Source organism: Euphorbia lathyris, chromosome 8 (assembly GCF_963576675.1).
Source record: "Euphorbia lathyris chromosome 8, ddEupLath1.1, whole genome shotgun sequence".
Taxonomy (NCBI): Eukaryota; Viridiplantae; Streptophyta; class Magnoliopsida; order Malpighiales; family Euphorbiaceae; genus Euphorbia; species Euphorbia lathyris.
The window spans coordinates 67,265,107-67,337,195 of record NC_088917.1 but is presented as its reverse complement, the minus strand read 5'-3'; the positions used below and the strand labels follow the sequence as shown (position 1 = coordinate 67,337,195).

At 35.2% G+C, this 72,089-nt stretch overlaps 4 protein-coding genes across 5 annotated transcripts; 3 read left to right on the top strand and 1 right to left on the bottom strand.

The window, feature by feature from the left end:
* Positions 1-34,743: 34,743 nt before the first annotated feature.
* Positions 34,744-37,247, top strand: LOC136203985 (high affinity nitrate transporter 2.6-like). Its single transcript, XM_065995192.1, has 3 exons — positions 34,744-35,559; positions 36,356-36,471; positions 36,572-37,247. Exons 1-3 carry the CDS (start codon positions 34,744-34,746, stop codon positions 37,245-37,247), a joined length of 1,608 nt encoding a protein of 535 aa, XP_065851264.1.
* A 3,811-nt stretch (positions 37,248-41,058) lies between these two features.
* Positions 41,059-43,146, top strand: LOC136202163 (pentatricopeptide repeat-containing protein At5g66520-like). The gene has a single exon (XM_065992667.1). It carries the CDS (start codon positions 41,120-41,122, stop codon positions 42,764-42,766), a length of 1,647 nt encoding a protein of 548 aa, XP_065848739.1. The 5' UTR covers positions 41,059-41,119; the 3' UTR covers positions 42,767-43,146.
* A 5,009-nt stretch (positions 43,147-48,155) lies between these two features.
* Positions 48,156-60,868, top strand: LOC136203504 (2-methoxy-6-polyprenyl-1,4-benzoquinol methylase, mitochondrial). 2 transcript variants are annotated; one of them, XM_065994669.1, is made up of 10 exons: positions 48,156-48,301; positions 50,089-50,190; positions 50,514-50,609; positions 51,098-51,224; positions 51,317-51,378; positions 56,855-57,013; positions 57,127-57,271; positions 59,094-59,165; positions 60,068-60,176; positions 60,587-60,868. In XM_065994669.1, the coding sequence occupies exons 3-10, from the start codon at positions 50,516-50,518 to the stop codon at positions 60,686-60,688; spliced, it is 870 nt and encodes a 289-aa protein (XP_065850741.1). In that variant the 5' UTR covers positions 48,156-48,301; positions 50,089-50,190; positions 50,514-50,515; the 3' UTR covers positions 60,689-60,868. The 2 variants fall into 2 exon arrangements, with proteins under 2 accessions (XP_065850741.1, XP_065850740.1); XM_065994668.1 differs by having other exon boundaries at positions 50,089-50,194.
* A 3,346-nt stretch (positions 60,869-64,214) lies between these two features.
* On the bottom strand, positions 64,215-71,679 carry LOC136202933 (mitochondrial outer membrane import complex protein METAXIN). The gene is made up of 6 exons (XM_065993928.1): positions 71,388-71,679; positions 69,982-70,316; positions 69,190-69,266; positions 69,054-69,114; positions 64,755-64,905; positions 64,215-64,565 (listed from the first exon to the last, which is right to left on the bottom strand). The coding sequence occupies exons 1-6, from the start codon at positions 71,545-71,547 to the stop codon at positions 64,378-64,380; spliced, it is 972 nt and encodes a 323-aa protein (XP_065850000.1). The 5' UTR covers positions 71,548-71,679; the 3' UTR covers positions 64,215-64,377.
* Between the last annotated feature and the right edge of the window lie 410 nt (positions 71,680-72,089).

Here is a 72,089-nt window from a genome sequence, read left to right as displayed (position 1 = left end):
TGGGTACGATCAACAAGTTTTATAAGCATTTAAACATGGTTGATGTAATTGAAGATACATAATAACTTAATACTCAGCATCATAGATAATAACTCATAACTCAGTTTTTAGATAAATAGAAAAGTTGCAAGTATTGATATTACTAGAAATAGTCAGCATGTACAACAAAAGATAAGCATAAACATATAAATTAGACTACAAACTTAGCATAACTGAGCTAGCCTAATTTCTATTTCTTTTTCTTTTGCTTGGACTGACTATGCTCATGCTGTGTTCTAGCTTGTTCTTTCTCCCCCGTTTTGTCAGCATCGGGAGGAGGAATCCTAAAGGCGTCGGTTAAGACAGTTGTGGTCAGTTCCGTGGACAGCGCCTTAAGTCTATCGGCGCTTTCATTGACACCATCAAAAATTGCAACTCCATCATCTGATACCTCGGCGGGTATATTAAGTTCAGCAGCGCTGATCATGCTTACTATGAAGGCTTGAGATTTTCCTATCCAGGTAAGGGCATCGGTCAGACCAGCAACGACTTGATGGAATGTCTTGAGTAAGTGATGTGTCGTAGTATTGACGCTGAATATTGATGTGATGTATGTGGTTGAAGGTTTGTCTGGTGATAGACAGCATTTCATTTTGCTTCATAGCGTCAGTATCCATCTCTTGCTTGTTCAAGTTCAGCAATCGAACGGCCTCACCAATTTGCTCCACTGAGCACTGAGAATAGGAGACCATTTGCTCGTTGGTTTTGATTTGCTCGGTGTGAAGCTGAGCAAAAAGCATTTTGACTTCATCAGAGGTTGCATAACGCGTGTTCGCAGCTGACAAAGTCTGAACTTGTTCTTGAAGAGCGTTGAGATGTTGAACTATTGTAAGCTGGATCTCAGCCAGCTTTGCGATGGAATCCTGCTTAGCTTGCTGTGCTTGAAAGGTAACGATGACACTCAGCAAGTCCTTGAATCCCTTGACTTCGTTGAGAAGCTGAGTTACATGGGAGAGCTGAGTTGTCTCAGCAGTAGAAGACCCAGCAGCAGGTTGAGTGGTTTGATGAAGGTCTTTGATTAGTGTTTGCACCGAGTCGATGATTCTTTTTCCAGACTCGGTGGCATGCAAGTAGCTAAGAGAACCTTCATTAACTTGTCTTGGTTCCTCAGTGTGACCGGTTGGGAGAGGAGTCATAGGCATAATATGGTCAGTGACTGAAAGTGTGTTTCCAATCTGCACTTGAGGTTCTGGTAGAACTGATTGATCGGCAGATGTGTTGATTGGAGAAGAAGTAATTCTAATGTTGTCTGTGCTGACTGGTGCGGGAATGTTGTGAGTCAACACAATGCTTGGATGGACATCATTTACAGAAATTGACTCAACTTGACTTGTTGAGTTGGCGGAAGCATTCAAGTCGGCGTGTTCCTTTAGTGAAGAAACAGAGGCTTGCTTTTCAAGGGAAGCCGATGGAGTAGAAGTTGGTTGTTTTCTGAAAAATTTCAGCTTGAGTTTAGAAGGGTCTTAGGTCGGCTTCTGAATAACAAAATCAGGAACAGTTGGTATTTGGGCAGGAGGTTCAATGACCGACTTCTGACTTGCCTTGATTAATCTTCTTCTTCGAGGAGGTGTGTCAGTTTGGATAGATTCTCCTGAGTGAGAGGGAGAAGTTTCCTCTTGATCAGCATTAAGCTGGTCAGCTTGTTCTTGTACATTGCCTGCAGCCAACTCAGTATTTGTTGGCTTAGCTCCAACCTCACTGGCTGTCTCCTCTATGTCCTCAGCGTCATCCTGACCGCTGGCTTCTTCTTCTTCTTCATCTTCTTAACTATCGCCATCTAACTCTTCCTCAACTTGTGCAATGAACCGATCGTCCAGATGCACATCATCTTCTTGATGCTCAGCTACAGTTCCTAGACACTGTGTGTAGTGTGAATCACCAGGCACAACGACGTCAGTAGGGATAGAATCAATAGGAGTCAGTATAGAAGACTTCTGCTTCTTTTGAGGCTGTTCATCCGTATGTGTTCTTTCCTCAGTTTCAGGCTCATCTTGCCTGCTCCTTTTCTCAGCTGACTTAGGTCTCTCCTGACCTGGTTCAGCAACTGACTTAGGCTTCTTGGCCTGAGGCTCAGCCTTCTTTGAAGGAGTCCCAATAGCTTTCCTCTTGCGGGCAGCTGGAGCCTTTGTCCTTTTGCTTTGCTTTGGAGCTGTTTCCTCAGCTTGTTGTTCAGCAGCAACTTTTCCTTTCTTTAGTGGCTGATTGAACTTCAAGGCCCTCAGTGAAGCTGTGGTTATCTCAGATCCTCTAGCCTTAGTTTCCTGAGAAAGATCAATTTGATGATCTAAGAGGATTCTGGTGATGAATGATCCCAGCCTGAGAGTTCCAGTGCTCCTTAGGAACCCAGCAATCAAGAATACTGGCATATTGATCGGCTTGTACGTCAGCATATGCCATATGAAGCATTGCTCAAAATTCGTTGCTGAGGTGGTGCAGTTGATCTTGGGATAAATAAAGTAGGTCAGCAAATAGTGAGCCATCTTCCGGTGCTGACCCATTGAGGTACTCGAGATTTCTCCAGAATGACCAGGGGGCTTTCAAAAGTTGACTTCGTAGTTAGTGTTATCCTGATCTCCAGTTCTTCTCAGTTTTGCTCCCTCATTTTTCAACTTCAGCAAATTTGCCAATTAGGTGGGATTGATGAAAATCGGTTTCTCCCTTACTACTGTTGCCAGATAGTCCTGGTTATCATCAGCGACTCAGAGATTGTTGTAGAACTCCCTTACTAGGTCAGGATAGGTGTGATCCCTAATGGAGAACAGCTCGGTCCATCCATTTTGCGATATCCATTCGCAGAAGGGTTGCTCGGATGTCACGAAGGTCTCAGAAACCCATCGTGAGAAGTCTACTTTCCATTCGCTAATATCTTCAAATACCTTGGTATAGGTTCTTGCCTTGGTCGGCTTTCCTTTGGATGAGGCTGCTTGGTCAGCTTTGCCTTTGCTCGGCGTAGTGACCTTGGTAGTTTTAGGCACAGTAGTTTGCCTGGAGGGTTCATCGGAGCTGGTCTTAGGGTGACCGGCACCGGAGATGTTGACGGAAACTCTAGTCATTATTTCAGAAAAGGATTGGGAAGCTTTGGGAGTTTTTAGAGAGAGAATGCTTTGCCAAAGAATTCGGTAAGTGTAAAGAAAATAAAAATGGGGATTTACCCATTATTTATAGCGGTGAAGAGTGGATCTTATCGAATCCATATGTCAGTTTTGCCTTGGGATTGTCAACCGACAAAGATCCTGGCTTTTATGACACATTCGGCGCATACGTCATCCTAGGTAGCTATTCGCGTGCTTTTGCATTTAATGCAACGGATCTAACACTCAGCGTTTAGAATACTAAGTGTTTTAGATTCTGAGTGGTCAGTAGTATATGAAAGGATGATTTCTCAGTTTGAGATTACTACTCGGTGTTCATATTAACTCAGTATTGATATGTATTTTGCGTTAAGTACTCAGTATAACAATCACTCAGCATGCATTTGCATAAATCATTCAGCACAGAAATTCACTCAGCATAAATTTACATTTTAGAACAGGAATTTACTGAAGAGGATTAAACATACCAATGGCTTCTCTCAGTATGCTGAACTGTTCACGAGCCAGTGGCTTTGTGAAGATATCCGCAAGCTGCTCATCCGTTGGGACGTAGGTCAGCTTTATCTCACCCTTGAGTACATGGTCTCTAATGAAGTGATGTCTTATGCTGACATGCTTCATTCTGCTGTGTTGAATTGGGTTCTTTGATAGATCAATTGCACTTTTGTTGTCGCATTTGACCTCAATTGTCTTTGTTTGAACACCATAGTCTTCAAGTTGTTGCTTAATCCATAGGACTTGAGCAACACAGTGACCAGCAGCAATGTACTCAGCTTCAGTGGTAGACAAGGCTACTGACGCCTGCTTCTTGCTGAACCAGGATACAAGACAGCTTCCTAAGAAATGACATCCTCCAGAGGTGCTTTTCCGTTCTAGCTTGTCTCGACCATAGTCAGCGTCAGTGTATCCAACGAGTGTAAAGCCATGAGTGTTGGGATACCATAAACCTACGTTCACTGAGCTTTGCAAATATCTAAGGATTCTTTTTATAGCTATGTAATGAGATTCCTTAGGGTTAGATTGATATCTAGCATAGTAGCATACTGAGAACTGAATGTCCGGTCTACTGGCTGTTAAGTAAAGTAGAGAGCCTATCATACCTCGATACAATTTGCTGTCTACTGACTTACCATTCTCGTCAGCACAGAGAACAGTGTCAGTGCCCATAGGAGTGGATATTGGCTTGCAATTTTCAAGATCATATTTCTTCAATATCTCCTTGGCATATTTAGCTTGACTGATGAAGATGCCATTCTTTCCTTGTTTGATTTCAAGTCCAAGGAAGAAGTTGAGTTCTCCCATCATAGACATTTCAAACTCAGTCTGCATTTGCTTGCTAAATTCCTTGCACATTGACTCATTAGTAGCACCGAAAATAATATCATCAACATATATTTGAGCCAGCAGGGTATCTTTACCCTTTCTCTTAATGAATAAGGTTGTATCAGCTTTGCCCCTGATATAGTTTCTAGTCAGCAGGAAACTGGTCAGCCTCTCATACCAAGCATGTGGTGCTTGCTTGAGGCCGTACAGAGCCTTTTTGAGTTTATAAACGTGGTTTGGGAATTTAGGATCCTCAAACCCTGGAGGTTGATTAACATAAACTTCCTCGTTTATAACTCCATTAAGAAATGCACTTTTAACATCCATTTGAAACAGTTTAAAGTTCATGTAAGATGCATATGCACATAAAATCCTAATAGCCTATAGCCTTGCCACTGGGGCAAAGGTCTCACCGTAGTCAATACCTTCTTGCTGACTGTAGCCTTGAGCTACCAGCCTTGCTTTGTTCCTGACTACGTTTCCTTGCTCATCAAGCTTGTTGCGGAAGACCCATCTTGTTCCAATGGTCTTCTGACTCCTTGGATGTGGCACTAGCTCCCATACATCATTTCTTCTGAATTGGTCAAGTTCCTCTTGCATTGCACTCATCCAGAATTCATCTTCCTCAGCATCAGCGAAGTTCTTAGGTTCCTGAACTGATACGAAGGCTACATTGCTGAGGTACCTCCTGAGTTGGTTTCTTGTCATCAGGGTATTCTCAGTGGCATCAAGGATTGCACTCTCTGAGTGCCCTCTTGGAATCCTTATCTCTTTGGGTAGATTGATGTCTTGTGCTGTCTGTGTTTCAACAATTTCTGCAGGTGAAGATTGGTCAGTGAAAACAATATTTGGTTCACTTTTACCTTTCGTCAGCCCTTGAGGGAATGACTCAGCGGCTGTATCTTGATCAGCGGGTACTGAGTGTGGATCATCCTCGGTCAGCGGCAGATATCTTCCTGCAGGGTTAGTTTCGTCGAACTCAACATGTACTGACTCTTCTAAAACTTGAGTTCGTTTATTGAAAACTCTGTATGCTTTGCTGTTTGTTGAGTAGCCTAAAAAGATAGCTTCATCAGCCTTTGAGTCAAACTTAGCTAGGCTATCTTTAGTGTTTAAAATAAAACATTTACAGCCAAAGGCACGAAAGTATCCAATGTTGGGCTTTCGTCCTTTCCAAAGTTCGTAGGGGGTTTTCTTTAGTATAGGTCTAACAAGAGCCCTATTAAGAATATAGCACGCTGTGTTAACAGCCTTTCCCAAAAAATACTTTGGAAGCCTATGCTCACTCAGCATTGTTCTGGCTATTTCAACCAATGTTCTGTTCTTCCTTTCAACAACCCCATTTTGTTGAGGCGTCCTAGGAGCAGAAAAATTATGGTCAATGCCGCTGGCTTCACAGAATTCAACAAACTGTTGGTTTTTGAATTCTCCACCATTATCACTTCGGATGTGAGCCAATTTTAGGTATTTGTCATTTTCAAGTTTTCTAACCAAGTTTGAAAATGTCTCAAAGGTCTCATCCTTGCTACTCAGCAAGATGACCCAAGTGTACCGAGAGAAGTCATCTACAATGACCAAGGAAAATCTTCTTCCACCCAGACTCAGCGGCTGGACTAGACCGAAGAGATCCAAGTGTAGTAATTCTAACGGACGCTTAGTTGAGACAATGCTTTTGCTATGAAAAGATTGTTTGGTTTGTTTTCCAACTTGGCAAGCGTGGCATAATTGATCTTTTTCAAATCTGAGTTCAGGCAGTCCCTCAACCAATTGCTTTCTTGCTAATTTGGCCAGGAGGTCCATGCTTACATGACCAAGTCTCCTGTGCCATAGCCAGGAATTTTCTTCCTTTGAAACTAAGCATACAGTTTTTGAAAACTTTTTCTCTAAGTCTAGCATAAAGACATTATCAATCCGAGGGGCAGTTAAAATTAACTCATTTGTTTTTCCCTCGTATATTTTACATCCAGTAGCATCAAATATAACTTTTCTCCCATTGTCACATAGCTGAGCTATGCTGAGTAAGTTATATTTGAGTCCGCTGACTAGGGAGACTGACTCAATAGTAGGATTACCTCCGATGGTTCATGACCCTACTATCTTACCCTTTTTGTTGTCTCCAAATCTTACACTTCCTCCTCGTTTACGCTCAATCGTGATGAACTGAGTTTCATCACCAGTCATGTGCCTCGAGCATGCGCTGTCAATATACCACATCTTTGACTTCTCAGCACACCTCAGGCTTACCTGCATTGTAACTAGTTACTTTTAGGTACCCAATTCTTTTTGGGCCCTTGCTTGTTAGGTTCAACAGGTAAAGCATCATATTTTATTTTATGGCGGCATACTTGGACAGTATGGCCATTCTTTCCACAGAAGTCACAGCTAACCTTCCGTTTAGGATTTTTCACTGACTGGTCAACACCCCAGTGCTGAGCGTGCCAGCACACCTTAGTGGTGTGTCCTTTCTTCCCACAGAAGTCACACTGGACATTCCGTTGGGGATTCCATCTCTGCTGACCAGTACTTCGGTACTGAGCATTCAGAGGAATATTCTTTTTGTTTTGAACCTTTAGTTGGTTCTGGATATTTGTGACGTCCTTTCTCAGTTTCTTTGAATCTGATTGGACTTCAGAGACAGACTCGTGTATGATCTTCATGTTATCATGCAAAGTTGAGTTGTCCTGAAGAAGGTATCTGAGGTCACTTAGCTTGACCTCTTCAACCTCGTCACAGCGCCTGTTGAGTGCTCTAATTTTCTTATTACACTTTTTGACAAGTGTATAGAGATCACTCAGGGCATTAACCATTTCGTTTCTGAGCTAGGAAAGTGATATTACCTCATTTGATTGCTCCTCATCGTTAGATGCAACGGAGGGGTCAGCATGCTCAGAGACACACGGCTCAGCAAGTTCGTCAGCCATGAAGCATATCTTTGCTGACTCGGTGGCCTCAGCTTCTGTTGATGAGGACTCATCACTGTCGCTCCATGTAGCCACCATTGCCTTTTTTTCGTTCTTCTTATCTTTCCTCAACGTGGGGCAGCTTGACTTGATATGGCCAGTTTGATGACATTCAAAGCATGTAATGGGCTTTGAGTTGTCTTTCTTGTATTTGCTGTCGTTGGACTCAGCTTTATACTTATCAAATTTTCTGTAAGGCTTCTTAGAATATTTGTCATTCTTCCTGAACAGCCTCTTCATCTTCCTAAGGATCATGGCCATCTCTTCATCATCTGTTGAGCTCCCATTAGTGGAGTCAGCTTTCATGACAAGAGACTTCTGCTTCTTGTCTTCAGACTTTTCCTTCACCTCGAAGTTTTTCATCGATATCTCATGGGTCAGCAGTGAGCCGATGAGTTCGTCATATTTGTAGGTGGTTAAGTCCTGAGCTTCCTCAACAGCGGTCTTCTTTGCTTGTCAGTCTTTAGGAAGACTCCTGAGTATCTTTTTGACTTGTTCTTCCTCAGTGAAGATCTTCCCAAGTCTCTTGAGCTCATTGATGATGTTGGTAAACCTTGCATTCATGTCAGATATGCCCTCATCATTGTTCATCTCGAACAGCTCATACAGTCTCATCTACTGGTTCACCTTGGATTCCTTTACTTTATTGGTTCCTTCGTAGGTGACCTCCAGCTTCTTCCAGATCTCTTGTGCCGACTCACAACCTGAGATTTTATTATATTCTGCAGCATCGAGCGCACAGTGAAGCATATTTATAGCCGAAGCATGATTTTGTAGCTTCTTGAGATCATCCTCTGTCCATTTGGCCTCAGCTTTAACAACTGTTTGGCCAGCCACAACTTCGACAGGTACAAATGGGCCTTGGACTATGGATAGCCAGGCACTCATATTTGTAGCCTGAATGAAATTCTGTTTTCGCCCATAGTGGGGATCAGCTCAAGGTGGTTAAACCTTTTACAGTGAGCTTTTAAGCTCTGATACCACTTGTTGGTCCCTTACAACGTTACACGTATAGTTCCAAGGGGGGGTTAGGAACTATTTAAAAATTTTAAGTTAGGGCAGACTTCTTTTTCATGAGAAAAAGGTTTTAACAGCGGCGCTGAGTGAATAGCAAGATACTGGCTTAGTCAACTAGTGACTAGGTCAGTTTCTTTACTTGAGTCAGGAGATAGCACTAAGAGTCTATTCCTGAGCTCAGATATTCAATGCGCACAACTCAGCTTGACCTCTTTACTTGGTTAGTTTTTTTTGTTTAAGCAAGCAATAAATATACAAAGGACTTTAAGGTTAGAAATATGTTACTCAGCAGATTTATCCAGGTTCGACCTCCAAGCCTACGTCCTGTCCCCGGAACACGTTCCGAGATTTCGAATTCTCTATTGAGCTCTTTAACGGTAGAGCATCAAACCTTTTACAATCTTAGCAACTGAGTATAACAAGAGTACCTTCCTTTATACCTCTACTCAATCCTAATCTCTCGCTGAGTACTATAACCGAGTACTCATCCTCTCCTTTCTAATCTCTAGAAATGATAAGTGTTTGTCCTAAACAACGATTGCTAAGACACCTTAGATGATTGAATAATCACTCTAGACTTTTACACAAAGATATGAAATGTAGTGTAAGATTGCTTTGCTTTTTCTTGCAGAACTTTGCATAGAGATTTGGTCAGCGTAATGGCTTGATCAAGTTCTGTATTGAATGAAGCAACTGATGGCACTATTTATAGAGACGTCTGAGGCATCGGTCATTTCGAATTTCGAAATAACCGTTGGAGGGAAATGGCTTCCTGTCATTGTCATCCTGACTTGCTCAGAGCTCTCGGCCAATCAGATTAGAGTATCTTCTGTCCTCGGTCAGCTTTTGGTCAGCTCGGCAGAATGTCTCTCCATTTATGGTAAGGTCAACTAGACAGCATACTGTGTCGTCTGAACTTTACCCAAAGTGGAAACACTTTGTCTGGAAGTTGTTCTTAGCCAGCTGCTGTCTTGTACTGTTTGTCGAATCAACTCAGCAGCTTCGTCCCGAAGTTGTTCCCCGAAGGTCTTCTAGATCCTTCTTCCGCTGAGTTGCGTTTCGTCCATAACGACAACGTTTTGACATACACGGGCCGAGTTGCCTTAAACTGTTTGACTTGGGCTTTGACTTCCGTATTGGGCTTTGGGCCTTTTAAACTTTGTATCTTATAAACAATTTAACTCAACATTGAACAAACACATTAGTAGTATAAATCAAAGCATTGAAACTTAGTGTGTTTAGAATATTTTTTTAATTATACTTAAACAATTTTGTCAAATCAAAATTATGTGGAAAGGTGTTTCAACAGTTCGGGCCCTCTTTCTGACCTAATTCGTATCTTTTTGCAAATAGGAAGTCGTGGGGCCAATCGTGGCTTTGTGGGGCCGGGAATCAGTTTTTTGACTGATTCCCGCAGGTCAGCTCGCCGAGCAGGGCGAGCTGCTCGGCGAGCTGTCCCTTGCAGGCCTGCTCGCCGCGAGCTGGCAGCCTGCTCGCCGTGAGCTGGCAGCCTGCTCGCCGTGAGCTGGCAGCCTGCTCGCCGCGAGCTGGCAGCCAGCTCGCCCGAGCAGCGCCTGGGCTGCTCGCCGATGCTCAATTCGCCGAGCGACTGTCGGGGGTCCCCGAGACGCGATTTTTGTCTGAAATTGATCATGTTTTAACCTGCACATGCACATAAACTCCAAACAACATTAGTCCAAAGGCTAAATTGACCCGTCAATCGCTCATTTTAAGTGAAAACTTCGTTTGGTGCGACTTTTGGCGGATCAATTAGCTATAAAAGATAATGGAAATCTAACGTACATGTTATTTTTGGCCATATTTGCCTACAATTACCAGAAAACGAGCCTAAACAACGAAGAGTTAATAAAACATTTCCAATTTCTAACTAACTCACACAGAATCATATAAATGCGAGAATTGCTTGCTTATTCATGAAATAACGTTAAAAACCGTCCTAAAACCGTACCCAAAGATAGGGGTTTTTGACCCCTATCAAACCTCCTCACACTTAAAACTTTACTTGTCCCCAAGTAAACTAAAAAACTAAACCCGCAATCACAAGCAAGCTAGAAAACCTCCTGGTTTGACTAGGTGCTTGACACAATTTCGAGCATCTGTAATTAGATGCATTCGGAAATACAAAGTAGAGACACGATATCCAAAAGCCGCACTTCAATTATCACAGGTCATATGTTTAAGAAAAAGGACACATGTTCAATTAAACGAGCTTAAGGGGATAGCTAAGTAAAACACCTCACCATAGGTAGTTCACTCAATTCACACAATTTTGGTGGCTAAAGTGTTTACTCTCGGCTTATGTTCTTGCTTAGGATTACGTTGATTTTGCACGTTCATTCGAGTTCCTCTACTATGCTATATGACTCCGATGATATCAAAAACAGCCTCGAATTGGGGTTATAATGTGGTTAGAGGGTTAAAGGTACAACAAGGGTTAGAAGTTCTAGCGATAGAAAAACAAAGTTTAAAATGGCTTTAGCAAATTGTGAAGTGATTGAGCTTTTTATTCACATATTTTTCTGAGACGTTCTAATTTTAAGACTTGGGAGATATGGTTCTCCTTCTTTTGTTCGTCTCTTTTCTTTTTCTTTTCTGTTTTTTTCTTTTTCTCTTTTTTTTTTCTTTTTTTTTGGATAGTAACGCTCATTCACTTCTTAGCCTTTTGGCTTGCTACTATGGTGCCATAAACAAGGATAAAGCGCTAGAAGAAAACAAATGCTCAATGCGAGCTTTGCAAAACTCGGGTTAAGCAACAAATCAAGTGATGGTTTGCAAAAATTTGGGTTAGAACGAAAGAAAAATCTACAAACTACAAAAAATACAAGCTCAAAGGGGCTTCCTAGCGTAGATGAAAAAGAGAAAATAAAGTAAAGAAAAAGATTAATTCTAATGAGGTTGATTCATCGTTTAACATCTCAAATCATCGCATGTAGGTTCAACTCAGTATTAGGTGCAAAATCTGTAATCTTTCCACAAGTCAAAGCATTCACACAAAAAAATGTCAAGAAAAAGAGTTTTTTGATGTTCGCTCTTGGGCTCAAATTCAACTCGCAGTTCTTGGGTTTCAAATTTGTGCTTACTAGTTCTCCCCAAACTCAAGTTTAATATCATATGCCTTCAATTCTTAAGTTATCTACCTAAGTAATGATTTTAGCATTTCTTCAAAAGTAGGGTCTAAATGCAAACTTTAGCTCATGCTTTTACAGATACAAGGATTGTGTCCTACACCTAAACTAGTTGTCATGCAATTTTAGATTCGGTTCTCAGCCCTCAAGGAAAAATAACGAAGTTTAGATTCGAAGGAGGTTCACGGTTTTAGATCCTAAACATGCAAAAACATAAATAAAACCCGAAAACGCTTAACTAAGCTAGACACGACGCAACAAAAATTTAAAAATTATACAAATTTTTGTAAGTTTGTCTACCCCTCCTCCTCACACTTAAAATATGCAATAATGTCCAACATTGCATCTAAAACCATAAAACACATGTGCAAGAAGTTAGGGTGGAGAAGACAACTTACTGATTTTATCGCAATCGCCAAAAACTTGATGATTTGCGGTGCCATTTTTTTTAATTTATTTATTTATTTATCTATTTATTTTTTTCAGCTCCGTTCGGGAAAAAATCTCGAACTGTTGCTTATGTCGCCCGAGCTGGGGTGCCCGCGGCAGTGCCCAGCTCGCCTCCCGGGGAGAAATTACGATTTTTTTTTCAGCTCGTCGCGAGCTGGCAGGCAAAAGGTCCGGAAAAATATTTTTTAATTTTTTTTTATTTTTTTTAAACCCAAGCACTTAAAAAAACGTAAAAGAAAACTAAACAAACCTAAAAGTATATTTATAAAATTTATTAAAAAGTAAAAACCTGAAAGTTGTATTCAAACTTGGGTTGCCTCCCAAGAAACGCTACTTTTATAGTCAGTTAGCTCGACATAGAGTTCCTTCCTAAGTATAAGCTTCTATCCGCGTTAGGAACTCGAATTCCTTAACAAATAATCCGTACCTACAAAACGGATTAAGAGCCTCAAATGAGTTAAATAAAAACAAGAGGCCAAATTTAAACAGATTATGAAAACGTTTGGTTTGCTCCCTTTTGGATTCTCTTGGTAGGTCGAAGAGAATGAAAACTTCTGAACAAGGAGTAAATCCAAACTTTTCTAACTTTTGAGGAAAAGGTAGTTCATATACACAAGCTTCGATTTGATCATTTATTTCTATCACATGATTTAGGATTTTAGGTTTTGAACCGGGGTTGCTTACCGCTTCCGGTTCCTCACTTACCTTGAGTGATGCATGTGACAGTGGGCTTGGTTCTACCTTTTTGTCGTTCCTCAAGGAGATGGCTTGAGCTGATTCCCTTTGTGGGATTTCTATGTTTTCCTTTATGTCTGGGAGAGCATCTCGGGATTGCTCTTGCATCTCATGGTTTATTTGAGCCAATTGGTTGCTCAAGTCCTTGCAAACCTCCTCGTTGATTGTAAGTCGGGATGATATTCCTTTCAAAAGGGACAGCACCTCATCTCGTGAGCTAGAGGGTTGTGGGGAAACTTGGCTTGCTTGTTCGTAAGGAAACACTCCCAATTCGTTTTCCCTGTGCTCATTAACAAACCTATTTGGAGGCCTCAATATGTTAAGGTTCCCGTAGGACAGATTTGAGTGTTGAGGTCTCCTCCAATCACTACCATAAAAGCTGTAAGAATTGGGGTTAGAATTATACCTTTGGTGATTACCCATAAAACTTACACTTTCATTGGTGTTGAGGCTCAGTTTCGCCATCAAGATATCCATTTTCTTATTTAACTCGGCCATGGAGGGATTGGGAGCCTCATTATCCAGGGTATGAATGTATTATCTTGATGGGATAGTAAACTTTTGAGCTTGTCACTCGACTCTTTCTTGCCAATTCATTGATCAGAGAATGCTGAGAAAAAGTGAAGTTCTAGCACAAAAGTTGATAAGTAAAAATATATAGTTATGAACAAATACAAAAGATATGAACAAGTATAGAAGTTATAAAGATTATATATCAACAAGTATAGAGAATAAGTATAAAGAATTATGTATACACAAGTATAAATAATATGAACAAGTATACGATTATAAGTATAGGTAAATAGGTATGAAGAATTATGTATAAACAAGTATAAACGATATAAACAAGGATATTCACAAAAAGAATCGTATATAAAAAAGTGTATGTATAAACAAGTATAAACGATATAAACAAGGATATTCACAAAAAGAATCGTATATAAACAAGTGTATGTATAAACAAATATATTTATAAACAGGTATAAATGATATAAACAAAGGATATTCACAAAGGAATGCCTAAACTAATAAATCGACCTTTGGTTCGATATTGCAGAAGAAATAAATCCCCCGCAACGGCGCCAAAAACTTGACGCGCCTCAGCGGCGTTCAGTTCCGCTGAGGCTGACTAAGGGATAAGTGTACCCCGTCGTTATCAAGTAATAAAATTCTGGAAAAGTCCAGGTATCGTCCACAGGATTTATTTCTGCAAGTATCGAGCTACTTAGTTTCAGGTGTTATCTAGGCTGTGTGGGTTTTGAGTTTGTTTTGATTAAGTTAATCTACTCCTAGTTGAATTATGCTACTCCTAGCTAAGTTATCTAATTCTAATTACGTTATTCTACTCCTAATTAAGTTACTCTACCCCTAATTAAGTTAAACTACTCCTAGGTGATCTTTCTCTAGTGCAATTACCCGAAGGACCATGGTATGAACAATAATAATGAAGATAGATCATTAGGTCTATTGATTAAAAACCTAATCTAAGTCACTTGTATTCAAGGCGAGTAACCCTACTTACCCTCCTGAAGTTCCTAGTGCGTGATTCCCTTGTAAGGCCGAAACTAGGTCTAAGGCTCAGCAATTTGGGCTTAATCAACTAAGAGGTCGTCAATCTCCTAGGCTCTGACTAGGTCAGATTCAGCTCGCAATATGTGCCTACTAGATTTTGGGGATTTTGAATGAGTTAAACCAATTGAATAAAGCGTAAGACAAAGATTAAACAAATAATCATAGAACAAAATAAGAGCTAAAATATTATTAAAGGCGAAGAACAATGTCACAGGATACAATTAGCCTAGGATTCATAGACTGTATCAAAGAGTACAAATAAGGAAAGATAAAAGGAGATACGAAAATCCCTTTCAGGGAACATGTCTACTCTACAGCCGGCTTCTTAGGCCTTAAGGACGGACCTTGAATATTCCTCGGTGAGCGGAGCTTCGAAGGTGCTTCAATGGAGGTTGAAGGAGGTGGAGAGGAATCTTCAAGGATCAAGGCTAAGGTAAATTTACAATAATGAAAGATGTCTAATTTACAATTGGAAAATCTTATTTATAGAGGCGGTTCGGGCCCTCTTTCTGACCTAATTCGTATCCTTTTGCAAATAGGAAGTCGTGGGGCCAATCGTGGCCTTGTGGGGCCGGGAATCAGTTTTTTGACTGATTCCCGCAGGTCAGCTGGGCAGCTCGCCGAGCAGCGCCTGGGCAGCTCGCCGGGCAGCACCTGGGCTGCGCGCCGAGCAGCGCCTGAGCTGCTCGCCGATGCTCAATTCGCCGAGCGACTGCCGGGGGTCCCCGAGACGCGATTTTTGCCTGAAATTAATCATGTTTTAACCTACACATGCACATAAACTCCAAACAACATTAGTCCAAAGGCTAAATTGACCCGTCAATCGCTCATTTTAAGTGAAAACTCCGTTTGGTGCGACTTTTGGCGGATCAATTAGCTATAAAAGATAATGGAAATCTAACGTACATGTTATTTTTGGCCATATTTGCCTAAAATTACCAGAAAACGAGCCTAAACAATGAAAAGTTAATAAAACATTTCCAATTTCTAACTAACTCACACAGAAGCATATAAATGCGAGAATTGCTCGCTTATTCATGAAATAACGCTAAAACCCGTCCTAAAACCGTACCCAAAGATAGGGGTTTTTGACCCCTATCATACACTTCTTCTTCAAGTTCTCCATGTAGATAGGCATTGTTGATGTCTAATTGTTGTATGTTCCACCCTTTGGCTATAGCTATTGCCAACAAGACTCTAATTGTAGTGAATTTTGCAACAGGTGCAAAGGTGGCACTGAAATCTATTCCAGCCTGCTATGTGTACCCTTTTGCAACTAGTCTGGCCTTGAACCTGGCAATGCTCCCATCAGCTTTGTGTTTGAGCTTAAAGATCCATCTGCATCATATGGTTCTCTTTCCCTCAGGTAATTGAGTCAATTCCCATGTGTTGTTTGATTCCAAGGCTAACAGCTCTTCATTCATGGCTTGCTGCCAATTTGAATCTTCTTGTGCTTGCTTATATGACTTGGGTTCTGAGTAGCATGTTACATTTAGTGAAAAAATTTGTTTGCTGTGGGATAATTTCTCATATGACAAATGCTTAGATAGAGAGTGTGGAGAGTTTAGGGCTTTAGGTGGTTTGCTTCCCTGGATGAGAGCAACATGGTAATCTTTTAGGTAAGAAGGGGCATTTCTGATCCTGGTTGGTCTAGTTGGTGGCAATGTCTGCTGCTCTGGACTGTGGTTCACTTCAGTCTCATCATGAGTCTCTGCTGGTGCATCATCAATGTTAGGAGTTGGGATGATAATAGGATCGATATGAGTTTCTTCTTCATCTTCATGAGTTTCTTCCTTCTCTATAATCGAATCATGAAAGGTGTCTAATGCTTCATCACTTAACATCTTTTCTCCATTTCTTTCAGTTGAGAAAGGGAAGTGGTTCTCATAGAATATCACATTCCTAGAAAAGAAAATCATGTTAGTATCCATATTTAGCAGTTTATACCCTTTCGCTCCTTTTTCATACCCCATGAACACACATTTGATTGCTCTATCAGAAAATTTGGTCCTATGCCTATTCAAAGTGGATGCATAGGCTAGGCATCCAAATACCCTTAGATTCTTTAAGTCTTCTGATTCCCTATACAATCTCTCATAGGGTGTCTTCCCTTCTAAAGGAGCTGAAGGCAGCCTGTTTATTAGATACACAACATGGCTGGTTGCCAATGGCCAATACTCCTTTGGCATAGAACTTTGACACATTATGGCTCTTGTTGTGTTCATGATATCTAAATGTTTCCTTTCCACTCTTCCATTTTGCTGAGGAGTCTCTGGGCATGAAGTTTGGTGTACTATTCCATGACTGACATAGAAATCCTTCATAGTGAATTCTGGTCCGTTGTCTGACCTAATCACCTTGATTTTTGGATCAAACTGCCTGCCTATGTATTGATAGAATTGTTGTAATTTTGGTCTTGCTTCTGCCTTTGAATTCATTAGAGTTATCCATGTGTACCTACTATGGTCATCAAGTATGGTCAAAAAATAATGATGTCCTGTAAATGACTCACTTACAGGACCCCATATGTCAACATGAATGATGTCAAAAACATGCTTTGCTAGGCTGTGGCTCAAATGAAAAGGTAGCTTTCTTTGTTTTGCCCTTTGACAAATGTCACAAGGTTTTCCATTGATTGAATTTAAATCAGTACATGGTAAATTCAAGCTACTTTGCCTCTCATAGGAGGGATGACCAAATCTCAAATGCCATAAGTTGGCCTTGACACTACAGACTGAACTCAAAACACTGCCCTTGGAAACACTAGACACATTTGCTATTGGATATTCTAGATAGTATAGCCCTTCATGTTCATTAGCCAAGCCAATCCTCTCCCATTTTGTAATCTCCTGTAGCACACATAGACCCGGCAAAGCGACACACGACCCGATGACACGACACGAACACGACATGCTTTTTTAGTGTTAGTGTTTAGGGTTTTATGACACGACACGAAATGACACGTTAATTTTCGTGTCATTTTCGTGTCAACCCGAAAACACGAAACTGACACGGATATTGAAAATTATTGTTATATTCTCTCGTGTTTTTATGTCACTTTATTAATAAAGATAATACAATTATAATTATTAATTGTAAATATTGATTTGAATTTCCTAAATTGTTATAAACACATTACATGACCCTCTAACATGATATTATCGAACTTTTCGATAATTATTGTTAACATACTAATCTAAAAATGATATAAAACATTTAAAAACAGTATCATATCTTTTTATATTTTTAAGAGTTATTATTAATATATATGTATAACAAAATTACATGTAACCCGAAAACACGACACGAAATCGACACTAACCCGAACAGGTTAACACGACTTTGACACGAAAGTTTTTGGGTTGGGTTTGGGTTTACTCTTTTGTGACACGAACCCGAAATGACACGACATGAACACGACTCGAACACGATAATTGCCAGGTCTAAGCACACATATGGATCATCCAGTTATTATCACACAAGCATTACTGGAACTTAATAACTTACTTGTAGATATCAAGTTATATTCAAAGTGTGGTATGCAAAGCACTTGATGTAATGTGAGTTTAGGACTGAGTATAACTGTGCCTATGTATTCTACCTTCACCTTTTCTCTATTAGGCAAAGACACATCACAATTATGGATCTTGGAAAAACTATCATAGTACTTAGTATTGCAAATTATGTGATCAGTGGCCCCTGTATCAATGATCCAATGTGGTTCTCCAGGTTTATGTTTGGTAAAGCTAAGAATTTTACCAGATAAGTCATTCTTGATGAATGTATTGATGCTCCCTCCTGATGAGGATGCTCTGCTCTGGTTCTGGTGGTTCTGAGAAATGAGAGATACCAACTTCTGGTACTGGTCCTTAGTTAAGGTAAACTGCTCACCATTAATCTGAGAATGATCACCATCCATAGGTTCTGCATCACCATCTTCTTTTCCTTGATTTGCTGCAGTATTTGCCTTAGATTGAGATGATTTGTAGTTGTTTCCTCTGGGCTTGTTTCCATAACTGGGTGGGTACCCATGTTTCTTGAAGCAGATCTCTTCTGTGTGCCCTTGATTTCCACAGTAAGTACAAGTTGATGCATTTTTGTTATTGCCCTTTCTGTTATTTTGGTTTCTCCAGATGCCTCTGCCTCCTCCTCCTTTGTTTTGTGCATTTGTAAATCCAGCAAAAGATTCCCCTTCATGAACTTCATTTCCCTTAGGGTTTGCCAAACCCATTTGTCTTTCATGTTGTGTTGCCAGAGCAAACACTTTGTTTAATGATGGCAATGGATCCATCAAGAGAATTTGTGAGCATATGGTGGAATAAGATTCATTAAGGCCTTGCAGAAATGTCATCACTTGGTCTGCATCTTGCTGCTCTCTTAGAGTTCTGAAAGCATGGCAACAGCAAGCTGGCCTGCAGGTACATATAGGCATAGGCCTCAAGTTTAATAACTCATCATACAAAATTTTCAGATTGGTGTAGTATTCTGAAACATTGTTGTTTCCTTGTTTAAAACTATGAATCTCTCTTCGCAGCTCCAGGATTCTCAGTGAATCAGTCTGAGAATACCTTTCTTTCAAGTCATTCCAGGCCAGATATGCCTTTTCGATCCACAGGATGCTTCTAGCAATGGAAGGAGAGATGGCATGAGTAAGCCAAGACATGACCATATTGTTAACCCGCTCCCACTGGTTGTACATGTTGTCTCCTTCTACAGGTGCAGTGATAGATCCGTCAACAAATGCAAATTTGTTTTTGGAGATGAGAGCAATCTTGACACCTCTAGACCATTGGTGGTAGTTCAGCCCGGTGAGAGGCTGTGAAACCAGTGATAAAGTAGGTGTTTCAGTTGGGGGAAGATGGTATGGGCTACTTGAAGGAATGATTGGGGGAGCTGCCATTGTTGCAGAGAACAAAGCTCAAAGAAACAGAGTAAAAAAAATTCAGAGTGTTTGATTAAACGGAGCAATTTTGCTCTGATACCATCATGAAAGTGATGAGGTAATGATTGGAATCTATATTGAATGGAATGGAAATTCTCATTACTGTTTAAGGAAAGATTACAATCATTTATAGCACTACAATCTTTGAGAATTGTTTGGAGGAAAAGAAAAGAAATACAGCTGTGCCTAAAGACAAAAAAGGAAAACTAAATGGTACCACAAAGGTACAGTTTGTTACAATGGTTAATGAGCTGTTGATATCTGAGTCGTTGATGAAAAGAACGGTGGTGATGAAGGCGAGATGAAATTTGGTGAGGTTGAGAGCAAGATAAGGCAGCCAATTCTAATGTTACCGTTGGAATTTGAAAGAAGGATAAATGAGGAATTAGGACTGCCACTGAAACCCAATTACTGATTTTGTAATTTTAACATCTTGATCTTTTTTCCACTACTATTTTTTTTTGTTTGACTTCTTATTTTGTTTTACATTACAAACTTATAACCTAAATTCACAGTTTGGAAAAGTAAATTTTTTTAATTGGAGGAGGATGAAACCAAACAAAATAAAGAAATGAAAACGAATTAACGATCTATCCTATATGAGTGTCAGCTAAGCTGATTCTCACAAAGAATAGTCTAGAGGCTTACAGGAGATGCATCACACTCGTGATGACCTAAACGAAATGACCCTGTGAAGTTCGTCATCCAGTCAGCAGCATGATTACATTCACGAAACGTATGAATGAGACTTAGCTCCCAATCTTGACTCATATACTCCTGGCATCTCGTCAATAGCCATGCTAATCGGTGGTGCCTGCCAGTCTTCTCATGTATCATCTCCAGAACAGTCTGTGAATCAAGCTCCACTTAGACCCTTATGTAACTTCTATCCCAAGCCATTTTAAGCCCAAAGTAGAGACCCCGGAGCTCGGCTAATGCAGTCGTACAAACGCCAAGATTAACCATAAATCCACATCACCAGTATCCATGCTCATCCCCGATAGATGCTGAGCCTGGGTTCCCTTGGCACCATCAGTATTAACAAGTAAATTATGATTGGAGGATTGAGAATTTCAAAGGAACGAAATAATTAAGTTCGTAACTAGTCTTGCAATTAAAGAGAATTAATTAAATGAAATAATATATGAACATAATATTGAAAAAAAATTTATTGAAAATATGTAAAAAAACTTTGATTGATTTTGAAAAGTAAATGACTTATAAACAAAAAAAATATAAATAAGCGCTAAGATAAAGATTAAATCGATGTTAAGAAGACTTAAAAGATAAATTAAATTGGAAGATTGTTTAGATCAGCCGTTGGGTTGAGAATTTTGAGTTTTATTTGATTGATTTGTTTAATTGATGGATTGCTTGGGATTTTATAACGTGTCGAAGTAACTACTTTCTAAGAGTTTCTAAAAAAATGAATGGGTTATTTCTACCTCACGCACTTCACAAAAACTACCTATAACCTGTAACTTCCATCTTCCACCCATTATCTCCGGTAACTTTGATACGCCCCTTTTCTTCTCTTTTTAGTCTACATAAATATTTATAATAATTTCCAACATGTAAATTATGTTAAAAAAATTACAAAAATAACTCTAGATAAAAAAAAATGCCAATGGATTACTCATGCCCCGAACTTGATCAAATAACCCTATCCAAATACTAAATTTAAAATAGGAATTATCTGTCCGTGCTAATTCGAATTCGGTGGATTACAAATTCAAGTTTTTTCTAATTGTGTTATTAGATAATTAAGAATCCCCAAAAATATATTTACCAGTTACTGGTAAGTTGCTCCTCCACCGATCGACTTTTGACTATCATGTCATCAATATAAATCTCGATTTTATCACCATTGACATTCTCGAAGATTTTATTTACTAGCCGATGGTAAGTTGCTCCAACATTTTTTAGACCGAAAGGCATAACATTATACCCATAAGTTCCTTCTTCTGTTCGGAAACATGTGTTCAAGAGATCATCGGGATTCATTAGGATTTGATGGTATCCAGCTGCTGCATCCAGAATTGAATAGATGGTGAAACCTTTTGTAGAACCAATGAGCATGTCTATGCATGACAATGGATATGAGTCCTTAGGACACGCCTTGTTTAAATCAATAAAGTCAACACACATGTGCCACTTACCATTAGCTTTATTCACCAGGACCACGTTAGCTATCCATTTTGCATAAATCACCTCTTTAATATTCTGACAATCCAATAATTTTTTAACTTCTGCCTTAATAAACTTCTGCTTCTCCAAACTATGATTTCTTAATTTCTGCATGATAGGAGGAGCATCCTTATTAAGGTTTAAAGAATGCATCATAAGACTAGGAGATACCCTAGTAATATCCATGGGAGACCAGGCGAAGGCCTGTACGTTTGTTTTCAATGTTGCAATAATATCAGCCTTCGGCTGCTTTGGATTTCTGCAACAATCTGGATAGATTTTCTCTCAGCCAGCCAAACAGTCTCTAAGGCCCTAATTGGTTCTATTCTCTCCCTTTCTTCCTCCACTAGATCTTGCACAGGCTTCATGTTCAAGGACGCAAGATAAGTTTCTTGAGCAATGACTTGATTACCTTGAGCCACTACCATGCCTTCCTTTGTCGGTAGCTGCCATGCCAAGTGATGTATAGACAAGGTGCCCGCGAATTTGGCCAAAAGTGGAAATCTAATAATGACATTATAAGGCAACACTGAGTCAATTACTAAAAATTCAGCTTTAGAATGCCACTTGACTGGACCGTCACCAATAGAAACATTAATATGTGTGCTACCAATGAGGGGTACCGAATGTCCCGGTATTCCCACCAATGGTGACAGAGTTGGAATCAACCTTTCATGATCCAGACATAATGCTTCGCATGCCTTACGAGTAATAATATTTACAGAGCTTCCAGTATCAATGAACACTATCTGAACCTTGTATTATTCTAACAAAATCTAAATAATCAAAGCATCATTATGTGCTTGTCGAGTGAAGTTGCCAAAAGAAAATTCATATCTTGATTCAGCTATTCTTTCTTGGTCCATATGTACTCTTCACCTTTTCACTGAACGATCTTCCTTCAATCCCCCCAGCAATGACATTGATGACCCCTCTATGGGCTATTTCTTCACGTTGTTTGTCTTTTCAATATCTAGATTTGATTGCGTTCTTTAAGAATTTGTCTAGCTTGTTCAACTCAACTGCCAATTGCCTATAATCCTTAGTATCATGACCTTCACTTTTGTGAAACTCACAATACAGGTTGTTATGTCTTCGGCCATAAGAATTCAGTTTGGGAGGGTATTGAATATGTTGTCTATTAGTTTCCACCAATAAAGGATTTCTTTACAAGGAGCGTTCAATAGAGCATAATTTCGATCTGCATGCTCTTTAGATCGTTTATAGTCATCCCCACTCCTATCATTTTTAGATTCTTTGAGATGATGGATCGAATTTAACCTTTCTTTGAGCAACGGATTCAGTTCATGGTTGTCTTATTTGATGAAATCTCTGGCCCTTCTCATTAAATCTGGAAATTTCTTCGGCCTCTTAGTAGTTAACTCTTTAGAAAGATCATTGCTTCGATAATTACTTGTCAAAGCTTCCACTGATCCATCCATTTTAAATGCTTAATCTGGATAAACACTCTCTGAAAATGTTCCACCGACTCTTTCAAGGATTCGTTGGGCTCTTATGTCAGGTAGTTGAGATCTTGCATTGTTTTACTTTCAGGAATGGAAGTGATGAAATGATATGTGAACTCTTTAGACATCTGCTTGAAAGATTTGATGCATCCAGGTAGAAGCTGATCCTACGAGTAAGCACTTGAATCTCTTAGTGTTGTTAAAAACAAATGGCACATTAGAGCATTTGTTGCCGTGGTGGTTTGAAGAGCCTGAATAAAGTTCTTTATGTGGAGGGTTGGATTTGTCATGCTATTGTAATCTTTGAGAAGAGGATACTTGAAAACCTCTTGACATTGGTTGATTCATTATCTCTACACTCAAAGGAGTATCTACATCTATAGGTTCAAGCATTTTGGACTCTAAACCTTCATCCTTCATAACATATCGAAGCTCACTTTTGATGAGGTTATAAACCTATTCCTTCAAAAAAAATTCCTTCCTCCTTCAGCTTTAGCTGTTGCCTTCGGTTTCGATAATCCGATGATCTAGAAACCTCCATTCTCCTTTTGTGTGATTCATAGCAACGAATCAAGGATTCGGTGGAATCATGACGAACGCCTCTACGCCGCTTGAGGGATCTGGAACCTTCATGTCACGTCTGTGACTAAATTTCTAGAATTTATATTTTGATATTAGTATATACGATAATTATTAGGTGTGTGATTTTTATTTGGTGCTACAGAAAAAATTTGAAGTTAATTCGATGGTTTTAGGTGTAAATTAAAAGTTTAAGATAATTTTTAAAAATTATATAAAGATGGAGGATCAAACTGGATCTTTGCCAAATTTGGATATGTATATGGCGAAAGGTTCCAGATGATGTATTCATTATCTTTTCTTTTCTTTTTCTTTATCTTCTTCTTTCATCTTTCATCTGTCATTTTTTATCAAATCGTTCTTCGACCGTTTCTCCACCGTTTCTCTGATTTACGGAGATTTGACCGTCCGAATCATTCAAAATTGAAACCATAGCATCCTTATGCATAGATCTAAGTCCTAGCCGAAGAGTTTTTGAGTTTCGACAGTATTTGGAGGGAGACGTCTTAGACAAAGTTTAGAGGCGAATTGAACGGGTGTGTGTTCTTCAATTAGTGACCAAGGTAAGTAACTATCAACTATATTTTAAGTTTTATGTATATAGGTATATATATATGATAAGTTTCAGAAATTGATATTTCAAGGTTTATACGGGTATTTTGTAAAATTGAGGGTTTTCATGATTTTGCTTTTTATTGTAAAATTATGGTTCAAATGAAGCTATTGACTATGCTTCTATCTGAATTTCAGATTTTACTTGATTATGTTGATTTAAAACTTAATTTGGTTGATTTACATATATACATATATGTTTTTGGTTTCAATATATATCTATATTAAACAAAATGAATTTGATGATTTCTTACAAATTGTTTTTGGATTGAGAAATCTGTTGCTGTTATTATTCTGGGTTGAAGTCCAAATATGATTTTTATGATACAAAAGGGCTAATTGAAGCCAAATGGTTTATGGTTATGAAATAGTTTGGAATTTGATTGTGAAAGGAATTTTGAGTACGTTATGATTTTATGATTTTATATCCATCGAGAGTTATCCGGATCGGTGGTTTTATATTTGAAGACCATGTTCAGTGAGGGACATGGCCTGTGTACACAGTCTGAAGACCTATTGGGTATGGCAGTGAAGTGTTGGGTAAGACCATATGGGATAGGTAATGTTAAGAGACGTCTCGATTATATATGTGGTTATGTATTGATACTTAAGGAGAGAAACTCGAGGATGGATACAATGTTTTAAGTTCATTTGGATTACGTTTTCGGTTATGATTGATTTGGATATAAGGTTTTACGTTTGATTGACTATGATTTGGTTTGATAAAATTGGTTTGATAAAACATTTATTTGATTATGAATTGGTTTGATAAAATTATATGAACTTTGGTTTTGAGTATATTTTATAAGGTTTTAATTAAATCCCTTTCTAAAGGTATATATGTAGCTATGTTAAGATAAGTTGGTTTTTATAGCTAATAGTTTCTTACTGAGATTTTTGTCTCACGTTTTTAAATGTTTTAATGTTTTTAGGTGATAAAGTACAAGATATAGAGAAGGTTACCTACCGATTAGGCGAGGTTGGGGACTCCTAAGTATTGATTATGATCTTTCTATTTCACGCCTGATGTCGATTGAGGTCGTCTAGGGTCGGGTGTGACAGTTTGGTATCAGAGCTTTAGGTTAAATTCTTCGGACCTAAGATTGATAGTAATTGAGGAATATCGATATTTGATGATAGCTAAGAAATAATCGATAGTAAATGATGAATATGAATATTTGGTGATAGCTAAGAAATAATTTGAAATTTTTCGAGGATTTAGTGACTAGCAAATGAGGTGTAAAAATGAGATTTGATGGTTAGTCATATCTACGTGTATGAAAATTAGCAAATTATTTGATATTTGGTGATATGGGTTATGAGTAAGTCATAACATTGAGTTAGATATATAGAGAATTGTCTATATAGGTACTGCTGGAAAATCAGATTCGTACCTGAATCTTGTGATGCATTTTTTGACTAGATATAGGTTGAATCTGTCATGGAGTCCTACATGGAAGTTTTTTATTATTATCTTACGTTTCCATGGGTTTTTGAATCGCCTTAATCAGACTCAATATGAAAAAGTTATGCTGGAAACGACATATGTTGGCCATTTTAGCTTTAAACCAGAATTTGATTTTTGTTTGATTTTTCTCCTTAGTATGACTTGGAATTGATATTTGAGAGATTAATAGTTGGCTGAAAAATATACGTATCTCACATGTGAAGTAAGGTTAGGAGACTTTGAAATGATATGATGAGTTTTGAAGATAATATATATGTGATTAAGAAAGCGAAAATGTGGAGATGTCAATTAATTGTTTTGGAGGTTGATTAATTGGAGATTATGATAGGAATTTAATAAGTTATGAAGTCTTAATTTGAATAAATGATATCCGAATTCGAAGTGCAGATCTATTGTTGAACTTTATCGGGTTGAAGTTTAGAATTATTGAGAGTTATATAAATGATGTTTAGAGAGATACCGATGTTAGTGATCAATGAGAAGTAAGGTGGGAGAATATATTAGAGTTCGTGATTTGATGATTAAAGATGACAATTTGGTAAGCTTAAATAGTGTTTGAGGAAATAATAAGATATGACTTTTGAAGACAAATTTTTCTGATCTTAAGCACAGTTTGAGGTAGGAAATTAAGAGATAAATATGAAAGAAGTTATTTCTAGTTGAAGTTTGTGTGATTATGGTTTAAGTTTATCTGAGGATCAAATTGAGTGTTTATAGGTCAAATAAGAAAATCGAATGATATTATAGATTTATTGACTTTTATGGGTATAAAGATATCATTTGGAGTTTGGAGAAAAGATTGAAGTTTCGAGGATTATAGTCTAAATTTACATAAAGATCAAAGTGGGTATTTATAGATCAAATAAAAAAATTGAATGACATTATAAAATTTCTAGGCTTTTATTGTGTTTGAGGATATTGCTTGGAGATTTCAAAAACTTTCACATTGCGATTTAAGTAAATCGTATTTGTTATCCATATAGTTTGATGAGAAACTTAAATTTATTTGGAGTTATTAATGGGATGTAGGATGATGGGTATAAGAATGATCTATATTGATTTTTCTTATTGTAAGGATTTGATTATCGAGGTTTTATGAAAATAAATAAGTCAAGGTGATATTCATAGAGGAAATATGTTATCGATATAAGGTTTATATTTGATTGCTGATGATGACTTGGAGTTCGTATTCATCATGATTGGAGTGAAAAATTATAGATATCAATATTATTATTATGAAGAGTAAGATTATATGCTGATGCAAATCATTGATTCCGATTATTTAAAGGTTAAAGAAAATATAATATCGTACATATTAGCGGTTCAAAAGTGATATTTTTTTGAAGTTTATAGAACTTTGAGATAGGTGAAATATATTTGATATATATGCAATTGATGGAATCAATTGTGATTTAAATTTATTAAAGTGAGATTTGGTGTATGTTAGGAAGATATGAATGATATTTGAAGTTTTATTGTGGATTATGGCGATGGAATTGACTAGGTTGAAGTTTAGAGTTACTAAGAGTTATATTTAAATGGTTGTTACAAAGATGTGGATACGGATAAATGATGAAGTTAATGGAGAGAAACATTAGAATTTGTGGTCCTATGATGATTATGAGGAATCTTGGTAATGTGAAATAATTTTGTGATCTTGGAGATTATTTGAGGAATAAAATTTAGATTAGAGAATGTGAATTTCGAGGACGAAATTTCTTAAGGTGGGGAGAATTGTCACGTCTGTGACTAAATTTCTAGAATTTATATTTTGATATTAGTATATACGATAATTATTAGGTGTGTGATTTTTATTTGGTGCTATAGAAAAAGTTTGAAGTTAATTCGATGGTTTTAGGTGTAAATTAAAAGTTTAAGATAATTTTTAAAGATTATATAAAGATGGAGGATCAAACTGGATCTTTACCCAATTTGGATATGTATATGGCGAAAGGTTCCAGATAGGGGTGAGCAAAATAACCGGTAACCGATTACCAAACCGATAACCGAACCGAAATTTTAGTTTGGTTCGGTTATTTTAACATTTTGGTTCGGTTCGATTTTCATTTTAGCTCAATTTGGTAATCGGTTATCGGTTCGGTTATTGAAAAAAAATATCGGTATAACCGATAACCGAACCGAACTTCATATATAAATATAAAAAATATAATTTTTATCTTTATATATATATATAAATAAAAAGTCCAACCCTAAAAAATACACTTTTATCTTTGTATATATATATTTTGGTTTAGTAGCCTTTAATTTATTCAATTGTAACTTTTGTACAAGGATATTATTTGAAAACTAATTAAATAAAAATGTAGAAAAAATTAAATATTTTATGTTTTCGGTTATTCGGTCGGTAACCGAACCGAACCAAAATTTTTCGGTTAAATGAAATTCGGTTACCAAACTTATTCGGTTCGGTTCGGTTATGAAAATAGGGCAAATTTCAGTTCGGTTAACCGCCAGTTCGGTTCGGTTAGTAACCGAACCGAACCGATGCTCACCCCTAGTTCCAGATGATGTATTCATTATCTTTTCTTTTCTTTTTCTTTATCTTCTTCTTTCATCTTTCATCTGTCATTTTTTATCAAATCGTTCTTCGACCGTTTCTCCACCGTTTCTCTGATTTACGGAGATTTGACCGTCCGAATCATTCGAAATTGAAACCATAGCATCCTTATGCATAGATCTAAGTCCTAGCCGAAGAGTTTTTGAGTTTCGACAGTATTTGGAGGGAAACGTCTTAGACAAAGTTTAGAGGCGAATTGAACGGGTGTGTGTTCTTCAATTAGTGACCAAGGTAAGTAACTATCAACTATATTTTAAGTTTTATGTATATAGATATATATATATATATATGATCAAAGAAGTTTCAGAAATTGATATTTCAAGGTTTATACGGGTATTTTGTAAAATTGAGGGTTTTCATGATTTTTCTTTTTATTGTAAAATTATGGTTCAAATGAAGCTATTGACTATGCTTCTATCTGAATTTCAGATTTTACTTGATTATGTTGATTTAAGACTTAATTTGGTTGATTTACATATATACATATATGTTTTTGGTTTCAATATATATCTATATTGAACAAAATGAATTTGATGATTTCTTACGAATTGTTTTTGGATTGAGAAATATGTTGCTGTTATTATTCTGGGTTGAAGTCCAAATATAATTTTTATGGTACAAAAGGTCTAATTGAAGCCAAATGGTTTATGGTTATGAAATAGTTTGGAATTTGATTGTGAAAGGAATTTTGAGTACGTTATGATTTTATGATTTTATATCCATCGAGAGTTATCCGGATCGGTGGTTTTATATTTGAAGACCATGTTCAGTGAGGGACATGGCCTGTGTACACAGTCTGAAGACCTATTGGGTATGGCAGTGAAGTGTTGGGTAAGACCATATGGGATAGGCAATGTTAAAAGACGTCTCGATTATATATGTGGTTATGTATTGATACTTAAGGGGAGAAACTCGAGGATGGATACAATGTTTTAAGTTCATTTGGATTACGTTTTCGGTTATGATTGATTTGGATATAAGGTTTTACGTTTGATTGACTATGATTTGGTTTGATAAAATTGGTTTGATAAAACATTTATTTGATTATGAATTGGTTTGATAAAATTATATGAACTTTGGTTTTGAGTATATTTTATAAGGTTTTAATTAAATCCCTTTCTAAAGGTATATATGTAGCTATGTTAAGATAAGTCGGTTTTTATAGCTGATAGTTTCTTACTGAGATTTTTGTCTCACGTTTTTAAATGTTTTAATGTTTTTAGGTGATAAAGTACAAGATATAGAGAAGGTTACCTACCGATTAGGCGAGGTTGGGGACTCCTAAGTATTGATTATGATCTTTCTATTTCACGCCCGATGCCGATTGAGGTCGTCTAGGGTCGGGTGTGACACTTCAGGATTTGGAGCTTGTTTGGTAGGTGAAGGTGAATGATGGCATCTTCGGTATGGAGGGCTTGTAGGCTTCTCCCTTGATCTCCCCCTAAATACCTCTGGTGGGATTCTTCAGAGAAACCTAATTTCCTAGGAAATGTTTGAGCTACATGGTATCCAATGGAAGAGGCAACTGATCCTTTCCTTTCTCCATACATGCAAGAATCTTTTGCTTCCTTCAACTTTAAATGCATTATCTCCATTTCCGAAGCATGCTCAGTCTTTAGGATGTTCATAGATTCCTTAACAGATCTGATATTGTAAATCAATTGTTTTGTTAAACCATCCATAAAACAACATTGTTTGGGATCCAATGAGCCTAAACAGGCATTAATTCTTTGATCCAAATTGGGAGTAACAAACAATAGTGTTATTAGATGATTGCTTGAATAAACTAAGCCACGTTATGTGCAGCTGATGTACTTAACATATCTCTGGCTTGATGATCAGGCTGACCCATGGGAGGAACCACAAAATGAATTATGGGATGAACAACAAAACTGTGAACATGAACCATTATAATAAAAAAGCGTCCATGTTCACCGCACCAAATGATGTCCTTTATACCGAATCCCATCTTCCAACTGCTTCCAGCGACCTGAGATGGCAACAAACAGTCAGAAAGGGGTCAGAGTATGGCGAACCCTCTCTGATGCTTAAGTTAGAATGGTACTGAGGAGTACGAAATCAACTTGAAAGCAATAAGATAGTATGTAATGAGAATATGACGTACCTGAGGCCCTGATTCTAAGTCTATTTATAGGTAATTTGGACGCTTACTTAAAGTTTGTGTACTTTACACGTGGCAATCCCTCATTGGATTCAAACTCTATTTTTCATATTGTTCCGCATTTAATCGAATCTAGGAGCGTGCTTTTGGGATCCAGGACAACTATTGGTCCACGTGTCCACTTAGGCAGCTTCCAAAGCAGCCTCTTCATAGTTGAGCTTTTGTACCTCAAATGAACATGGGCTCAATGAATTAGGCCCAAATACTAGATTCGGACCCTAAGTCCTTACTCGAGCATTTTAGGCCCAATCATTTGCTACCATATCAAATGGTAAGAATTGAGTAAATTACCATGACCCATGAACTTCAAAATCGAACTTTACGTCCCTTGAATTTTACATTTTACTTATATAATGACCTTTTTTAGTTGACTAAGTCAAAATGACCGATGATCTCAAAATAGATAACAACCATATTTCTAATGGAACTACCGTTTTTTATTTTCGAATCACCATTTTTGAAGTTTTCTCATTCAAAAATAACCTTTTTTTTATTAACCAAACAACATCAAAATAACTTTAAAACTAAAAAGTTTAAGAATTAAAGTTGTTTAAAGTATTATTTCTATCGGTTTTACATTAAAGTGTTACATGCTATTAAAATGGTCACCTTACTCAACTGTAAAATAAACTATAATATTAGTAAATTGCAAAATACAAGGATTGTAATGAAAGAAATAAGAGTAAAGTTGAGGAGTCAAAATCTTGTAATCTAGGCAAACAGCCCCCAAAATAAAGGAGCTTCGTACTTCTCAGATTTACTTGAAATGCAATGAAGTCAAAGATTTTTTTTATTTTTAATGAACAATGAAGTCAAAGATAAAGATGGCTTATAAATTGTTAAAAAATTGCAAGTAAGCCTTCTTTCTTATAAACTTCTAATAAGATGAAGAAAAAAAAATATTACATCACATAAAAATATTTTAATTTATGGTGAATTTCGTGGAAACTTCACATGAATGAAAAGGAAATTATGCTGTCGAAATATTCCTGAAAATATGAATTTGTTTTCTTTACAAACCTTGTGAATTAAAGCAATCATTTAACTTAGAATTACAATTACTTATATATATATATATGCATGCTTGATTGGATATACAAATTATATGTATTCAGATAGAGAAAAAAAAATGTTTATGGGTTTATTGACTTCAAATTTTTTCTCTACATTAAAAAAAAAATTACGTACGGTAATATTTGATTATTCCTGATTTTTAAGTAATTCGATTGAAGAAGAGAAGTACAACAAGAACTAAAGAATAAAATTTTACACAAATACAAGTTGTGCCTAATATAGAATCCACGTACATAAGAAAAAAACTACAAATAGCAAAACAAGTCATTAAATGATAAAACATATACTTTTCGAAACTTCAAATTCGCAGAGAAGAATATGTAATTCAATCACCATCATTTAAACTCTTCTTAACATTTGGATCTGAGTCGTAGATCTACGTATAAGATCTACAGTTTCTTTTCTGCTCTTGCTAAACCAGAAAATGTTATAAATGAAAAGATAATAAACAACAGATGCAGTTCAAACGGATTAAAAGATCCGGTAAAATATATGAAATCTAACTAAAATAAACTAAGAAAACAGAATGGTGGAATGATCTTCCTTCTTCCTCCTCAAATAGATAGTAGCAACCCGAAAGACAAGAAAATTCAACCAACGATAAGATGGGAAACATGTGCAAAAGTGCATAGACACGTGGGCCAATCAAACATTGTCACGTGGAAACTTGCCCAACGGTAAGGTATCATTCAATTAAATAATCATCTCAAAAAGTATAAGGTACACAATCACTTCTACTTCACTCTGATTTCTAATCAATGTACTCAATCTCAGTATCATCACTGACTTAAACATCAAAAAGAGACGTCATACTTCGGCCTCTCTCTAATAGTTTGCCATCTCATCTCGTCTCATATGTATTGGAAGCCATATTAAACTTATATTGCATATTAGAAGATATCAGAGTATTTTTTAAAACTCTCGTAAGAGAATAGCATTTATTACTTTGATCTGACTTTGGTATTAGAGTGTTTATAGGAAAAATATTATTTCCTCATTGTAACAATTATTTTGCATTTTAAAACAAGACAAATGAACCATTAACGGCCACATCAAGGTTACACTACAAGAAAAACGTTATCACCGATGAAATTCTTTATCTGTGATAACCAAAATGTGTTGGTGATTGTCATCATTGACGGAAGACCGACAAATTCCGATATGTCATAACAACATCAATAGTCACTCTAATATTATTAATCTCACGACTATAATATCTTCATCGTAACAATGTCAATACTCAGTTTTGTAAAATGACTTCCTTCACCTGCCCTTTGATCCTTCAACAAAGCCAACTGAATATAATGAAACTAACCACAATAAAAATAAATTTGAGCAATTAATAATCTGATTAAGCTAATTAATACCATTTGTATAATTAAAGTTATAATTAAGCAACTTGATATGATACCTATACATAATATATATATATATTATTTGACAGAAAATGAATCAGCAATCCCACCCACGTTGTTCATTCAATCAAATAGAAAGAAAATTCAAATTTCAACGCTATATATGTCAGTATTAATTAATTTCAGAATTAAAATAAACAAAGTACCATTATTATTAAACGTGTAAACTAAACCGTGTACTGATCAATTCTTCAAAAGTACGTATAACCAACTAATGTACTTATCACAACTGGATCCACAATTTAAGTATAACAATCATTATCGCTTCGTTTCGGTTACTAACCCCGCAGTTTGTTTGCTGGAAAAATTTCGTGTAGGAAATTTTTTTTTCTGACTTTCTAGTGTTTGTTTCTATAGGAAAATAAATTAAAGGGAAATTTTAGATTAGTTAATAGAAAAATATATAAAAAAAAGAAGTAAGTAAAACGTTTTTAAAAGTTTTTTGAAAAACTACTTCATTTCTTTTTACATTTTTTGCAAACGTAACTCTGTGATTTGTAAAATTTTGCATTTGAGTTCACTTTGTCAGAATTTGATCGATAACGACTTCGAAATGAAAATTTTCAAGAGCTAAATGATATTTTAAACAACTTTAATTCTTCAACTTTTTAGGTTTGAGATCATTTAGGTGTTGTTTTTTTTATAAGAGAGAAAGATAATGTTTAGAGAGAGAAAACTCCAAAAATGATGATTTTGAAAAATTAAGAATATGGTTTCATAGTAAATATGATATCAAACAAGTTTAATTCTTGAAAATTTTCATTTTGATGTCGTTATTGGCCAAATTTGGCAAAGTAAAAAAACATATAAAATTTTGCAACCATAGGATTGTGTTTGCAAAAAAAATACTACAGGTACCATATCGCAAATTGGTTTGGGTACTTTTTTGTAATTAACCCTAAAAAATAAAAAATATATAAACTAAAAATAATAGTAAATCAGTAGTAAATCTATTGAAGGGATAAACTCTTATTAATAGATAGGAGCATATTTAATCTCGGTGTATAAAATACAGTCTTAAAATTTAATGTTTATCGGATAGTGCAATTTTAGGTGTTATTAATGAAAAGATGATTTTTTTTTTTATCAACTGAATATGTGCATTGTTAATTTAGCTTATAAACCGTCGTATTAGTAAAAAAAAAAATATGAAATATCTATTTTATGATTTATGATTTTGACTTAAGAAGCTAAATAAGTTTGGGTGGACAGTATTTTATCAAAATGTAAATGTAATTGAAAAAAAAAACATTAGTTATTAGGGAGTACAGATGATGGGAAATTTAATAGTGTAATTTAAAATATTAACAAAACATACCACAAATTCGCATTCGCAAACTTTTAAACCACAAATCTAAAAAATCACATTATTATTTTCTTATTTTTGTTCTTAGTATGTTTATCTTATTTAGTATATGTCTATTCATTTTCACGGTATAACCACTAAATTTCAAAATGTAAGACAAAAACAATTTAATTTTACACTTTTTAACATTATCGCTCGCTACTAAATTTTAACGAATATACCTCAAAATGACTGTTAATAGCCTAGAATTATAAAATTATTTAGAATAAAATCACATTTTTTTATTTTCTAAAATCATCATTTCTCAAAACGAAAATTTTATAGAATTAAAGTTGATTAAAACATCGTTAATTCTTGGCATTTTTTATTTTAAAGTTGTCAACCGCCATTTTAAAACCTTCATTAAAGTTTAATAACCATGATGTTAAAAAATGTACCTTTTTTAATATAAAGTCCTGTTTTTTTATATTAAGTTTAGTACCCACCCCTATGAATTAACTCTATAAATAGGATGCCAAATTTTACTTTCTTACAACACAACATAGATCAATCTCCCAACTTTCCTTCTGCTTATCATAATTTAGTTTGTGATTATCAGAAATGGCATCCCAAAGAGAAGGTTCAGATCATGAGATAGGAACTGCCTCATTTCATATAGTTACAGTTAACCATGAAGACAACAACATCAACAACCAACAAACAAACCTTAATCCCCTCAAATTTTCCTTACCAGTAGATTCAGAACACAGAGCCAAAGTTTTCAAACCCTTCTCCTTCGTTAATCCACACATGAGAGCATTCCACTTAGCTTGGTCCTCATTCTTCGTCACCGTCGTTTCAACTTTCGCAGCTGCACCACTTGTTCCGATCATCAGAGACAACCTCAATCTAACCAAATCCGATGTCGGAAACGCCGGAGTTGCTTCCGTCTCCGGCAGCATCCTCTCCAGGCTTGTAATGGGAGCTGTCTGTGACCTAATCGGACCAAGATACGGAACAGCATTTCTCCTAATGTTGTCTGCTCCGACAGTTTTTTGTATGTCTTTTGTTTCTGATGCAGAAGGTTATATAATTGTCCGGTTTATGATCGGATTTTGTTTGGCTACTTTTGTTTCCGGTCAGTATTGGACGACGACGATGTTTAACGGGAAAATTATTGGGCTTGTTAATGGTTGTGCCGGCGGGTGGGGGGATTTAGGTGGTGGTGTTACTCAACTTTTAATGCCTTTGGTTTTTCATGTTATTAAAATGTGTGGTGCGACGCCGTTTACTGCTTGGAGGATTGCTTTTTTTGTTCCTGGTTCTCTTCATGTTATTATGGGGGTTTTGGTTTTAACACTTGGCCAAGATTTGCCTGATGGGAATCTTAGTGCTTTGCAGAAGAAAGGAGATTTGGCTAAAGATAAGCTAGCTAAGGTCAGTTCTTCATTTCATTACCATAAATTTATTGTGTTTCGGGCATATGAACTTGTCGGATATTAATATGAACCAATTCATATTAACATCTAACAGTATTGATGTGTTATTATCTGAATGGTCGAAAATCAATTTGATGGAACCATTTAGGAGATAACACGTACGTCAATAATAATATCGACATGATCACATGAATAGTCTAGATGTATATATATTTAAGATTCTTATATTATATATTTTTCATATATATTAATTCAAAATTAATTAATTTGTTGATTACCATAACTTCTAGTGTAAAGTAAAAATAAATAAAAAAATTAAAAAAAATGTTTGGCCAATTTATAAAATATAATCGTGTGGCTTAAACATTCGTAAATATAAATCTATAGTTTGTGCAACTTGTAGTTAAAAAATCTTTCTATGAGTCATTTTTTCGGTAAAAAAAATATGTCTTTTAGTCATTTTGTGAAGTCAAACCTTATACAGGGATAATTTGCAAAGTCAGATTTTTTAGTTGCTTGAAATCGTTCAATTTTGAGATAAATTGTCATAATAATAAATTTTCTACGAAATGACAGAGTTTGCAAACTACAAGTTTTTGAACCTCGGGACTACGTTTACAAACAAAAAAATCAAACTACAATTTTTTTAGTTTATTCTAAATTCTATTGTGATCCGGAACCAACTTATCTTGAATCATTTAGGAGATGACACCTAAGAAATTTTCATTTATTAGATATATTAAATTAATTAATTTGAGCAAGCTTTGTTAATTTTTTATTATTTCTTTTTTCAGGTGGTGAAGGGTGCTATTACAAATTACAGAACATGGGTTTGTTTCATACTTTATGCATTTTCAATGGGAATTCAATTGACTACCAATAATATTATCACCGAATATTTCTATGATAGGTGAGTTTTTCATATATTTTTCTTATAATTCACTATATATTTCAAAGAATTCTTAGATAAAATTAGGGTGAAAATCTAATTAAAAAATGTCCATATGCAGATTCAACATGAAACTCCATATAGCCGGAGTAATCGCGGCTAGTTTCGGCATGACAAACATATTTGCTCGGCCATTCGGAGGTTATTTATCCGATTTAATAGCAAAAAGGTACGGAATGAGAGGAAGACTTTGGATTCTATGGATACTCCAAACCCTAGGAGCTGTTTTTTGCATTTACTTAGGCCAAGCCAATTCACTTCCCCTCGCAATCCTCGCAATGATGTTATCTTCTCTCGGTATTCAAGCCGCCTGTGGAGCAACATACGGCGTCGTTCCATACGTTTCCCGGAGATCTTTAGGCATATTATCCGGCTTAACTGGTGCCGGAGGAAACTTCGGGTCGGGTATAAATCAATTAGTCTTTTTTTCTAGCTCGAGATTCTCAACACAAACTGGCATATCTTTGATGGGTATTTTGGCTGTAGTTTGTACTCTTGCTGTTGCTTTCCTTCATTTCCCGCAATGGGGGAGCATGTTTTTCCCACCTTCTAAACACGCTACTAAATCGTCTGAAGAACATTATTACATATCTGAGTGGACGGAGGAAGAGATACAGAAGGGTATGCATGAGGGAAGTGTTAAGTTCGCCGAGAATAGTAGGTCGGAGAGAGGCCGACGGAATATTCTTGTTCCCTCCGAAACTCCTCCAAATGCTACACCAGCCAATTATATTTAGTAAGAACTTCTACCGTATAACTTGACTAATCAAAAGAGTGATGCATACTACTTCATGTGAGATATTAGTGTTAATTAAGAAATAAATGTGTGCAAGTGACGTCAATTGATTTGTCGAGTGTAGTACTCCGGGAGTATTGTAGAATTTTTCTACTTTTTAGAATATAATATAATATAATTATCATTATGGCATCATGTGTAAGGAAAGGAAGTCCACAACTTGTGGAATAATTAAATTAAGGATGAATATTTTAGTATTAATTATCTTATAATTTCTTGGAGTATGTACGTAGATGTAGTAATTAATTAACTTAATTATATTTCACTTTCTTATCCATGTATTATAATGTATCCTTTTAAAGAAGTCAATGTACTTGTATGATAAATCTTTGCAGCAATCCACTGGATGATATGATTTTTTTTTAATATGATTAAATATGGGTGCTTTCTATGGTTACTTTGTTTTTGACAAAGTATCATTACTTTGTGTGTTTCACCATTGGATGATGAAGTATAAAATTAATCAAATGGTGAAAACACACAAAGTAACGGTTACTTTGTAAAAAACAAAGTAAACATAGTCTTTACCTTAAATAGGAAAAGAAGAATGATTATTATATGTAATCGGAAAAAAAAAAAGTGAAGAAGAGTAAATTTGATACCCTAAATTCTCAAATGTATTGAATATTATAAGTGTTGAAAGTATTAAATCAGATAACAGTTTGATAAAAAAACTAAAAATAAGTACTAGATGTAGAAATATTAGTTAATAATGTAACTTAACATTTTAAGTTAAATATTTCGATTTATTAAAATAAATGGTTTTTAACTTAATTGAATATTTTAAGTTATTGAAGAATCACAAAAGAATTAAATATTTAAACTATTTAATTAAGTGATCTTTTTGGGTTATCAAATGCGGACTTTAGACTGCGGGATTGTCCGAATAGTTCTCTGGTTTGGAAAGGTTTGATTCCGTCGAGTTGCTGGTTTCTTTTCTTTGGAATCCCTAGTTCTGATTGGATGAGCTTCTGTCTTGCAGGGGATGCCGCCAAGTTTAGGTGTCAGAATTGGTTATCCACATTTGCTATTACGGTTTTTAATCTTTGGAAATGGAGGAATATTGAATTGTTTAGTGAGGGATATGACATCCCAGGTGATAGAGTGAGGTTTATAAAATTTATAATTGTTTCAAATCATCTGTGTTGGGATAGTTATGAGCTTGTTCGGAATTACCTTCGTTTGGAAGAACGGTTTTTGTGTTGGGTCAAGCCGCCGGAGAATTTCGTAAAGTTAAATGTTGATGGCTCCCATAATAAAGCAACTGGCGGCATTACTTCAGGGGGGGATTCTACGGGATTGTAATGGTTTGTGGATTGCAGGTTTCAGCCAATGTATTGGGGTCGGTTCCTCTTTTGAAGCTGAGCTTTGGGGTTTGCATACTGGTATCACTCTGGCTCTTAGTCGGCGCTGCCTCGCGCTGGTGGTGGAGTCAGATTGCTTTGAAGCTGTTAGAATTATGAATCAAGCTTGCCCGCTACACCACTCTTCACGGGCCCTTATTCGGGGAATTCAATCTCTCCTCCCTAGTTTTGATAAGATTTCCATATCTCATATTCATAGGGAACGGAACAGATGTGCTGACCTCCTGACTGGCCTGGCTCACTCATTACCCCCCGGGATTCTGAATTTTCCTTCTGCACCTGCTGTATTGAAGGATGTTCTCCGAGATGATTTCATGAGTGTCTCTCTTCCTAGAGACATTGTTATTTAGTTTGCTTTTCTCTTGTTGTTGTCTTGTCTTTTCTTTCCTCATTTTACCAAAAAAAAATGCGGACTTTAGACGGATCTAATAATGAGTGTGGATTGGGCTTTGTCTATTCGGGCCAAGGAGGTCAATGTGAATCATTTAGATGTTGGGCTTCATAAGGCTCAATAATCTAGCTCGTTCATTTGACTCCATTTTATTTTCGGGTCAAATACATGAATATTATAATTAAGTACAAAATTACAACTAAGGTATATCACCAAACTTAATTTTTAATATGTCATTATTCTCTATATATTATGATTTTACACTATAATTTAAAAATTCTAGACTCCAATTCATAAATCATAAACCCTAAAAAAATATATTTTAGACTTCTAATTTATAAATTTTAATTCTTAAAATATATTAAAAGTACTGATTTTACTAGTTTGACATAATCCAAAATTATAACGTGATATAGTTGTAAATAGTTTTTAAAAGATGAATTTCTGTATTATTTTCCCATTTTCTAAATATCAAAAAACCTTTAATGTTTCTACAACAAAGCTTTTAGATGAATTAATTGCCAAAATTTATCACAAGAAAAACTCAAGAGAGATGAGAAAATTGAGAAGGAAAGGGCATTGGTCTCATGGTGAAGATCAAATTGAGATAAGTAGAGAGTTTTTCCTATTTCATCCATCAAAACTACGGGTGAGACGGTTGAAATTTGGAAATTTAAAAATCTCTAAAATTATATTTATAATATTCAATAATACAATTCAGTTTGGTTTTACAGAAAAGGTTAACAGTTGAATCCGATTTTAGATGTTTTTATTCGAGTATTAAATCTGGTTCAAGAATCTCCAATATATTTACTTACTAACAATGAGAAATGGAAAACGTCAAGAATTGTACCTAATTTCATCAACGGTACAATTCAATTCGATTTTAAAAAAAAAAGTCAATGATTCAATATTATTCTGAATTTTTTTATTCGGGTATTCAGTCTGGTCAAAAATTTCTAAAATCCGTGTTGAGCCATAATCAAAATTATTTCCGGTTTGTCTTTTAAATAATTTTACAATGAGCATCGGGAAAACACTTCTGATCGATCTTTAGATGACTTGAATCAATAGCAAACAGTCAGTGAGGGACCGGAATCTGACGTCCCCTCTATGATGCTTAAGTCAGACAAATACTCTACATAAAAGTACGAACTTGAAAGCAATCTATCAATGAGAGAATGAATAGTTATTCACATTGTACTATGTTTCCGAAGCTAGTTATAGATATTTATATACCTAAACACTTGTGTACTGTCCACGTGTAAGTCTCTGATTAGACATGTTAGATGTTGAATGCCTTCGGACTCCTTTCCCTTTTCATCATTCGGTAATGTACTCCGGGCAGTGGCAGAACCAGAACCCAAACTAAGTCGGGGCTTAAATATTTAATAATAAAATTTTATAACGTTAAAAATATTATATCACGTAAAATTCAATAAATTTTTAACACAATAATTTGAGGGGCTAATTTTAACTGTGTTATTGACGGTAAATTTTTAAAGTCCAGCCCGTTAGGGTTGGGCAAAATTTTTTTAGCCTCCAACGCGTTAAAACTGTAAAAATGTTATCATTTTTTAGAAACTAGCATTGAAATAATAGAAAATTAAACATGTTTACTTTTTTTAATGGTAAAGACATATTAAAAAATGAATTCAAAAATGTTATCAAAATAAAAATAAAGAGTCTATTTAAATTAATTAATAATAAATTAAAATAAATAAAAACTTTTTAAAAGAAAATGAGGTTGGAGGGAGTTGAACATAATAAGACCTCTCAAATAAAAATAAGTATCCTTAACCATTTCATCTACCTTTAAACATTCAAATATTAATATAATTCTTTCCAAAATATTATCAGACATCATTACTAAAAAAAAAAATTCACAATTCTCCCGTGGTATACCGGGGCTCGAGCCCACCCAAACCCCCTAGTTCCACCCCAGACTCCAGGTGTTCTAGGGAATTTTGAGGTCCGAAATGGTCCACGTTACCAACGCCAACCCTATAAATGTGAACTGAGTTTGAAATTGTTCAACGATCAATCAACTCCTCCCTTATGTTTGCTAAGAAACCTCTTCCCTTTCTGCTCTTCTCTACCAAACTTCCATTTACTACTCAATTCTCCACTGCTATATCTCATTCCTTTTTCCCATCTTTTCAGGGCAAGCCTTCACTCTCCCAGACCACACAGGCCCATGCTCGTATCATCATCTCCGGCCATTCATCCGATTCAATTCTTTTAGGTAAACTTCTTTCATTCCTTGCTCTAACCCCATCAATCCCATTTCATTATTCTCTCTTCATTTACCAATCAATTCAAACCCCAACTGTTTTTGCCTCCAATAACCTAATCCGATGCTTCGCAAAGAGCCAATTCCCCCTTAATTCTGTTAATTTTTATTCATCTATGCTGGAAAGATGCATAAGCCCCAATAACTATACTTTCACTTTTCTCATTCAAGCTTGTGCCAAGGGTTCGGGTTCGGGTTCGGGTTCAATTGAAGGGGTTCAGGTCCATGGTCAGGTGGTAAAGCTTGGATTTGGGGATGATGTTTATGTGAGGAATTCTTTGATTCATTTTTATTCTGCTTGTTATAGTGTTGAGAGTGCGAAACAGGTGTTTGATGAGAGTATGGGTGTTTGTGATGTTGTTAGTTGGAATTCTATGTTGGCTGGTTTTGCAAAAGATGGACAAGTTTACATTGTGGAGAAGATGTTCGATGAAATGCCTGAAAGAGATGTTATTTCATGGAATACAATGATTATGGCTTATGTGCATAATGGAAAGCTTGAAGAAGGGTTAGAGTGTTTTAGGAGGATGAGAGGGTTCGGATTAACCCCAAATGAAGCTACATTGGTGACAATTCTATCAGCAATAGCTCAATTAGGTTTGATTGAGAATGGTAAATCGATCCATTCGATTATCGATTCATTGAATGTTCCGATTACAATTACTCTCGGAACAGCACTTGTTGATATGTATGCAAAATGTGGGTGCATTGAACAATGTAGACATCTGTTTGATAAAATGGCCCAAAGAGATATTTCAACATGGAATGCTATGATTTGTGGTTTAGCCTCTCATGGTCTAGGAAAAGAAGCTCTTGCACTGTTTGATAGCTTCTTAAACGAAGGATTTCGCCCGGAAAACGTAACCTTTATAGGTCTTTTGAATGCCTGTAGCCGAGCAGGTTTGGTCGAGGAAGGCCGGGAGTTTTTTAGGTTGATGACTGAGCATTATGGAATTGAACCAGAGACAGAACATTTTGGGTGTATGGTTGATCTCTTGGGGCGAGCTGGGTTAGTTTCGGAGGCTATTGAAATGATTGAATCGAAAGTTGCTTCACCAGACCCGGTATTGTGGGCAACACTTGTTTCGGCTTGTAGGATTCATGGATTGATTGAATTAGGAGAAGAAATTGGGGGTAGATTGATAGAATTGAATCCAAGCTATGAAGGACATTATGTGCAATTAGCAAGTATTTATGCCCGGTCTAGGAAATGGGACGACGTTGTAAGAGTTCGTAAATTGATGGTAGAAAGAAATACTGGTAGAGTTGCTGGTTGGAGCTTGATTGAAGCTCAAGGAAAAGTACACCAGTTTGTTGCAGGGGATAGAGATCATGTTCTTTCACTACAAATATATCAAATGCTTGAAAATATTGAAAATTGTATAGCTGAAGCTGGTTATGTAAGTGTATGAGCCAGCCTTGAACGGCTAAGGGTGCAAAAATAAGCTCAATCCGTTGGGTCGAAATGGCGTCGTTTTAGCCTAAACTGCTTGCACTTTTTTCTGTCTACCCACGCAGTTTTGCCCTGGGTTAGCATCTCTTTTTCCATCTGTTGGCGTGCAAATTGCCGATGAAATTACAGGGTTAAGGCAGGACGGAACCATCCATTTCAAGGGTGGTTCCTTCCTGGTGGTTGGGAATGCCACAACGCGGATGCTACCTCTACCTCCGCCTAAGAGCATCACTAATGGTTGGATACTCCAACCATTGCCACATCATCATTTTATATTATTAAAAAACACTCTTATATGAAAAAAAAAAATTAATATTCTCCTCTAGTGATTAATATTTTATTTTCTTTACTTTAATTTAATTTTTTATATTATTAATATTTATTAATATTTATTTATTCAATAATATAAACATTATGGAATGCAGGAATAATACTTTTAGGAGAAAAAAAAATCATACCATTTAACTCCAAAGTGCAATTTTTAAATTCATACCATATTAATTTATTGTCTTTTTGTTTAATAAAACATTTTAATTTATTGTCAAAACATAGAAAAAAAAGTGAAAAAAGCAATATTGGAAAGAATACGATTTCTTTATTATTTTATATGTAGGACCATCAATATATATTTGAGTTCAGTATCTAAATTTAGATACTCACTAAATTTTGATACAACAATTTCTTCCCTCTCTAGTGATTAGACATCCGCTTTATATTTTTTCAATTTGGAGATTAATCCTTTTCAAGAACCACTAGAGTTGCTTTAATGGTTATGCTCTTCATGGAGTTGTACATGGCATTGAAGAGGAAGAAACGGGAATTGCAATAAAAGTGTGTAGTGAGAGACTGGCAATTGCTACGGCGGATCCTAAGAGCAACTATATTGGGTATTATAAGAGTGTAATTTGTAACACTCAACCAATATAGTATAAGTGTTTTGGTTGTTGTAGATTTAGGTAAGTTATAATAATTAGTAACAAAGCCGTAAAAATAATACTGTCAAACAGGAAGAGAAATTGCACTACATGTTTGTGATATAGAGGGCATGTGCACCCAAGAGGAGCGTTAGCTTCTCCTCATGCTAGAAGGACACAGACTGTATGTCAATTAAATAAAATATTGTATACACAATATTTTTTAAATATAGTGGATTGGATTTTTGTGCTTTATTTTTTTTAATAAAAAAATTGTTTTATTTTGAAATATGGAAAGAATAAATTGTTGTGTCAAACGCGTAAAATGGTTTAAATAGTTTAACTTTATAAATATATACAAAACGGTCACAAACATTTTTTTAAATTACTCTTTCAAATGGTAAAATTTTCAAAATTCACTATAAAATCTCAATGATTTCACAATTTTCATTTTTTAAATTACTCTTTTAAATTACTCTTTCAAATGGTAATATTTATCAAATTTTTTTTATTTCAATGGATAAAAATCGAGAGCATTTTACCCAATATTTTTCTTAGGTTTCAAATACTCAGTATCCCGAAACATAAAATTTTGAATTACCGATACAAAATTCTCAATTTCGCATCCCAACGACGCCAATCTTCCAAAAATCTCCGATGAGGCCAACTCAACAACCTCATTATGATCTATATATGTAACAATATATGCCAAACCACCAAAATTTATTAAACCCCCAATATTCGTACCCTTATATGAATATACACGAAAATAATCAACTGATGCCGCAGTACTACCCATGTGGTCGTTATTCCGGTTCAACTCCAATTGTTGTGGAATCTCCACATACGGGATCAGTTGATGAGTGCATCGAAGTTTCAGAAACTCAGGCAAAACCTGTTGGAGGGTCAACACCAAGGTTTAAATGGAACAATACACTTGAAAAACATTTATATCATATTTGGTTGACAATAGCGAACGACGAAGTCGTGGCTATGGATCAACGACTTGGTGAATTTTAGAAGAGAATCACTAATCTTTTCAACATTAGAAAGCCAGAAGGTCCTTATTTACCAACTGAAAAAACAGCTTCCGCAAAATTTTACAGAATTAATAAATCAATTAGTGATTTTTTCGGTTGTCACTCTGACATTATGAATATGAACTTGAGCGGCCATTCCGATTCACAACTCATTGAACGGGCAGAAGAATTCTACATTCAAAGGCACGAGTCCAAATTTTCTTACATTAATTGTTGGCAAATACTGAAAGATGAACCTAAATGGCTCGCCTTTAAAGAAAAACAGTATGGTGTATATTGTTCAAAGAGAAGCTTTCTGCATCAGGACAATTCACTTCTCCAAGCGAAAGTGACAGCGATGTACAATCATTTCCTACACGTCTAATAGGCCATAAAGCAGCGAAAGGTAAAAAATCAGTGACTTCATCTTCTCCCAATATAGATGTCGAATTTCATAAACAAATTCAAGAAAGGAAAGTTCAGGCATCTGAATAATTAGCCGAACAAGAGGTGGCTTTTATTCGTAATCAGAAGGATGTCGAACGAGCTTTCGGGATTCTGCAATCCCGTTTTTATATAATTCATGGACCATCCATGTTGTGGGATCAAAGTAAACTTCATGATATTATGGAAGCTTGTATATTACTGCATAACATGATTGTCGAAGACGAGCGACACTTGTACGCTAGAACTTATCCTGTAGAAGTATATGAATCATAAGGTTTTGACGACCTTCGACAAGGTTTTGCTCCTAATTCTGCGACTTGCCTCGCAAGTGATTTATAGATATGTAGTATATCGAGTCATTTCAATCTAAGACGCGGTCTGGTCGAGCATATATGGCAACGTTTCGAAGTCACCGACTTTAATGAATGATCATTGTATAATGTTCTATTATTTTATCGTGTAATCTCGTGTTTCTATTATAAATCTATATTGTATTATTTTCAATTGGTAATAATTATTTCAAGTGTTTTTTTCTGATTATTGAAACTCAATTAATCAATATTTTTTAAATTTATTATTTTTATTCAATTAATAAATTTGAGGAGAATAATAATAAATATTATATAATTTTAAGGAATTATTAAAAAGTATTAAATTAATTATTTATTGTGTTAAAAATTATTATTTGTATATTAATTGAGTAGATGAATAAAGTTGTATGACAAATGGATCCTACAAAATTTTGAAGTATAGTTATGTGTTTTTTATGAGTGTATTTTATGATGAGGTGGCACTCATTAGAAGAATAGTTTGTTACAACCGTTATGGTTGCTCTAAGGATGGGATATGAATTAAAAAAAAAATGTGAGACATGTTTAAAATTTTACAAATAGAGGTTGGTAGTATGTTTTATTTACAAAATAAAGTATTACAATGTTCCTATTTTAACCAAAATCATTTTTATCTTAAAAAAAATATTCTTACATATTGGCAAAACATAATTCTTCAAAAAACAACTCTCTAAATCGAAACAATAAATCATATGGTGGACATTTTATGTTTTGGGTATATAGGTTGAAAGTATATAGTTTGGTAGCATGTGTTGAAATGAGTCTAGAAATGTAAATTGTCTATCTAAAGACCTAGTTTTGTAAATTTTCTTTCACATTTCATCCCACATATTTTTAAGGGATAAATTACAATCACGGCCACTGAATTTTATCCATTTTAACATTATGGCTACTGAACTTCAATTCTTAACGGTATGACCACTGAATTTTACACTTTTTAACATCGATGGTCACTCAAACAGCAAACTGAAACAGTAGAGAATCTTTGCTTTTTGGAAAAATAGTCTTTTCCAACAGCAAACAGTATGTAAGACAAACGAGCCCTAAATTTGTTTAAATTGATTTATTATTTTTTTGAATTTGCTTATAGGGAACTATTAACCCTCTAAACTTACTTAAAATAATATATATTTTAGAAATAATGTGCAAAAATATCTCTAACATTTACAACTATGAGCAATTTTACTCATAACATTTAAAATAGTATAATTTTAACCCTAATGTTAATAGTTAAAAACAATTTTACCCCTATTGCCGGTAAATAGGGTCAATTTCAGATATCATTATAAAACACATAAATTTTATTCCTTATTTTGTAACAATTAAATATCAGTTGGCTCTAAAAAAAGATTTTACATCTTTTGGGATTTAATAATAAAATTGGGGATTAATGTATTTAAATCTGATTAAATATTTGGATTTTTTTCCAACTCAACAAAATATAGTATGACTGTTTAATTTTTCAATTTTATTTCCTTATGTCTATTCATAATAAGTTTGTGATATATTACCAATGAGTATCAAACGATGCACATATGAAGTATAGATGATAATATTCATGACTGAAAAGACAGTTTGAAAATTATTTTTTAAATGACTGAACTTGCCAATCTTAGAAAAAATTTGTTATTTGCTGCCAACATTAAGGATAAAATACATCATGTTAAGCGTAAATTTATAAATTTGCTTTTATCTATCAATTTTTAGTATATTTTTACATATAAATCCTGCGTTTTAATTTGTCAAAATTACATCTTATCATGCTACAAAAATCTAGAAAGTTAATCATATCGCTTTAACAAATTTAAAAAGCTAATAAGATATGTTTAAGTTTTAAGACTTGATTTCCTCGTGTATTTAGAAAAAAAAATAAACATTCGATTCTTTATAAATTATTAAAATAAGTTGTCATAATGTTATAAATTATTAAAATAAGATTTTTATAGGTATAAAGTTCAATTCAGCTCTTAAACTATATATTCAAAACCAATTGGGTTCCAATTCTTTTAAAATCAGCCAATCACCTTACATACTTTACAAATATCACCAATTGAACATTTGTTTGTTTCAGATTTTGAAGTCTCCAAACCGTAGAAAATATAATGTTTGGTTAAGTTTATACAACAACGGCTTTCATGAAAAGTTATTTGTATTTACTTGATATTAATAAAATTATCCTTTTTATTTTTAGAAAATATATTTCTTCTTTAACATTATTCATATATTATAGATTACTGAAAGAACAAAGTGTTACTTTATTCAATAAATTTTTATTTAGTTATTTAGATTATTTTTTATTAATTTATGTATTAAATTTTTTATTTTTATAATTTATTTATTGATTAATTTAAAATATATCAATATTAGAAATTTTACTTATAAAGAACAACAATTGATCATAATTTTATGAGCTAATTGGTAGCTTTAGTAAAGAATATGGGTAATTTGCTGATTTTAGGAAATTAGGGTTGCAATTAATTTTGGGTGTATAGATCAAGGGCTGGACTGGATTGAGCCTTGTGCCGATTTTTATATCAGAGAATAAGTTTAGATATTATAGTGTAAATGCACTATAATTTAGGGGCTATATATGTATTTGACCCTTCATGTATATAAACGCAGCGTTCTTCATCTCTCTAATCTTTCTTCTCTCATTGTGCGATTTCGTCTCCAAAACACCCACAAAACGCAAAATAATCTCAGTGCTCACCTCCGGCTTAGAAGCTCCTTTCCCCCTCGCTTCAATCTGCTTCCTAAATTCCAGGTAGATTGTTCTGTGTTTCACTTAGTGATTCTGCTCTGTGATTCCCTTTTGTTTCCTGGGGTTGTTTCAATTTGAATGGATGCTTCTACTGAATTATCTGCTTAAATAAATATCCATATTTCCTTTTTCGTTCTCAAGTTGTTGATTTCTACGGCTACAATTTTGCTTTTTTTTTTTGGAATTGAGGGGTCATTCTCTTTCTATTTGTTTGGGAATTGAGGTCATTCGTTTACTGTTGCTTCTGTGTATAGCGGGTTCTGCAAATTTGGTTCTTAGAGAAGTTGCTGTTACTTTTATCACAAAAAAAAAAAAAAAAAAAAAAAAAAATGCTATGAAATATTGGATTAAAATGAGTATTATTGTATTGAATTAATAGGTATGAACTTCAGCCTTTGACGAAAAAAGATTTCACTCTTAAACTCTACTACTCTGTCTAAATTTTGCTAAAACTGGAGTTGATCAGTTGCATTAGTTTATTAGAGATAAGATGATATTTACCTGCAAAGCATTGTCAAAAGTTTTGTGCACAGCAAATCAAAATTTCTTTGAAATCATGGCAAAATCCAAAATGTCTGTTCAAACATGAATGTACAAATTAGGAAACAAACTTTGCTTTCTGTTTTATATTTTTATATTTTTTATGGTAGTTTGCTTTGATTTGTGAATCAATGTATTTCTCTTAATGTTGCTTAGCAAACAGCCAAACAGTGTTAAGAAATGAAAATTTAAACTGCATTGATACATGCATAATGTATAAAGGGCGGCCCGGTGCACTACGCGTCCCCGCTGAGTGAGGGTCCGGGGAAGGGTCCCACCACAAGGGTGTACTGGGAGCAAGCCTTCCCCTACCAATTTATTTGGCAAGAGGCTGATCCTAAGATTAAGGGTGATAGTTGAATATTTCGCGTGGTTGAGATTAAGATCTGTTTCTACGTGTATTCTTACAAATTATGGTTGCACCAACAGATATATTAAAAGTGAAATCTGTTTTTCCCTCACAACATTCCTCATTACACATAATAGTATTAACCTACCCGGAACTTTGCACACTGAAGATTGGCATGCCAGAAAAACAAATTTTAGGACATGCAAAGCTGAAACCAACAAACGAAAGATCTTTGTGAAACAGCTTTCATCCCTGGTTTGGTTATTAATTTCACTGCTGCGTCTAATTTGATTAGCTTGTCGCTAAAAGTGTTAAGCTGAGTTTGATTTACTTGCTTGGTGGAAAATTTGCCTTAAATACCTTGCATTGCAGTTAATAGCTAGGGATATTTTGGCGACTCCTATGTCAACTGTGGCTTCGGAATCAACTTTTAGTACTGGTGTAGAATTATAAGTGATTCCCATTTCTTCGCAGCAGTCTTAATTCCGATTTCTTTTTTTTTTTTTTTGTTAGTAATTTTCTGGTTTTAACCAGTTTACTGGTTTTAAATAATAAGTAATATTATTTTTGTGGGGATGGGAATTTGATGGGGGCAAAAAAATCCCAGAAACCTTTAATAGGGATTCCGTAAATCCGTCCCACAACATGTGTTGGAGATGGAGTGGGGAATGCATCTCCCTCTCTGCCCCGCCCTGCCCCATTGCGAGCCCTAAGTTTAAGCGATATACTAAGGAAACAGCGCTGTCGCAATTAGAGAATATGTGGACAAAGAAGTATACTGTTTTCAATTGATTTCAAAAACTACAGTTTCAGGACTCCCTATTAGATTAATAGGTGATGTGTGTTTTATATAAAACGTTGTCATATAACCTATTGACTCTCCCTGCCTCCTATTCAACAGAGCTGTTATTATCATCTTGTTCCCTCTGTACTGCGGAGGCACTGCAACTGCAAACGACTCCATAATTCCGCTCCCCCTTAAAACGCTCCCCTCATTACAGAGGCAGGTACATAATGCTAATCCCTTTCTGCAAAATAATTTTATACTGCTGGTTTTGATCATTGATGTTAGTTATAGATTTTCTATGGGGCACCATCCTCTGTTTTACTTTTACATAAGGTGTTTGCTCATTTTCTCTAATTGACAAATCGCCAAAAATCATGATAATTGGAAAATAACAAAGCATGATACGGTTTTTGAACATTTCATTTAAATTTCTAATATATTGGGTGTATAGTAACAGAACTTTTTATTGTATTATTTTGGTATCTGGGTATTCAGTTTTCTCACAGTTCTCATCGTGTTATTGTTCTTCTTTGTGACAGCGATGGCTCTGAGATTGGCGAGCAGGAAGTTTTCTAGCAAATTCCTTCCCCTGCTCTCTTCTACTTCTCAACTCCATTCTCATGCCACCAGTTTTGGTAATTGAAGTCATAGTTATTTCTTACAATTCTAACTGAGTTCGACTTTTGAAGTTTTAAGAGTTGTGAGTGTACATTCTTTTATGGACAAAGTTACCTTAATAAGCCTGGCAGCTTAATTGGAGATCATTATTTGACCAACTAATTTCCACCGTTGTTCATAACTTTTTTAATAGCTGTATAATTTGGATTTCCCTGGTAGCCAAACACAAATTTCATCTAGGAGTAATTTAATTGTGGAGGAAGCTTTTTCTGATTTACTTGGAAGTTGATATTAAAATGTTTAAACAATATACTTTGTTAAAATGCGAACAATCAATCTAATTGTTAACTAAAATCTATTTTTTCTTCTTCTTGCATAAAATCACGGATATAGGGGTTATTGTTCTTGTACCTGTGTTACTTGAGGGACAGTTACTTTTGCAGTTAATGTTAACCCTATATACTTAGTTTGCATCTATAGTAAAGTATCGTTGACTCTCTTTCAGGATTTAAAGAAGTAAGGGAAGAAGAAAAAAGTCAAATGGTCAGTAATGTTTTTACCAATGTTGCTTCAAATTATGATCTGATGAATGATTTAATGAGTGGAGGATTGCATAGATTATGGAAGGATAGGTGAGATATTCATGATCTATTTGAATAGTTTTCCAAATTCCTTATACTACTTTGGCTTCAGGTTGACATATGTTGTTTGTGGCATTGTTCAGATTAGTCTCCAAACTAAGTCCATTTCCTGGAATGAAACATCTTGATGTTGCTGGTGGGACAGGTAACTTTTCCCCTTATCCAAAAGTTCAATATTTCGATATTGTGTTTACCGAGAGCCTAGAAAATTGACATATGAGCATTATGGAAAAAAAAAAAAAAAAACTTGAACATTTTAAAGAAGTAGAGGGAATTTTTCACCATTAACAAAAGGGATAATTAGATCATTGGTGTATGAACTTTCTCAATTATTGTGCTTCATTCTTTGAAGGGCATACTTTCCTTTTTCTTTATTTTCTTTCCTTATGAAACATATTTTGTTAGATTTACTTGCTCGAATGCTAAAAAAGTTATTAGTCCCTGTTTCTTCTTGTGATTACAAAATTTGATTTATTTTACCACATTTACTAGCAAAAATCCAGTCTGTAAATTCTCTTTCTTTAGTTTAGTATTCTGTTGTTTTTTTTTTTTTTTTTTAAACTTCTCTAGCAGCTTAACAATTTTCATTCTTTCCACAAAAATTAGTTGACGGTTCTAAGTACTTCTTCCATCTCAAGAATTTAGGCCTAGTTCTGTTTGCACCATGTTAAGAGGATTTAGTTATCTGTGTTTAAACAATAAAATTTATTGTTTTCCCCTAATATGAGTATAGGCTTACTTCCCATATTTGAATGTCCCAAGTAATTTGATGGATGAAGTTTTTCATTACTATAATTGTAGTAATTTCAAACCATTATAAATAAGCGCATACTCGGAAATTAATGGATTTAAGTTAAGTTTAGTTAAAAAAAAGAAAATGAGCTTATTCTATGGGACATTCAAATATGGGAAGTAAGCCTATACTCATTAGATGGAGGGAGTAATTGATCTACTCTATATTTGAATATAGTATAAATAAGTTTGAAATATTATGATCTAATAGATTGTAATTTAAATTTTCAATTCTTAAGCAATGTGGGAATGTACATGCGAAGATTTTTGTGTTGGTAGCAAAGAGAAGATGAGTAATTGCTTTTTGTAATGGGAGAGAAGAGAAAAGGTGCTAAAAGGTAAAATGAAGCAAAGAGAGATGAATAGAGTGAAACAATGAGAAAGTTATTGCTACAATTAATTGGTTCTAGCAGAAATACCTTTTGTTTCTCCTGCAAAACCTGATATAGGACAATAATACCAAAAAGAAAATTTAAAAAATAAAAATGAGTTCAAATTTTGAACTTATGGAACTACACTTCAATGCTAATTCATTACATTTAGGTGTATGACCATAACAAAAGTGCATAGTCATATGATTTTGGAAAATTAGATGAAGACTTAAGATTAGTTTCTTTTGATTCACGTCCTTAGTAATCTATTTTGGTTCTAGCATGTTTTCTGTAATAAGTGTGCTGCTTTGGTAATTTCTTTACACATGAACAATTATTATAGAAATTATCACTAGGTTATAGATCCTTTATTAGTTATGTTAATATTGTGTATGCCATTACGTAACCCTAATTACTTTATACTACAGTCAAGATGCACAGTATTCTTGTCACATCTCTTTGTGCATGTGGGCCAATAAATTAACTAGAGGTCTGGAAGAATGTTGTTAACGTGTCACATACCGTAGAAAGCAGAAGAATTAAGGCTATTTGCTATTTAAGTAGTTAATTCTGTTATGGTGGTTGTATCTGTTATTGTTAGTTATCTTAGCCGTTATTGCTTTGGTTTTGGCATTTGTGCACCTGCTCAATTTTCTCTTTGCCTATTTTGGCTAGTAGTGAGTCTGTTAGGAATTCCAGCTGTTCTCACAGCTGTAATTGTACTACCAGGACACCTCAGCAGTACTATCTGCTATAAGAGGACCTGCCTTGTACTGAATCATTATCTAAGAAATGTACTAAGAATTCTTTCTATCTCTCTCTCCCTCTCTTACTTACCTCTACCGTTCTCTCAAATCCCAACCCTAAATTCCTTTCTATAACAATATCAGGATACATTCCTGAAACTGGTATCAGAGTTCCCTTAGGGTATGGTCAGTAACTCCATTAAAAGAAAAACTCAAGCAGCAGTTAGGAAGGCTCAGGCAGCCATGGAAGCTCTAGAACAGCAACTTAAAAATCTCTCTTCACAGTTCTATACCAGAGCTGAGGCTACTGCAGAACAGCTTGAGAAAATGCAAGCTCAACTCCTGGAAATGCAAACAGCTCAACAGAATCAGATCACTTCTCTTCAAGTGGAGCAGAATCAACTCCGGAAGGATCACATGGACTCTCATCAGTCCTTAGCAGATAAGATGCACCAGACCTTAGCCAAACTGGTAAAACCAAACCTGGAAAACCCTGTTTCTCTAAACACCCCAAACCAAAATGTTTCTTCTCCACAAATTATCACCCCACAACCTTACAATAGTGACAAGAACACCACAACTTATGTTACTAACCCAGAAAAAGGGATCTTGGGCAGTGGACCACTGGGTTCAGTCAATGGAGAGCCTTTACCCCAGGGCAAAGGACCCTTTTTCAATAAACTCCTCCCAAAATGTGACCTACCTTCGTTTGATGGCACAGACGTAGATCTGTGGATCAGTAAGTGTCTAAAATACTTCCAACTCTATGAAGTAGCAGAAGAAAAGAAGGTAGAACTAGCAGGCCTTTATCTGCACGGAAAGGCTGAAAAGTGGTATAGAAACTGGATTCCCACTAATTCCCTAGTACCTTGGGAAGAATTCGTTGTGGAGATAGAGAAAAGGTTCAGGGGAACAACTGTTGAGGATGTGGTGCAGCAACTGGCAGAGCTTCATCAAACTACAACGGTTTTGGAATACCAGGATCGTTTTGAGGCCATTAAACTACGCATGGAAAAGGTTCATCCTACTATCACTGAAACTTTTTACACTTCAAGCTTTATCACAGGCCTTAAACCAGAAATTAGGTCAGCTGTCAGGTCTAAGGAACCCAGTAGTTTATACTCTGCCATTAAACAGGCTAAATATCAGGAAACTTATTTTAGGGACCTTCTTGAAGCAGTTAAGCCCAAATCTACATATAGGTCTACTTCCATCTCAAAGCCATGAGTTCCTACTACACTTACCAGTTTCAGAAGGTTCAGGGAAACAACTGTTGAGGATGTGGTGCAGCAACTGGCAGAGCTTCATCAAACTACAACCGTTTTGGAATACCAGGATCATTTTGAGGCCATTAAACTACGCATGGAAAAGGTTCATCATACTATCACTGAAACTTTTTACATTTCAAGCTTTATCAATGGCCTTAAACCAGAAATTAGGTCTGCTGTTAGGTCTAAGGAACCCAGTAGTTTATACTCTGCCATTAAACAGGCCAAATATCAGGAAACTTATCTTAGGGACCTTCTTGAAGCAGTGAAGCCTAAACCCACATATAGGTCTCCTTCCATCTCAAAACCATGGGTTCCTACTACACTTACCAGTTTCAGACCAAACACTATTGCCCCAAACATTGCTCAGCCTAACCTGAAGAATCCAGAAGCTAAACTACCCGCTAAACTACCCACAACTTCCAACCTTAAAAGAACACCAGGGGTATTTTGGAGGTGTGGGGACAAATACCACTCTGGTTTCTGATGCACTACCAAGAAAGTCAATAAGCTTAACATGGAAGCAATTGAGGAATCTCTGGAAGAAGAGAATCCTGATACTGAAGCCTGTGAGGAAGACACTGGTCCCATTTCCCTATCTATACATGCAATTGATGGAGTGACTGACAACATCTTAAAGCTAAAGGGGGTTCTCAACAAGAAGGCCATCGCGATCCTCATCGATAGTGGGAGTACCCACAGTTTTGTTGACTTCAAATAAATATTAGAAGTCTTGAGTTGTTGAGATTGGGTGCAATGTTGTCGTAGTAGGATCTCAACCAAATATTGGTTGTTGTGACTAAGGAATTCTGGCTCAACAAAAAATTTCAGCAATGTCCTTTTTTAGATACTTTCATCTAAAGAGAGATTTAACCTGATGTCTTTTCATTTTCTTGAGTAGAATGATTTGTTGTGATTTAAACTTGGAAAATCACCTCTTTGAAACTTTATTCCTCTATAATAGACCACAAGAAAAAAAGTTTGATTGCAGAAAAATGTTAGAATTTGCTCCCAGATGTCTGGTATGTGATACTTAATTTTTTTTTTTTTTTTTTTTTTTTGTGATAAAAGGTATTTGATATTTAAGTTGGTTGAATGAAATTTATAACTTTCCTGTAATTGGGTAGACTCAAGTGGAGGTTAATTTCACCAATATGGACGAAGATTTGTTCAGTGACAGGTTTGAAATAACTTTGCAAAGGTATAAATAGACTGTCTAAAATTTAATTGAAACATCCAGAAACTTGTGCTGCAAGGGAATTCTTAGATTTGGATTTGTGTGGAAACCTTTTTTAAGATTTGATAGCATTTTCTTTTGTATTTGATTGAGATCCATAAGTAATGTCGACACTGAAAAGTTTGACACCCCTCTTTTCTTAAATTCACCCAACTCTTTTACTTGTCAACTTATTCATCTCCAGCTAGCATGATTTATTCTCTAAACTTGTCGTCTTTTCTGTCTCAAGTATGAATGTCTTTCCTTCGCCAACTATTTCATCTACCCGAACACTTCTCTTCTGTTTCTACTTCAGGCTCTGATATTCTTCTCTGCACTAGATGTTCCTTGATCGCATGGAAATCTAAAGATCAATTGAAATATTATAACGTTTCATTTATCAAACCAGACTAGTTTAATTCATGAGACCTTGCATGGAAATTAAGAACCATGGGCTTCATGGATTTGGATTTTGCCTCTGGTGTCAGTTCTGTTGATTAGTTAGAATATGATTTGTGTTGTAAGGATTGAAATTCAGGATTGGGAAACTTTCTGCTATGCAATGCAACTGAAGAATAGTGTCTCAAATTGCATCAGCATATCAAATCCATAGTAATCTGAATCCAGATACTATGTTAAAAAAAAAAAAAAAAGGGCGGCCCGGTCGCACTACGCGTCCCCCCTGAGCGAGGGTCCGGGGAGGGGTCCCACCACAAGGGTGTACTGGGGGCAAGCCTTCCCTTGCCAATTTATTTTTGGCAAGAGGCCGCTCCTAAGACTCGAACCCGTGACCTTTTGGTCACACGACAACAACGTTTACCGTTGCGCCAAGGCTCGCCCTCGAATCCAGATACTATGTTACTAAAAAAAAAAATTGGATGTCAAGTCCTTTTTCATCCATAATTCATGGCTATACATTTTAAAGTATAAGAACCTAATTCGACTATCTTCTCTTGAGTCAGTTCCAAATATTACCTGCGAAGTACAGGTGCCAAACCAATATGCTCAAAGCCATAACCTGGCCCAACTTATTATCATTATATCTTCATATATCCCTGTAACAAACTTTCTGCTGCCTGCCTGCATTCTTTAGAAAATCTTATTTTAAATATATGCAGGCCTTTGAAGAAGTTTCAACATAATGAACTTATCTATTTCAATCTTCTTTTGAATTGGAAATTGTTGGCTTCATGTCTGGATTTTTGAGTTTGAAAGACTTAATTTGCAGGGGATATTGCTTTCAGGATTCTAGAAAATGTAAACAGTGTCAAACGTAGGGCAATTCAAGATCCACTGAATGATCACATACAAGAAGAAACTCAGATTTATGTTTGTGACATCAACCCAAACATGTTAAAAGTTGGCAGAAACCGCGCTGTAGAGAGAGGTTATATAAAGTAGTTAGTTTACGAGTTAGTTATTTCAACTCTTTGGTACAGTTCAATTTTCTCTTTATTATTATTAATTTTTATTGTTTTATCTTTTATTGAACTTGTATAGGTCTTCGAGAAGATAAATCCCTTATATGGGTTGAAGGAGATGCAGAAGCCTTGAGCTTTGAGGATGATTCAATGGATGGTTATACGATAGCATTTGGAATTAGGAATGTTACTCATATTGAGAAAGTTCTTGCAGAAGCTTATAGGTATGCTTATGATTCGTTGGATTTTCTTCTCTTGCAAACCTGGATTGCTCTTTGTAAAGTAATAACGTCATGAAAGGACCCTCTCCAATAAGCAAGAAAATGTTCATTGTTAATTGTTTGTTCCTTTTTTTCTCTGATTTATGAACTCTTTGTGCCTTTTTTCTCTCATTGATGTGCATTTGCATGTGAATTTCATATCTGGATCTCACGTGGATGTCAGGCAAGGATAATTACATCAACTGTGTTGAATTTTTTCATCTTGTTACCTTGCTAAAATAGAATTAAGACCAACAGAAATAATCATGAAATAGTATGAAGATGACATAAGCTTGAAAACAGCAAGTGTGGATGCATCTTTATTCTCCAACTTGCTAAATGAGATGCACAGTAATTTTCACTTGGTAAGTGACTGACCAAGTGAATTTGTTCAGTCCCCATTAGATCCAAGCTTATTAAAATTATATGGTGGAGATTAAAAACATCGTAAGGCTTAGATTCATACCTTGTAGATCCAATGGTGACTGACCAAATTTACTTGGTCAGTCACTGACCAGGTGAAAACCACCGATGAGATGCATCCTTAACTAATCTATCAAAAGAACACATGTGATGTGGACATTGGCAACAATCAATTATGACTGGTGTGGCCACATGTTTGGCTAATCAGATTTTGAGTGACAAAAAAGTAATATCAAGTTACTCAAGTCTTCACCAATACTGATATAAACCCACTGATATTACTGTATGGTTGGTTTTAATATCTGAGGGACTGCGTCAATTGTTTGTATTATATATTTAATTTGCTGTTGAGTTGATTCCAATTGTTGCTATCTAAGCTAAGATTGAGGAACTAATGCATAGGGACTTTCCATAATTAGTTAACTACAAAGGCAAATTTGGATCTACGTATTATAGAGAACAGAGTGCTACCAAGCTAAGAAATTTCTTAGATGGTCAATAATGCATTTTATTGGCCTAAAAGAAGCTCCAGGAGAAACAAAAAGAAAGACTGAATAAATGTTTAAATTAGATTGGGGACCTTAAATAGTTATTTTTCAGATTATGTTTTTCTCAAGTCAGTTAACTTCAGATTGAACATATTTATTGTTGTAGGAATGGAGGTATGTAAGTGATTTCAAGTGAACAATTTTTTGGTCTTGGGCCAGTCATACTGAGTTTTACAAGTCCCACTTAGTCTATCTGTCAAGAAAAGTGGGTAGGGTACTTGAATAAATGTTTAAATTAGATTGTGTTTAGGAATTCAAAACCTCATGAATTAGGAGCCTAAAGTATTTGATGAGTTAAAGTGTATAAATCAACGATACCATGCTTCTGATGCTTTATGAAAGAAAATTTTCAGTAATGCTTCAGCAAATGTTTCTTCATGAATTAGTTTCTAATCTTCTTTTATAGGATCCCTTGGTTTTTTGGGCATTAGACTTGCTGTCCAGTTATATTTTAATTGCTTCATGTTCCTGTGCAACTGTTAAAGTGCTTAGTCCTGCCTGTTACTGTTGAGCCCTAATTTTTCAATTTTTCCAGATCCCAATTCTAATTGCAAAGCAAAACAATTTTTCGTTGGACATTCTACATGAAATGTAGTTGTGAAGATACTGTTTGTTCAAATAGAGGAATAGCATATCCATAGCTGTTGAATGGGATAAGGAATGTCTATCAGTTCCGTCTTCCTAATCATTTGTGACATTTTATTTGTTGTGAAACTCTCCTTTTCTCATTTTGCAGAAACTTCCTCTCAAATGTATGTTTTATTAACATAGTTAAAATATAGTGAAGAAAGCTTCAATATTTTTTCTCTTAATAGGGTACTGAAAAGAGGTGGAAGATTCCTTTGCCTTGAATTGAGCCATGTAGATATTCCTGTGTTCAAAGAACTGTAAGTATCCTTCATAAAACACCTTATGAGTTGTGGTATATCCTTATATTAGATTCTGGTAGAAATTTGAAGATTAGACAAAAGTTGATTTTAGAAAAACCGCATACTTAAGCCCCTGTTCAATCTTTTAAATCGACATGTTAATCCCTTAATATATCATTTTTTAACACATTAAGCTCCTAATCTTTTAAATGGATTACATTAAGTCCTTGATCGATTATTTTTGAGAATCTTGGATTGCCCAGTTTATGTATGATTCAAATTTCGTTTACCGCATGTAGAACTGCCAGCATGTCATTGTTATAAAACGTTGCTGCATGTCACTGTTTTAACACGTCATCTTACAAATAGATCACCACATTAGATAAAAAAATATTCTAACATGTCATGTCAACCCCTAAAATAACCTCACCGCATCAACCCCTAAACTAACCTCACCATATCAAACCCTTAAACTAACCTCACCACATCAACCCTAACTAACTTTATCCTAACTCGTAAAGTAAAACAATCAAACCCATTTAGTTTAATTGTTTTGCTTTACATTGACATGTTGGCAGTTCCACGTGCGTTAAACGGAGTTTGAATCACACATATAACTAGATCATACAAGAGGGGCTTAATGTGTTCAAAAATAATTGATCAAGGGCTTAATGTATCCATTTAAAGGATCTGGGCCTAATCAGTAAATATTGAATTTATCAGGGGCTCAAATATGTGTTTTGCCTTGATTTTTATGTTGTCATTACAATTTACACCCTAGTTGATATGTTAATGCACATGAGTATGTGAAAGCCCAACCTCAAGATTCTCTATTTCATTTGTTCTCTTGTACCTTCTTTTGTTTGGTTAAATCTCTTAGTTCGCTTATTCTGTTCAAAGAGTTGTTCTTTCTCCTCCAGGTACGACTACTATTCATTCTCCATCATTCCAGCAGTAGGAGAGCTAGTTGCAGGTGATCGTGAATCGTATCAGTACTTAGTTGAGAGCGTGCGTCGTTTTCCCAATCAGGTCATAGTCTGATCCCCATGCCCTTGCAAATTTATCTGCAATATATTTCAATCATCTTGCGGACAAATTTTTAGTAATACCACATATTCTATCCTTTGCCTTGAAATCAGCTCCATATATCATCGCAATTTATGTAATATGTATGCACAAGTCATTGACATAAACAACAAATAAGAATTGAACATTTTTGTGTTCATACGAGCTCCCGAAACATGCATTCACATGCTTAATGTTTCACCTTGTTACGGCTAAGAAATTCATTATAATCCACCAAACATTATGGTAAAGTTAGTGATAAACAAATTGCTATCGAATTCGAAAGGCTTTCATGGATAGATGTTCGATTGGATCCAAAGACAGTTGAATGTTTTTATTTGCATATGACTAAATGTTAATTGACATGAATGCAGGATAAATTTGGTTCAATGATAACAGAAGCTGGGTTCCAGAAAGTTGAGTATGAAAATCTAGTCGGCGGAGTGGTAGCCATCCATTCAGGTTTAAAGATTTGATGAGTCCATGGAATTTTCCTGCTCTGCTTTTTTTTTTCTTATGATGTTCTGGAATAAGAGAACTCAAATTTTTGTCAATTAATTATTTTGTTCATTCGTTTTTGTTTTTATCTTGCTTTTTGGTGTATGGAATAGTTTGATTAAGAATTCTATAATTAGAATAAGAAATCATTCACACAAGTTCTTTTAGGGTTGATGTAATTCCATGTTTGGATAATAATATTTTTCAATTTAAGAAATAAAAGTGTAATACATAAAGATAAAGAAGAAGTTTGGAATTTGGTGTTAATGTTATAGAAAATGGGAAATAGTACCATAATAATAATAAAAAAGAATTAGTGCTGGTGCTGTGCCCACAGTATGTGAAGGGTAATTAATTTATTAGTCCCTATATTATGACAAAACACACTGTTTAGTCCCTGTATTTTCAAAAACACATGGTAAGGTCCCTAACCTTTTTATCAATGAACTGTTTAGTCCTTCCGTCTGTTTGTTATATTTTTTTTACCGTTTATGACTTCAGAAATGACTAAATTACCCTTTACTATTTACCTTCAAACTTTAGAAGAGAAAGTCTAATTTAAAAGAAGCTATTTGTATGGAGAACAAGAAAAAGAAAAGACCCAATGCATACGAATTTGAACGATTAAGAAGAAAATCAAGAAGAACATTCAAAGTTGATTTCAGATGCATTAGAGTTTAAAGGAAATGAAAAGAAGAACGCAAATCCAAATTGACTAACAAAATCTTCATGAGAGTCTAACGGCAGGGACTAAACAGTTCACCGAGAAAAATGTTAGGGACTAAACAGTTCATTGAGAAAAAAGTTAGGGACTTTATCATGTGTTTTTGAAAATACAAGGACTAAACAGTGTGTTTTGTCAAAATATAGGGACTAATAAATTAATTACCCGTATGTGAAATGTGCATATTTTATTAGAAAAAATATTTCTATTTTTATTTATTCTGTATTCAAATGAAGCAATATGTAAAAACTATTTTGATGATTTTCTGTAAAATTTTAAAACATAGTTCTAATGGTTTATAAATATTAATAGGCTTAAAACACTATTTGGCCACTGGCCGATCCAAAATTTTGGTTTTCAGCCTTTAATCTATTATTTGGCCCTTTACCTATTATTTGGTTACATCAAAATTGGTGAAATCTCAACTAGTGTGGATGGCAGAGATTTTATCAATTTTGGATAGGTCAGAGATAAATATAATCGAATAATAGGTTAAAGTGCAAAGATTACATTTTGGATAGGTTAATGGGTAAACGTTAGCAAATAATAGATCAGGAGCCAAAACCCAACATTTTGAATAGATAGTGTTTTAATCCTTATTAATATGATCAATTGACATTTCAATTTTATGTTATAAATAATTAGAATTTGAATCAAACCTTGTGTCAACTTTGAGCCTTTTATAATCAATTATTTTCACTTTTCTTAAAGACGCATGAATTATAGTTTAATCTGGTGATTTTACTTGCAATGCGAAGTCTGTTAATATCAGAAATTAATATATAAAAAATATAATTGATTGTTTTACTGCTCCACATGTTGAAGATAATTCAATGAACAACTGGAAATATTGTTCATGCCTTTAACGAAATATAGGTTCCAGGCTCCGTTTGTTTATCGAAAAATATTGTACAGTAAAATATTTTTCCGATTTTTCGATATTTTTTTGTTTAGGAAAATAAGTCAACGGAGAATTTTAGGTTAGTGAACAGAAAATTATGAATTGAGGAAAATGTTTTTCTATTTTTTTTAAACTTTTGGAACTCTACTTCATTCTTTCTTACTGTTTTGAAAGTTATAGTCAGCCATCACTTTTTATTATTTTCTGAAAAATACAAAATATATATATATATATATATATATATATATATATATATATATATATATATATATATTTCAACTTTCAAACATTAAAAAAAAAATACTTACCTGATATTTTCCAGTAAATAAATAGGGGTAGTATACAAAACTTTTTCTGAGTTTTCTCATAGATCTTAGACCATTAAAAGTGGCTTTCAAATCCTTTTTTCAGAGCTTCAATTTTCATTTTCCTAATCTTCAATTTCTGAAAGACTATTAATTTTATTTCACCTATTTATCTAGACTTGTTCACTAGTCCGGGTATCTATTCAGCCCGCTCAGCCCTTGGACTAGACTGAGTTTGGATTGCAGATTTTTAGATAAAAGCCTGATGGACTCGGCCCGATCCCAATCCAATATTGGTACAAGTTCCTATGTTTGTGTTAACTTTGGCAATAAATGTCTTATATACGCCACAGATAAGGATCAATATCCCTTATGTATTTAAAAAACGTATAACCAGACACTTAATATTTTTGAGAGAGTAATTTTATCATCATAATTTTGTCCTTTTTAACGGGATTTCAGTGAATTTTAAAAATGTTAAAGAGTATATTACACTTCATTTGGTATGTTAAGAGTATTTTTATCTCTTATTCTAATATGTCAATTAGAGAGAGCATTGATGTTGAAAACCAATAAACAAGGACTTGATAGTGAAAATAAAATAATTAACTCAGTACCTTAAGTATAAAACAGTTACTAGCGATTCTTTTTTCATTACGTGTAGTTCAGGATTGTGGATTCCAAGATATTTTGGTAGCTTCTGATTCGGTATTTGCTATATAACTGCTTAAAAGAGATATAATTTTGTCAAATTGGTTTGGGGTCGTTTTAGGCGATATTTTTGAAGTGACTCGATACTTTGCAACGATAGAGTTTGTTCATGAGAGACGACAAACGAATTCTGCTGCACATATTTTGGCTGGATTCGTTCTCTTTCAAATATAGAAATTTTTATTGAAGATTTCCCTAGTTTCTAATTGTATTCAAAGTAATATTTTCTCATTTGGTTCATTATGGCCCTGTTTGGGAATTAGCTGTTAGCTGATTACATTAGCTGATTTGACTAGCGGTTTGTGTAGACCTGTTTGGTAAAAATTAGCTGATTGATAATAACGGTTTGTGCAAAAAGACGAATAAGGGCATTAATTTTGGCGCAGGAAAAGAGGAAGTCTATCTATTAGCGTTAAATAAGTCCATTAATTTTAATATTCCAAAACGCTAATTGAAAAAGCTGCTTTTAAGAGCTTTTTCTAAATTAGCGTTTTCATCCCAAAACTCTCTCACAAACCTCTCTCCACCAAACACTCCAATCAGCGGTTTCAGTGGTCAAACCTCTAAAATTGGTCAAAACCGCTATTTTTATCCCAAAACGCTCTTTACCAAACAGGACCAATATATGGGCTTTTTATCAATTAAAAAAAAAATTACATAATACACATCCTAGTTATAAGATGTTTTGAACTATTTATACTAATTACAAAAAAAATATATATCATACACCACATGTAATATCTTTAGTTTTTTTTATAAATTAATTATCTAGCCCCTAATCATTTATAAGTTTACATATTGAGTCCTTAATCATCATCCATAAACTTATACTCAAGGTAGAAAATGTCAATTGAAAACTCAAGTTATGGAACTGCAACACCTAATGAGAATTTTATTTTCCTTGTAAATGAAATGAAGATTGATGTATTGAACAAGAGTTATCCAATGGGGTTACATTATTTTGGGGCAAAAAATGTCCAAACAAAATTTAAAAAATGAAGAAATAGCAGAAGTTGATTGAGATTTTCAGTCATAACCATAGCCATCATCTTCATCAGCAACTTCTTCAACCTCAGAAAAATCATATCCACTTATAACTGATAGAAAAAGTAGAATACCAACCACCTGTGCTACCAAAAAATATTTTGCTCTTCTTTTGAATTTTTTCTCCTCTTCTGTTTTTTCCCTCTTTTTTTTTCTGTTTCCCTTTGAACCTGATCGTAAATTATATGTCAAAGAATCGCTTGTTACACATCTTAGTCGAAGAATTGTCATGCGGTTTTACTCAAATTGAATCAATACGATGGTTTGGTTAATTCATAATATTGAATACTATCTATAGTTGTAGAGATATGCAAGTCCAGAATTTGAAAATGTGTTACCGGAATTTCAATTTGACTGACCTCTTCTTGCAGTTGATGATGAAGACTCCGAGTGAAATTGCGGGATGGAAGAAGATGATGAATCAGCTTCTATGAAATCTGTCTTAAGTTTTTCAGCATATTTTAAGAGATTACTATGCTCTAAGAGTGAACTCCGAAGAACTGACGACTCCTAATAGCATCAATGGCATTTATCAGGCTAACAGAGGAAGAAAATTCAATAACATAAAGTATGAGCTGCGGAATTTTATCAACTAGCTTTATGAATTTTACAAGCATACAATTCAGAGGAACTCTAATCCAAACTTGTACAATTTGGTATTGAAATTCCACCAGGCTTAGAGCCAAATCCGAAGAGATGTAAAGTTGATCCGATTATTTTCACTAGGTCTGCCTTTCAAGTTCCTTTCTTCAATGATATGCTCATGGGTAAGATACGTCCATGGCCCCTGAACAATAGCGCTACTAACATTAAGGTCTCTAAATTTCATTTATTGACGTACAAATCCTTGAACTTTACACTTTGTAACACTAAAGCCCAAATTAACAAAAATGCGTAAAAAGATTAACAAAATGATGACCTGAATAAGTTTGACTACATTAACTATTTTTCTATCCATGTCAACAAATATTATAGTCAAAAACCTATTTAACCCTCATCATTTCGTTAATTTTTTAATGGATCTTTATTTATTGATTTGGATTTTAATGTTACAAAATGTAAAGTTGGAGGATTTTTATGTGAAATGAAGTTTAGGGGCCATAATGTAGGTAGGTAGGCGCTATAGTTCAAGGGCCATGAATGCAATTTACCCAAGCATTCACCGTCCTATCAGTATCACACATGTCAAGTGTTAACCTTACTTAAACGAATGAGGTCCTAAAAATAGACATCATCAACAATTGTTAATGAAGTCCATCAACAAAATTCTTGCATATATTGATGTGCTTCTCTCTTAAACTTTATTTTGTAAGAGTAAAAAATTCAAATCTACGACACTTTCAAGGAGAGGACAAGCCTTGGCGCAACGGTAAACGTTGTTGTCGTATGACCAAGAGGTCACAGGTTCGAGTCTTAGGAGTGGCCTCTTGCCAAATAAATTGGCAGGGGAAGGCTTGTCCCCAGTGCATCCTTGTGGTGGGACCCCTCCCCGGACCCTCGCTTAGCGGGGACGCGTAGTGCACTGGGCCGCCCTCTTTTTTTTTTTTTACGGAACTTTCAAGGATTCATTTTAACTGCAATTGCCACAGTTAAACACTAGCCCACAGACCTACCTGCACAAGAGAGAACTGCAAAACAAAAATCCGAAGGACTGAACCATTTCTTCTTATTGTTTCTATTCAAACTTTTCTGGCTTTCCATGCACAAGTTAAAAATAAGGAACTTTTTACCTATTTCCTTCCATTCTATTGGACAAATTGTCTTAAGAAGTTATAGTACCTATTTTCCATTGCACAGTAATGTTACACTTCTAGTTTCATATCTTATTTTGTTTTGAACTTATTTGTAGGCAATGAATATAAAACACAACAAATAGAGTTTTAAACTTATTTTGCATATCTTTCCTCTTGTACCATCCTTATCTAGAATGTTAAATTCAAATATTCAAACTCTATCCTGAATGATGCTGAAATGAAGCAACACTGTTCACTTTCCAGACTATATGGCTAGAGACAACAGCCTCTACTAACTTACCCTCTAAATTATACTAATTTTAGAAAATAAAGAAATAACAAAATACAATGAAGTCTTCTAAATCATTGAATACCAGCAACTATGATAGAAACGAAATACAAACACAGAGAAGAAGATTGAAACTACCAAACAATAGTCTCTTAGATTGAAGAACTCAAAGAACTATTACACTGCTAATGAAATGAAAGACAAAGATAGAATAATGAATTGAGCCTAAACTCAACCCCCAAAATGAGCCAAACAACATGATTTTGCATACCCTTCCTTCTCTCCCTACTGCTATATATATGCTAACGACCACTCTCTCTCTTCACTAATCAGACCCTAAACTACGTGCCCAATTCCCATATTACCCTTATGCCTATTAGCATATTCTCTATCAAACTAACTCCTCTCTGAAAATACTTACTATGAGAGCTCTTCAAGAAGCAAGGAAACAATAAACATAACGAGCATAGGAGAAACTTGTTTTAGAGAATCACTAAATGAACTCTTTTTACCATAAAAAAGACGACATGCTATTAAAGTAGGCTCTTGGATGCATATTACCCCTCCCTCTCTTTTTCCCCCCAATATTGATCAAATTTTTATTTTCCATGGCTAACACTATTATCCTGTTTTCTGACATGGCCTTATCTGCCATTCATTTCAATATCTTACCAATAAAGCAGTAGGAATACATAAAAGACATGTTTCAATAAGCCACATGCAAGAAACAAAGTCTCATTTTACTAGGAGGCTCATCTGAAAAATGATCAACTAGGACTATAATTGATCAGATTTTGGCGATTTCTTCTTTCCAAATCCATCCAGTCAAATATACTACTCATTCCAAATCCATCTAACTTCGATGCCAATATCATTCCATCAAATTTTGACTTTCCTTTTACTGTTTATAGCATTATAATCCATTTTCAAGGATCCATAATCTATAGAGTCCTAACTAGGTAGAAACGTGTAGTCGACTTCCTTATCAAGCTCTTGTACTAACATTTCATACTATTAATACTAGTTTTGGGAGTCTGGAAAGAAAGGGCAAAGCCATACAGATACCATGCATGTTAGCTTCTTCAATGTGTCATAACTAATCGTCCAATATAGTTCTTCTAAATGCCTAATAATCTAGTCACATAAACAAATAATATAAAAACATCTAGAATTTGTCTTTGACGATCCTATCGCCATGTCGCTCTTCATCCTAAGTATCAAAATTGCATGAAATTTCCGCTTATCATTATTGTCCTACCTACGTTGCATGGAAACGAGAAACGAAACGGAAACGTTATTCCTGAGATAAATTAGCTAGGAAACGGTAATGGAAACAGAAAAGAAACGGAAACGGATACGAAACGCGGAAACGCTAATGAAGAAGAGTTTCTGTGCAACATAGTGTCCTACTCATTTCTACTTTCTCGGAAACTAAAATAGTCATTTGTATACCATGTTACATAATTGTATAAAGGATACTCTTATCTGAGGGAGAAAAAATGAATTCTGATATTTGATCCAATAGACAACAAAAAGACTTTATCAAAAAGGTTTCACATCTACCCTCTGAGTAAATTCTTCATCCTTGGGAAAGAACTTTTATACGTCATCGTTAGAAAATTGAAGCAGAAAATTAGTCATCATTCAAGTTAATGGAACTTCCAATTATTCACTCTACTATAAGCAGTTCAAATTTGAGAATATTAATGTCTTTCTTAATCCGTGATATTGTTTTTTTCATTCAAATTAAGAAACCCGTCCCTCCGGTTAATCTTCTAATCTCTTTATTCTTTATTTTCCAAAGTCTCTAGGTATTTTCTACAACTTAAATTTAGTCAGAATTAGCTAACAAAAAGAAAAAAAGACAACCACGTTCGTGCAATATATGTTAAAAGTAAAGCCATTATCATGACAGATTCAAAATTACGAGGAGGATGCCAGATGTATCAGTTATAGAAGAAAAATGAAATTTGCATAAGGTTCTAACGCTGATTTTTCTGTTACTCTTTACTTTTCTTTGATAAGTTGAGTTCAATAGAATATCACATAGACTAGAAAACTATGCAGAACACACAAAATCCAAAAGTCGTAGATCAGTCAAAGTTTTATCATCAGTTACCTAAGTTTAAAATTTTATCTCGGGTATAGTATAATGATTGAATCATCAGCTAAAATCATAATTTGGTAAAACAAATTGAATAAAAAGGGCGGCCCGGTCGCATTACGCGTCCCCGCTGAGCGAGGGTCCGGGGAGGGGTCCCACCACAAGGGTGTATTGGGGGCAAGCCTTCCCTTGCCAATTTAATTGGCAAGAGGCCGCTCCTAAGACTCGAACCCGTGACCTCTGGTCACACGACAACAACGTTTTACCGTTGCGCCAAGGCTCGCCCTCGGTAAAACAAATTGAATAAACAATCAAATTTATTTGGTCAACTAATCCCTATGCAAATTTAATTCACATATTATGCAATATTGAGCTGGTTAATAATAATCATATTCAAAGTGTACTCCGAGTTTTCTCAATCCATTCAACAGCAAAAATAATCTTTATTGGGTGTATTTTCTATTATCTTTAGCTTTAATAGAACAATCTAAACCAATTTCGCAGTTGTCCAAAATTTACAAGAAGAACTCACAGGTAATGCTTGAACAGTGAAAAGCACATGCCCAGTGAATAATGCATCCAAACTTGATGGCCTAGAATGAAAATAACAATACGGGTTAGTTTGAAACCTAAGAATTTCAAGGATGAATAAGTTTCAGAAGAGTTACCTGTCCTCGAAGAGAAACTCCTGCTGCCCTAATCTGGTTGACAAAGCTCCATATGCAATTTTGGCTCTTTTATAAATCTGCCCACAACAAAGCATATGTAAGCATGTACATATAGTTTTAAAAGCCAAGAAAATTAAATAACATAGCTAATTTCATCAGCCAGGTGCATAATTTTCAGCAGTACCAAAAAAAATGCATGGGTGACAGGCTATGAAGCACGGAAACTCTTCATGACATGCGTTTCCTCGTTTCCGGCAGATGTGGGAAACAGAAACTCTCGGAAACTGATACAAAACGTTTCCGGGCACATTTCCGTAATTACCCAAAATATGAAACGCGTCTCTCAATTTTTTAAACGGTTTTCCTACCTATTTCGATTAAAATTGTGGAAATTCAAACTTTCTATTTTGCAATTCCTATTCAATCTAAGATTAGGAAAATTGAAACTTCCTATTTAGAGATGATTCCTTCCTTGTATCCTTCAATTTAAAGAACTTACCCATATTTATTTCTCCTATAATCTTTGTCTCTTGAATCTCGATTGAGCTTGGACTTTCTTCCTCTTGTTCTTCAATCTTGTTTTTCTTAATGTATTATTATATTTTTAATATTTATAAATATAGCCCTATATTTTTAATATTTACCCGTTTCCCCCACGTTTCCGTTCCTATGTTTTTCAGAAATTACGTTTCCCGTATCCGTTTCCATTTCCGTTTCCGTGCAACATAGGTGACAGGTGTGTGCATAAACCAAAAGCTTGAATAACTTTAGATTTCATTTGTGATGAAAAACCTCTTCTTCTCTCCGTACAGCATTTTCTTTGGTTACACCAAGTTGCTGCTTGACAGTGTATACTTGCTGCATGAATAGAGCCTTTCCTACTAACCAAGGAAGGTCAGAATAATAGATCTTGACAGCAGAAGCTCCATCAGAGCCCAACCAGAGCTCATATGTAATTGCATCAACAAGCCATGAGCTAATCATTGCTTCCATTGACACCCATTCTGGAATTGAACTGAATTCCGAATCCAGATTAACAATACCATCGTCCTTTAAACGTTGAATAACCCCACCACTTTCATTATTGAAGGCCACGTACACACCAGATTCAACATAAGGAATTTGATCTACACAGGAAGGCAAAAAATCATTCTGATTACATATTACATACTCACATGAATGGTCAAGCACACAAACGAGTCCTAACAAAAACAAACAACATTCAAGTGTACAGTAGATTCAAAGTTGGGGTGCGGTTTTGTATTTTTACTGAGATAAAGCGGCATACTGAAACATCATTCAAACAGATAAATGAAAAGAAGGACAACCCAATAAACTTCCTGGTAAACAGTATACAAATTGCTCTCAATGCATAATAGAAATGTTTATGCTCAAACAAAATAAAATCAAACCTCAGGTGTACCAATTTAATTTCTTCAATAATGGTTATGAGACTCTTCTGTAAATTGAATAAGTGAGAACAGCAAGGAATTCAATGACTTCTGTTATTCCTTATACCATGTTGGAATTTAACTCAAATGAATCACATTCTCGTGAAAATACAAGACAAAATTTCGGATTTCTAATATAATCCAGCCAATTAGAAGAACATATTAGTATGTATACCTTAGGAAAACTTATATACTAATGATTGCCTCGTCTGGAGGACTGACACTGGCTCGCAGGAACTAAAGTAACTAGTTTGTTAGATAAAAGCAGGAACTGAGGATATCTCTTTTGCCTTAAAAGAATCCAATTGCAACTCACACCCCAGGGAAGGCAACTGACTCAGAGGAGGGTTGACAGATACAGATCGTACTAGGAATATGAGACTAGACACTAATTACCTTCTGGTAAAGGAGACTAGCAGGGAACTGGCCGGGATCAACAGCAAAGGCAACTACTATTTCGATTTAGCTTTCTCCCAATCGATTACAGGGAATTAGAAATGGCTGCAACGGAGGTTTTCTTATAGTAAGGAATTCGCCGGCTTGACGATTACACATCGATATAATCGGAGAGCCCATTAAAAGAAATGTATGTGGTAGTAAGAATTTCTTGCTCATGCAGTCCAACATTCAAGGAGTAATGAGAAAAAATTACTTAAACCAGCTAATTAGAGACGAAAAACATAAAGATGTTGCATTGAAAGAGTAATGAAAGTTGCAAGAGAAATAGAGAAGTGTAAGAAAGAATACCTGAATCGGGATAAATGGAATTGAAATCCAAGTGGAAAGGAAAACGAGCTAACTTGAGATAGATGTAAACAGGTAAACAAATTGGGCATGCAGTTGGAAGACCAAAATTGGGTTTTCTAGCAACAAGAGTGTACCCTTCTCTCTCATGAGATTCTTCCATTTCCTCTTCGGTCCCAAACAAAAAGAAAAAATCGAAATCGAAAGTTGATTAAATGAGTCAGAGTGATGATGCTAGGGTTTTTTGAGGGATGGAAGGGAAGGGTTTTTTGTTCATATTTTATTAAAATTATCTTTTGTTGAATTTAGTATTTATTTCCTTGATATAAATTAAAATTAACGAATTTACATTCATTAACTTAAAAAACTTCTCTTCAACCTAGTTGGATTTACCATCATATAATTCTTTTTCATTGTCTCGGCAGTTCATGTTCGAAAATAAGTGGCTTCGGGAAGCCGCACTTCCTGAGTTCATCACCTCGAAATGGAAAGGTTTGGTTTCTCGTTCCTTTCTGGACAAGCTATTCGAACTTAGTGGGTTGCTCTCTCACTGGGGATGGCAGCTCAATGTGAACTTCAGGGTGGAATTAGCTGCTTGTAGCAAGCGATTGGATCAATTGCGTGGGGCCTCGGTAACGGAAGCGGTAGGGGAGTTTGATCGAATTAAGTCAAAATTAGTCTCCATCCTAGTACATGAAGAGGATC

What these genes read in the sequence shown, in the direction of transcription:
- LOC136203985 (XM_065995192.1), top strand. Translation starts at nt 34,744, where the DNA reads ATGGCATCCCAAAGAGAAGGTTCAGATCATGAGATAGGAACTGCCTCA. An exon ending in CTAAAGATAAGCTAGCTAAG is followed by an intron (nt 35,560 to 36,355) that starts GTCAGTTCTTCA and finishes TTCTTTTTTCAG; the next exon opens with GTGGTGAAGGGTGCTATTAC. An exon ending in ACCGAATATTTCTATGATAG is followed by an intron (nt 36,472 to 36,571) that starts GTGAGTTTTTCA and finishes GTCCATATGCAG; the next exon opens with ATTCAACATGAAACTCCATA.
- LOC136202163 (XM_065992667.1), top strand. Translation starts at nt 41,120, where the DNA reads ATGTTTGCTAAGAAACCTCTTCCCTTTCTGCTCTTCTCTACCAAACTT.
- LOC136203504 (XM_065994669.1), top strand. Translation starts at nt 50,516, where the DNA reads ATGGCTCTGAGATTGGCGAGCAGGAAGTTTTCTAGCAAATTCCTTCCC. An exon ending in TTCTCATGCCACCAGTTTTG is followed by an intron (nt 50,610 to 51,097) that starts GTAATTGAAGTC and finishes ACTCTCTTTCAG; the next exon opens with GATTTAAAGAAGTAAGGGAA. An exon ending in TGATGTTGCTGGTGGGACAG is followed by an intron (nt 51,379 to 56,854) that starts GTAACTTTTCCC and finishes CTTAATTTGCAG; the next exon opens with GGGATATTGCTTTCAGGATT.
- LOC136202933 (XM_065993928.1), bottom strand. Translation starts at nt 71,547, where the DNA reads ATGGAAGAATCTCATGAGAGAGAAGGGTACACTCTTGTTGCTAGAAAA. An exon ending in TCACTGTTCAAGCATTACCT is followed by an intron (nt 64,906 to 69,053) that starts GTGAGTTCTTCT and finishes TGATGCTATTAG; the next exon opens with GAGTCGTCAGTTCTTCGGAG. An exon ending in ATCATCAACTGCAAGAAGAG is followed by an intron (nt 64,566 to 64,754) that starts GTCAGTCAAATT and finishes ATTTACGATCAG; the next exon opens with GTTCAAAGGGAAACAGAAAA.